The 72,089-nt window shown below is 35.4% G+C and overlaps 4 protein-coding genes and 5 pseudogenes across 4 annotated transcripts; 6 read left to right on the top strand and 3 right to left on the bottom strand.

The window, feature by feature from the left end:
* Window positions 1–1,689: 1,689 nt before the first annotated feature.
* Olfr1076 (olfactory receptor 1076) lies at window positions 1,690–2,631 on the bottom strand. The gene has a single exon (NM_146406.2). The coding sequence runs from the start codon at window positions 2,629–2,631 to the stop codon at window positions 1,690–1,692; it is 942 nt and encodes a 313-aa protein (NP_666518.2).
* Gm5023 (predicted gene 5023) lies at window positions 6,519–7,406 on the bottom strand (annotated as a pseudogene).
* On the bottom strand, window positions 13,212–13,700 carry Olfr1075-ps1 (olfactory receptor 1075, pseudogene 1; annotated as a pseudogene).
* Olfr1073-ps1 (olfactory receptor 1073, pseudogene 1) lies at window positions 22,286–23,186 on the top strand (annotated as a pseudogene).
* On the top strand, window positions 27,352–28,293 carry Olfr228 (olfactory receptor 228). The gene has a single exon (NM_146405.2). The coding sequence runs from the start codon at window positions 27,352–27,354 to the stop codon at window positions 28,291–28,293; it is 942 nt and encodes a 313-aa protein (NP_666517.2).
* On the top strand, window positions 37,402–37,876 carry Olfr1070-ps1 (olfactory receptor 1070, pseudogene 1; annotated as a pseudogene).
* Window positions 46,445–47,343, top strand: Olfr1069-ps1 (olfactory receptor 1069, pseudogene 1; annotated as a pseudogene).
* On the top strand, window positions 54,823–55,764 carry Olfr1066 (olfactory receptor 1066). Its single transcript, NM_001011735.2, has one exon. The coding sequence runs from the start codon at window positions 54,823–54,825 to the stop codon at window positions 55,762–55,764; it is 942 nt and encodes a 313-aa protein (NP_001011735.2).
* Window positions 55,765–65,087: 9,323 nt separating this feature from the next.
* Olfr1065 (olfactory receptor 1065) lies at window positions 65,088–66,079 on the top strand. The gene has a single exon (NM_146408.2). The coding sequence runs from the start codon at window positions 65,112–65,114 to the stop codon at window positions 66,051–66,053; it is 942 nt and encodes a 313-aa protein (NP_666520.2). The 5' UTR covers window positions 65,088–65,111; the 3' UTR covers window positions 66,054–66,079.
* Window positions 66,080–72,089: the final 6,010 nt, after the last annotated feature.

Below are 72,089 nucleotides of genomic sequence, written 5' to 3'. Positions count from 1 at the left end.
CTGACCGAAATTCAAACATCATCCCTTGGGCTGTCCTTATTACTTAATTTCTTTTGGTCTGTGGATTGTAATATATTTATCCAGTATTTTGTGGCTAATATTGTTGTACAAAGTGAGTCAATACAATAAATGTCTTTCTGGGTCTGAGTGACCTCAGACTAATTATGTATCCCAGGCTGTCCTTAGCATCCTCATCCTTCTGCCTCTACCCACCTATTAATTATGGGGATGGTATTTTATCCAATAACCATGATATTTTCTAGATCCATCACTTGCTTGCAAATTTTGTGATGCTTTTTCTTTTAGTAGCTGAGTAGTGTTCCACTGTGTAAATATAAAACATTATCCTTATTCATTTTTCCATTGAGGGACATTTAGGCTGTTTCCAGTTTCTTGATATTACAAATAAAATTGCTATGAACTTATTTGAGCTAGTGTCCTTGTGGTATAGTGTACCACCTGTTGGGTACGTGTTTATAGTTTTATTATCAGCCTGGTGATAAAATTCTTTGCCATACATATATTTAAGCCTGTACTTAATTTCACTCCTATATTATTGTATTAGCTAGGCTTTGTTGTAAAACCAATAAAATGATTGTCAAGCCATATTTGAGGTATGCTTGGATGAATGGTTATAGGCTTTGTTTCTTTATTCAAGTTATACTTTGTGAACAGATAGACCTCAGACTAATTATGTATCCCAGGCTGTCCTTAGCATCCTCATCCTTCTGCCTCCACCCCCTATTAATTATGGGGATGGTACTTTATCCAATAACCAAAATATAATATAATAAACGTACTTTATTATAATAAACATACTTATATAATTTAGTATAGTATAATTAGTATAATTTGATATAATAACTATACTCATAATGTATATAGTTTCCTTTTAGAAGAAAGACAATATTAAATCAGTGAGTAAAGAGAAATATGAATTAATGAAGTAAGATTAATCCAGTAACCAGACAGAAGGAAAGTAATGCTAGCTGCTGTGGAAAGAGTCAAGTCATCTATCACACACACACACACATACACCTACATGTACACACACAAACACACATTCATTGAGAATTATACAATACTAAATGATTCAGTGAAATTATGAACTACTTAACCACTAAATATATGGTGATAATTTTTGCTATTGTAATCATATAGAACATGATATTAAAGAAATATAATGTGAAATCACAATGATATAAGCTTCCCTGTGAAGTGAAGAAATATGTGTGCTTGGATATTACTCTGACCTTCATATAAACATGATAGGCTTCAGTATTCTAACGCAGTGATGAAAAACTTTTAAAATAAAATGATAATAGAAATATGAATATATTTGAATAACAAATGAGTATAAATATTAAAGATATGAGAAATGCATTTTCATACCAATAAATATACAGGAACAAGTAAACACCAAGCAATTTATTGTACAGTTAAATGAACAAAATGAATGTAAGATACTTAAGACACTTCTCCTTTTTTTTTTATACACAACAAAAACCATGTTAACCTCCTTTGTAGACTTAAAAAATTCACTGTGATAATTCATTTTTTTCAATTATAGTGCATATAATCTATCTTTTCTTTGAGGAAACATTGTTTTTTACTGTTTTCTTCACTGAAAATTATAAAAAAAATAAATTTAGTTGATTTGAAGAATTATAACCTTAAATAACGTGTGTTCTAGGAGAAGATATTTTGTATGGATTTTCCTGTTTTCCTAAGAGCATATTTTACATCTTTATTCCTCAAGCTGTAGATCAAGGGATTCAACATGGGGATTATTAAGGTATAAAAGATGGAAGCCACCTTGTCAGTGTTTAAGGTGTGATTTGACTTAGGTTGCACATACATAAATATCAAAGTCCCATAGAAGACAGTGACCACTGTCAGATGAGACCCACAAGTGGAGAAAGCCTTCTGCCTGCCCTCAGCAGAGTTCATCTTGAGAATAGCTCTGAGAATGAGCAGATAGGAGACAAGAATGACCACTGGTGAAGAAATCAAGTTAATAGTTGATAGAATTAGAATTATCATTTCACTTTCCTTTTTATTTGAGCAGAGCAGAGATATCAAGGGGAGACCATCACAATAGAAATGACTGATAATATTGTGGCCACAGAAGGAAGAAGAAAAAATATTTATGGTGACTATGAGAGCAACAAATATACTGTAAAGGTATGGGATTGCCACCAGGAGCCAACATACTCTTTTTGACATAATGACATTATAGAGGAGTGGTTTACAGATGGCGACATACCAGTCATAAGACATTGCAGACAGAATAAAAAATTCACTAACAATGAACATACTGAAGAAAGACAATTGGACAGCACAAAAATAAATTGATATTGTATTTTGTTCTACAAGAAAATTTCTTAACATTTTTGGTCCCACAGCTGTTGAATAACCAAGGTCAGTAGTAGCGAGGTGTCTGAGAAAGAAGTACATGGGTGTTTGTAGCCTGGAATCCACCATGGTAAGGATGATCATGCCCAAGTTGCCCACCAGTGTGATCAGATAAATGATGAGGAACAGTCCAAACAATGGGGCCTGCAGTTCAGGGCGGTCAGTGATGCCCACCAGGATGAATTCAGTCACCATTGTGAGGTTGTGATTCTCCATCAGATTTATGAGTAATTCTGTTCTGAGTGGAAATCATTGCACAGTCAATAGATTTCAAGTGCCATTTGGTGAGTTTATATCATCTGAAGTAGTTTAAATATAGTATCTTCAAACATTCAAATTTATTTTGAAATATATTAAAAATATACATATATCCTATGTACATCTACACATATACATATGCAAACATGTGATTTGAAATATACAATTATGAATATTTAGTCCTGTCCAACATTAACTTAAATCAGAGAATACCATTATTATCTGCCAATATTTGCTTCTCCTAACTATATTGAGAGCAGTCACTTTAATTCACTACTAGACATTAGTTTTATTATCTTTTTCTTTTCTTTTTTCTTTTCTTTTCTTTTCTTTCCTTTTCTTTTCTTTCCTTGTTTGTTTGTTTTTTTGTTTGTTTGTTTGTTTTTCCTGAGACAGGGTTTCTTTGTATAGCCCTGGCAGGCCTTGAACTCACTTTGTAGGCCAGGCTGTCCTCAAACCCAGAATTCTGCCTGCCTCTGCCTCCCAAGTGCTGGGGTTAAATGCCTGTGCCACCACTGCCCGGCTAGACATTAGTGTTTTATATATATATATATGAAAAACAAAATCAAGTCCTTAAATTGTAGTTATTTATTGATAGAACATTGATGAAATTTATTTTTCTTATATTTTTATTTCTCATATGGTTACTACCACACTTTAGCACTTAATAATTATGTACTTGTGATAATCTGTTTTCCAGTAACAGTACATATACCTACAAAACATTTTTAAAAATGCAAATTACTTTCATGTGTAGATTTACAGAATCTTAAGATAAAAATAGAAATTCTGGAGTATTTATCACATTCCATATTCTTTAGCTTGATGTATAAGCTTTGGGTTACTCATTACACTCAGAATTGTCTTGATTTGAAGAAACGTAACAGCATGTAATAAGACTATCTCTGCCATCATCTTACACCTTACCTAGCATGTACAAACTTCCTATGGAAAAATAAGGTGAGATATATAAAATGGTTTTTTTGTATATACAAAGACAAGACATCTCTTTAAGGACTTTGAAACATGAAGTAGAAATAAGTGATTCAACAAATTTGTGCTTCTAGGACATAGTCCAAAAAGATGATGAATACACATATTTCAAAATATCTCTAAATACACTAACTGATCTGAAATTATTTTCTTTATGAAGGTACATATACATCATGTACAATATGATATTTTCTTCTTTGTTAGGTCTGAAAGGATTAGCTAAAATCATTTGGTTGTGAAAACAGGGCACCCTGAAGTGTCAACTATCTATAGCTCGAAAGTCAGGAGCAAATTTTTATATTTTATTCTTATTTTGAATTATTGTACTATGCATTAGCAGGCTAATACATAAGAACATATTACATGAATAAATAATTAATTTTCAAGAAAAGGGAAATAAATCATATGTATTTTTAAAGTTAAATGCTCCTCTTTTATATATTAATCTTTCTATGAAAGAACTCCTTTTATTATAACACAATTTGGTTTACATAATATGTGAGTCACAGGCTACACTCAAGTAGTAAGAAAAATATGAAGACAACTGAAAATAATTAAGAAAATTTATTAAAATTGCCTTATGGATGAGTTATCAATATCCCACATTGATGAATAAGTAGTATATTGTAATAGTATACTTTCATCACAGCATTTCTAAGTGTGGCCAACCAGTTATTATAATAATCGCTTAATACCATATATTGGAAATAAATGAGGATTAGATAACACAAAATGACAAGCTTTCAGTTTGATTTTTTCAAGGAACATCATCCAAAGATGATATAGAACACAAGGTAATAAGCCATGTCTGGATATCTCCAATGCACCAGAGAGAAAAACACATGATGGAAGAATTTTGACTTTTGTAAAAAATGTATATGTGTTAATGTTTTCTGGGTAAAGTAAAAAATAATATGATTTGCAAGGGTAATTATGGTAGAAAATTCAGCCTCTGGGTAAATGAGAATTAAATCTTCCAGCAGTCAGTGTTCTGTGTACAGCTGATTGTATTTGATTGACACTTCCCTCACTTAGTCGGTTGTTTTAAACTGTGGTTTCCTTATAATATTCTAGTCTCTGTTTATGCACTTTATATCTTTAGCATATGAATGTTAATTACTGAATCAATTAAAAATATCTAATTGTGGACCATTTTGTTTTAGTGTAATTTGTAATGATATAGAGGACAAAAATTACTTACTATCAATTTTCTTATACATAAGTTCAGACTTAAAAGTTTTCCTTTGAAGAGATTTAGGACTCAATGAAAATAAAAGCATTCTTTAGTATACATTCTTTTGTTCACTGATACTTGAATGCTATTTTTCAAAACTATAATCCCAGAAAATTTAATTGTATTTAGTACAAAAGGAGGCTTCCCATTGTCATAAAGGTATTAAGTGTACCTTTTGACTCTCAAGTAATGGTTTTCATACCACTTGGGAAATATAAACTCAATACTTCCCCTCATTAAAGAATCAGAAATTGCTCAGAGAGATCTCTCCACAGGTAAAACTGCTTAGTGTGGGGACCTGAGTCTGGTCAAGAGGACACAAGGATGGAAGAACTGATTCATGAAGCTGTCCTCTGACCTCTCTCTGCACTAGTGCACTAACAGTTAATTTATGTATTGATTACTATACTGTAAATACATAAACAATAGAAAAGTAATCATATAAACGCCCTTTCTCAGCTAAATTACATTTTACCTTTTCAATTATTTAAGATAGGTTAACATAATGAGTTTTATTGTAGCATTTTCATAACTTATATTAAATATTGTCCTAATTTCTGACTCTCTCTTCTATCACTTGGTGACAATTTGTTTTCTGTATCCTGGACGCTCCACCACTCTGACATTAGTATGTTTGTAGGTGATACTCAGTAAACTGCAGCCAAATATAACTTAGGATTCTTTAACAAAAACATAAGAATAGAACTAACAGTTTTATTTTCAACTTTTGTCTCTAAAGTTAAATCATTTTATTTACTATCTATCTTTTGTAGGCTTTCACTAGTTATAAAATTGTATGTGTGTGAGAGAGAAAGAGAGACAGAGACAGAGAGACAGAGGCAGAGAGAGAGAGAGAGAGAGAGAGAGAGAGAGAGAGAGAGAGAGAGAGAAAAGAGAGACGTGGGAGAGAGAAAATATTTTATCTAGGAAAATACTTCTGTGTATGTTTAAAATATAGTTAATTCTACTTTCTCTCTCACCCTCAGAACATATTTTTTTCCCTGAAACAACAGTATAACTCTTCCTCTATATAGTCACATTTAGTTACAGTACATGCTGCCATTTAGGTACAGAGCTTTATGAAAGCAAATTTCCAAGAAACGGGAAATCAGGGCAGAAGCCTTAAAACCAACTGATCTACACCACCAAACTCTCACCTGCCATGTTGCAGTAGCCCCAGGCCATTGACCATAATGCTTTTAAAATAGCATAAAATAGAGAAATGAAAGGTGTAACTGCTTCCAAGATTTGTGGAATATTTGAAAGAATAGACACTGAGCAATAAATGATTTATCTTGATGTTGAAACCATAGAAAAAGATGCCCATATCTTTCTAATGCTTAAACTACAAAGCTCTGTGTAACTGTTTGTTACCTGCAGTCAGACTCCTGTCTTCATTTCCCACTGTGGTTCTTAGCTTTCATTTTGATATCTATATTTGTGTGTTTTTAAACCATAGAGACCCTCCCTGAGGACACACAAAAATTTATTAATTACAAGCAAATGTTTGAAAGTCTAATGAGATAATGACTAGAGGTTTTCAACCCTTAGGATCAATTTGTCATTAATTGTGATTTGCTTATTTGTTTTATAAGTATGCATTCTTAGTGACAAATAATTATAATAAAGTGTTGAGTGTAGGGTAAACGTGTGCTCTTCTGTTTATTGCAACATATGTGATTTCCAAAATGTAAATAATGAAATATCCAATTATACATGAATAAACACAAACATCATTTATACAAGCAGTAGAGTATACAATATATACAAAAAATAATGTATTATTCTAACCTTAAAATTGAAAGGTATGTCAACAGGGATGAACATAAAGAATACCATGCTGAATGAAATAATGCTTAATTAAGTTATGATAAATAGGATAAGGTTTCAATTGCATAAAATGCATTAAATTAGAAATGATGGAAAAAATCTGGAGAGGTCAAATGATCAGTTCAATTTTGTGAATATTTGAACAGAACAAAATTGAAAAGGAAGACTGCTATACTAGAAATTACTGATGGCTTGTGCATATAGAAAGATAAAGTGAAAAATCTTGATTTTTATTAGAACAGACAAATTTGTCCAGTAAAGATAATAATTGCCTCTAGAAACCAACATATTATTTTTTTGACAGGATGACCAAAAATGTAGAAGTTTACTACTGGCCACATAGTGGTCAAAGGACATTATATCAGAATAAATTGTCACAAGTTAATTGAGTAGCACAAAGTCTAAAAGATTCTGTTTCTTGATCCACAATAAAATATCCCAAAATTTTGTTGCTGACATGTTTCATATACAAGAATTGTAGTAGCAACATATCTGAGAAAGAAGTGAATGGTGTTTTTTACCAAGAATCCACCACAGTAATGATTATCATGCCCATATTGCTTATCATGGAGATCAGATAAATGATTAGGAAAAATCCTAACAATGATGTCTATATCATTCAGCAATTTGTGATGACCGAAAGGATGAATTTAGTCACTATTTATCATAGCTTATCACATGAATTTTTCTAAATAAAACATTATACTATCAACAGAGGTCAACCATTATTATTTGGAGGAATTCTTATAAACTACTACAGGTTAAAGAAATGTAATTCTTTCATTTTTAATATTTAATATTCTGTATTTAGTATACATATATAACACACCTGTATATGGCTTTCAAAACAGAAATAGACAAAGTTATTCAAGAATGGTTCTGATGTAGATTTGTGTTACAAAATAATATTATTTGATGTTTACCAGTATTTGCTTTTGTAACTGTAGGAGTTATGTCCTCCCCTCAGATCAGGTGACAGCAACCCAATTGAACTCTAAAATATCCTACTTCATTAAATCGGACCTTAAAAATACTAGTGAATTCTTTACTGCTTTCAAGGTTAACAATCCCATGGGGACATAGCGATAATGAGTAAGTACACAATAAATAAAAATATATTACAAAGTAGAGGTGGGGATATAATTTATTGACATGGGCATTATAATGTTTTAATGTTTACAAAATATTTGCTGACACATATGTGAATGTTTATTCCTTTTTTAAATTTTTATTTCATGTTTCTATAGTTATATTTGCATAGTAAAATGTAATCAGTAATATGTTATAAAGCATATAAAATTTATCCTGCAATAGTGGCTATGAATATATTAAAAATTCCATCACCAATCATGGAAAACTGAATTATGAAATGCTTAAACTTACAGACACAGTAGCTAAAAGTGTTATATTGTAAAAGTTATTGAGTAGATATGTAAGTTTACTACTGTAGATCAAACACCAATTGAATTAATAGGAAAAATCAGAGAATATATGAACATATAAATTCTTTATTAATTTTAATTTAGTATGTGTACACATTGGTAAATTTGGGGAAATACTCCATTAATAGCTCTTTTTCTACTGTCCCAACCTGAACTGCCTGTTTATATTTAGATAAAAGGGCAAGGATTTTATGCTGTATTGTATTTAATATGCCCTAAGGGTGTGCATGGGATGTAAAGCAAAATCATGAAAAATGAGTGAATAAAAATAGCCACTCTGAAGAGACAGCTATATCAGGGTCCTTTCAGCAAAATCTTGCTGGCATATGCTATAGTGTCTGCGTTTGGTGGCTGATTATGGAATGGACCCCCATGTGGGGCAGTCTCTGGATGGTCCATCCTTTCATCTTAACTCCAAACTTTGTCTCTGTAACTCCTTCCAGGGGTATACTGTTTCCTATTCCAGGGAGGAATGAAGTATCCACATGTTGGTCTTCCTTCTTCTTGATTTTCTTTTGTATTTGCAAATTGTATCTTGGGTATTCTAAGTTTCTGGGCTGTCGCATCCACCAGCAGGAAAGACGCAGCACCAAGTTGTCCTTCTTCAAGCAGGTTTATTCAGGAACACTTAACATTGCAGTGCAGGAACAGGAATCCCCTAAACAACCCCAGGGCATGCCTTAAATACCCTACTGACTCCTCCCAATCACCCCAGTCACGTAAAGGTAGTCCATAGGTTCACAGCAAGTGACGAACCTCAGGTGAGCTGACGAGGCATGGCATCTGCGAAGTGCAGGCAGCTGGGATGTGGCTAAGTCTGAGATAATGAAGAAGTCAGGTGCAGGTCATAAGACTTGGCAGCTGTCCCGGGCACCATCTTGGGGTGGCGGCCGCATCTGCTCCTCACATCTCCCCCTTATTTATTATTTTGGCAGAGAGAATGCCTGTCTTAGGTTGCCCCCTGCGATAATGCTCCTTGGGAGGACAGACATCAGTGGTCTGGTCCCTGACTTAGGTTGGTAACACCTCCAGGAAGACTTTCCTCTCATTGACTAGTTCTCTAGCATGCAAAGCCACACTTGAGGAGATTGTCCCAGTTCTAGGGCTGCAAACGCCTGAATCAACAGTGGCTGGGCATGGGTATGCCTTTTTTGCATGTGGCAAATGCACCATAGGGTCATTACTCCAGTGGCAACATAGATGATTGCCAGTCCTCCTATGCCAGCCCATTCCTTGAGATGGATATTGCTGTGACTATGGCAGCGATAATCTCAAAATCTCTTTTAGGTCTAAACAGTGTCATCACAGATGGAGCTTGCACAGGCCAGGGTACAAATCTAGGCATACAGGTTACCACAGCCAAGGAAAATACAGATGCATTCCAACACATACTATAAAAGCAATTATCACTACTATGATTAATAAACTCATTATCATAACTACCATTATATACTAAAAACATAAAAGGAGGCCAAACACACACAGGTGTAGGCACAAAAGACATATTTTTTTCTCGAAGCCAAAACATTCACAGAATTTTCAAACATATCAGACCCGTTCCAATAAAAACTAGCATTTCCCCAGGCCCTTCCCATCAGTATACTTAGAGGTGACAAATCAGTACAGCTTCCATTTACCCCACATAACAACCATATATTAAAAGGATTATTAGCCCCTCGCTGTGCTGGGCTTTGATATGTTCAATTATAACCTGCAAACGTTTGATTATGCATGGTACTGATGTATGGAGAAAAGGTAAAATACGTTTTCACTGCCCAAGCAGCCTTCTGGGATTGACATCCAGTCCACAGAGGCAAAGAGTCTTGTATGCCTCTGCAAAATGGGGCCCAGCGTGGTTGGGGTGGAATGCTAGCATTGCCCTTGGGTATGCTTGCAGGCCAAGTTCCTCTGATCCAAGTAGCATTAGCTCAGGTTGAACTATTAAAAAGGTCTATCAAACCACACAGCAGTCTGATTATACAATTGCACACACGTACTATCTTGAGAAATATTTACACTAAGCTGAAAGCGTAATACCCCTCACAGGGCAAGCTGGAGAGGTTCAGTCATCGGTGCCACTCCTTCATCATCAGGTAAAAAGGGTAGCTGTAAAGATGTATTGGAGGTAAAGAAACAAGGAAACACTTGAGCAGAATGGGTTAAGGGTAGTAGCTTTCGAAACACTGACATGATGCCCCATCGTAGCTCCTCACTCCTGCCCCCTGTCACCATCATCAGTATTCTCAGGAGAATCAGCATCACACCTCTGGTCATCCTTCAGCACTTGAGTCAGTCATTTAAGTACCCACAACAGCTGGCGGTGGTCCTGGGGAAACACAAACAGACCCTCTCACCCATACCAACACTGGATCTGGCCCATCCCATTGGCCATCCAACATGTCCTTCCACATAACATTTCCCTTCTGAGATGCACCAAGATTACTGAATCTCTCTGCAGCAGTACAATAAAATTTATCTTTATTTTAAAAATTAAGAGTAAATAAGGCTATAGAAAGGTGTTCCCAGGGAGTCGCCCCTAGGGCAACTCCCCCTTTTTGTTTTATTAAGCAGTCTTTTAAGGTACGATGAGCATGTTCAATTATTCCCTGCCCCTGAGGGTTATAGGGAATACCATGTACAAGATGAACGCTCATCATCTTACAAAAGCTAACAAAAGTATTGGAATTATAAGCAGGGCCATTATCAGTTTTTAATTCTTTGGGTTGACCCCAAGCACCCCATGCTTCAAAGCAATGAGCTATGACATGACGGGCCTTTTCTCCAGTATGCAAAGAAGCAAAAATGACTCCAGAGGCAGTATCAATTGAAACATGAACAAACTGTAATTTTCCAAGTTCGACAAAATGAGTTATAGCCATCTGCCAAATGTGTAGGGGGAGTAACCCTCATGGGTTAACTCCAAAGGAGGGTTGAGGTAATAAAGGAGTGCAGGCCTGACAGGCCATGACAATCTCCCTGGCCTCTGCTCAGGTGATCCTAAAGCGAGAGGCTAAAGTTTTAGAATTTACATGAAATTTAGAATGAAAATCCCGAGCAAGAGGACTCTAGTACGCTGGGTCTCCGAGGGCAGGATGCACAAAATAGTAGGACTGAACGGATCTCTTCTCTTTAATGCTCCTGTTTGAATACCCTTTTCGACCAAACTTAACGCTACTCGAGCAGAATCAGTAAGCTGCCGGGGAGAATTTAATTCTATATCTCCCAGTAAAATATCATATAATGGTTGTAATTGTTTATTGGTTAGGCCCAAATAGGGACGTACCCACTGTATATCCCCCAATAGCTTTTGAAAATCATTCAATATCGTCAAATTATCCATTCGAATCTGAACTTTCTGGGGAGATACTTGTCTATCAAACATTTTTGTTCCTAAATAATTCACCACTTTTCCTTTCTGAACCTTTTCCGGGGCTAAAACCAATTGCTTTTCTTTTAATTTTTGGATCACAACACAATATGCGCGTGTAACTTTAATTGTCTCACTCCGAGAGCCTCAATAGTCCCTAATCCGGGAACCTAATAGTCTAACTGAGAACTTGAATCATCCCACTTACCTGGGAACTTTCCAGCCGGCTACCCTCACCTCTTGAAGTTCTGGACTGCAGCACTCTCTCAAAGCAGAAGTCCCCATACGGGCCACCACTTGTCACATCCCCCCAGAGCAGCAGGAAAGACGCAACACCACGTTGTCCTTCTTCAAGCAGGTTTATTCAGGAACACTTAGCATTGCAGTGCAGGAAAAGAAATCCCCCGAACAACCCCGGAGCACACCTTAAATACCCTACTGACTTCTCCCAATCACCCCAGTCACGTAACAGCAGTCCATAGGTTCACAGCAAGTGACGGAACCTCAGATGAGCTGATGAGGCATGGCACCTGAGAAGTGCAGGAGGCTGGGATGTGGCTAAGTCTAAGATAATGAGGAAGTCAGACGCAGGTCATAATACCTGGCAGCCATCCTGGGTGCCATCTCTGGGCGGCGGCCGCATACACTCCCTCACACTGGGCTAATATACACTTATCAGTGCGTGCATATCAAGTGATGGAACAACAATATGTACTAATCAGTACCCCCAGAGCTCGTGTCTTATGTAGCAGAAGATGGCCTAGTCTGCCATAATTGGGAAGAGAGGCCCCTTGGTCTTGCAAACTTTATATGCCCCAGTACAGGAGAACACCAGGGCCAAGAAGTGAGAGTGAGTGGGTAGGGGAGCAGGGCAGGGAGAGGGTATAGGGGACTTTTAGGATAGCATTTGAAATGTAAATGAAGAAAATATCTAATGAAAAATTAAAAAAAAATAGTCACTCTGGAGAATAAAGCTGTGGTTTCCTAAAGGTAACAGTTTAATATAGCTATTTACATCAGGAATGTTTTCAAAGATGATCACATTTCACCATGTTCTAAAAATCTCCATTTCTGATAGCAAATCTGTATTCATCATTCTTTATTTTACTCAAGCTGCAATCATATCACTAAAAGACCATCCAGAGACTGCCTCACCTAAGGACTCCAAACCTAGACACCATTTCTGATGCCAAAGAAGTGCTTGCTAACAAGAGCCTGAAAAAACTGTCCCTTGAGAGACCCTGCAAGAGCCTGATTAGGATGCTCACAGCCAACCATCAGACCTAGCATGGGGACCTGAAGAGAAGAGTTAAGGGAAGTATTGGAGAAGCTGAAGGGGATTGCATCCCCATAGGAAGAACAACAATATTAACTAACCAGACCCTCTAGAGCTCCCAGGGACTGAACAACCAACCAAAGATTACACATGGAGCTACACATGGCTCTAGCTATATGTGTAAAAGAATATTTCCTTATCTGGAATCATTGAAAGTGGAGTCCCTTGATTTGATGCCCCAGCATAGGAGTATGATAGGGCATTGAGGAGAGTAGGTGCATGGGTGGGATAGCACTTATAAAAGCAGGTGGAAAAAGCGCAAGAATAGTGTGCACTGCAGAGGGGAAACCGTGAAGGGTGACAATATTTGAAATGTAAAAATAAAATAAACAATAAAAAAGAAAGTCTTTACTCTGAATAGAACAGTCACAATTGTGCAGTAAACGTAAGGATTGCTACTAGTAACCAAAATATTATTCTTGACAAGAAAGCATTATAAATGCAGAGACTTGCATTGACTAGATAGTGGTCATAGGACACTGAAAGCAGAATTAAAATCTTACAAGCAATGAGCCAAACATAGAATGCTAACCATGTATCAGAAATACTAAAAGATACTGTTTTTTTTTTATCAGCAATAAAATTTCTTAAGATTTTGGTTCTAACAGCCATTGAATAAATAAGAACTGTCATAGTTATATTTCTGAGAAAGAAGTACATGCATCCAGGAGCCCACCGCGGTACTGAGGATCATGCTCAAGCTGTTTTCATGGAAACCAAATAGATGATGAGGAGCAATCAGAACAATGATGCCTATAGCTGAGGGAGATTTGTGTTATCCAACAGGATGATTTGGGTCACCACTCTGACATGTGCTTCTCCATCCTAGGTAATCTTTTTTTTTTCTTTTTTGGTAAATAAAACATCATTTTATCAACAGAATTTAGTAATTTTGGAGGAATTTTTATAAAATATTAACCTAATTTTTTCAAATTTAAATATGTAAAATTCCATCATTGATACACATATGTAACACACATATAGATGACTTAATAAACAGAAATACAGATTATAAGAAGTAGCAATCCCCTTCAGTTTCTCCAATACTTCCCTTAACTCTTCTCTGTATAGATATTTGGTTTTACAATCTTGGAGGTATGTCTCTTCTTTATATCATGTGGCAAACCAAAAACCAAAAACCAAAAACCAAAAACAACCAAAAGCCAAAAACCAAAAACCAAAAACCAAAAAAAACAAAACAAAACCAAAAACACCAAAAACCAAAAACCAAAGACTAAAAACCAAAGACCAAAAACCAAAAACCAAAAACCAAAAAAAAGAAACCCAACCAAATTCCTAAATATTCTACTTTGTGCAATATTTAGACTCTAGATATAATTAGTGGATGTTTTACTAGTTTAAACATTGAATAACGAATTTTCTGTAACACAGTGGTAAAATTTAACAATGTTCTGACATGATTATATCTGTTGCCATACTAACCTAATAAAAATTTTATATAAGTTTCTTTCATACATTTAATCATTCACAGGTAGAGAATTAATATTCTAATTGGATAATATACTTACATCAAATTTAGACATATGTTAGAGCTATAAACTGTTTTAGGAGAGTTTGAGAATATTAAAAAATAAGGGAAGAATACTTTGTTAAACTGAAACTATATTTTGAACTGTCATATTTGCTGTTAATAAACAGGTAACATTTAAAAAACAACATACGAGTCAATGAGTTTATTATCACTGTCACTGTTTCTCATTTTAAATGTTTGTATGTATCAAACACTCCTGCATCAGGCAGACCCAGTCAGGGTCCCTCAAGCCAGGGAGAATCATGGTTCTGGTACTCAGGTGGGCAAGGAGTAGGCAAGTGACAAACAGGCATTAACACAAGAGAGTGCTGGATCTGAGTATAATTTCTCAAATTGAGCATCAGACTTATATAGTTATTACAGAAGAAAACAGGGAAGTTACGTGATATATCAGCCAAGATACATTGAGGTCATTCAATGCATAATGACTCTACACAAAACAGAAAAATGCATACATAAAAGTAGCAGGAACCAGGCAGTGGTTACAACTGAGATAAAATCAGCCCTATCTAAAGTCACCTTATTCTTAGGAGCTAGATGCAAGGGCTGCATGACCCAGGTTCAAGGACTTCATGAACTAGCCAAAATTCTAGTCTATTGTATAGCCCACCACCAGGGGTCCCTTAGTAAATTATGCTATTTTTCTGGGCTTTGTGAAAGTTTGCACCAGGGAAGTTCCGTTCTTGCTAACCTTTCTATGAATAATACAATACTCCAGTTCATAAAAATATAAATTTCTTATAGTAAAAATAAAAAAAAATTCAGATCATTAAAATATATAAGTACTACTAGAACTTACAGAAACCACCACTTCTCTCTTCTATTGGCTTGTATTACAAATGATACAATGTTTTTAAAAAGGTACATTTGATAATAATTTTCTTCAGCAAGAAAGACAAACACTTGAATCTTTGTCTTATAAAGTATTTTCCAAATATTTTAGTGAGATCTGGTACAAAATAAAGAAAATTTTTCATTATCACTAGATAGTTGTCAAGTGTGTTCTTATTCTCCAGTAATTCTTTCAAAGATAGAGTGAGATTCAAACTACATTTCTCTCAGTGAATCATAAAGAAATGTTCCAGAGATGATTCATCAAATGAGGTTTCTTCTCTCTTCTCCTTTTGAAAAAAAAATTCTTTAACCTTTTTTTTTACACTAGATTTTATCCCCCTCCTAGTATACCCTCTGACTGATCCACATACCATTACTTCTCCCTCAGTCTCCAAGAGGATGTCCCCAACCCTCCATCCCCACCCTGGAGACTCCAGTCTCTTGAGGGTTACTTGCATCTTCTCTGACTGAACCCAAACCCAGACCAGGCAATCCTCTGTTGTATATGTGTTTGGGGTTTCATGCCAGCTCATGTATGCTGCCTGGTTGGTTGTTCCATGTCTGAGAGATCTTCGAAGTCGAGGATAATTGAGACTGATGGTCCTCTTACAGGGTCATCCTCCTCATCAGCTTCTCCAGCTTTTCCCTAATTCAACTACAGGGATCAGCAGCTTCTGTCCAATGGTTGGGTGTAAATATCTGACTCTTCAGCTGCTTATTGGGTCTTACACAAGGCTGTCATGATAGATCCATTTTTGTGAGCACTCCATAGTCTCAGGAATAGCATCAGGCCTTGGGGCCTCCCCTTGAACTGGATACCACTTTGTTGCCAATCCTGGAGACCTAATTTTATTCCTCTTAACTCACATGGTGGAAGGAGAAAATTGCCTATTGCAGGGTAGACATCATGCCTTGCAAGATTTAGGCACCTAAGTAGCTGAGATTATAGACCCTCCAGAAGTCTACAATAATCATTTTGATAAAAGAACACAGTGTTAATGGGACTCTAAACACTTATAGTTTAGCAACACATAAGTGTGTCTCTCAACACTCATCATAGAAGCAAGTTTTTTTGTTGTTGTTGTTTTGCAATAAATGGCATTAACAGGGACCTACAATTGCTAGGACTGTAGAAAATAAAGAACATAATGATACTCAAGCCTAAATGTGATATCTTCATCACATCACTTAATTGAAATGTGCCATCCCAGGAGAGACATGGTTATGAGGTGGGTGTAAACATTAGAACCATAGATAATAGCCAAACTGTATTTTGGTGATACCACAGGACTATTGTGCACTTAAACTGAAAATGACTATGATTACATGCACAAAAACTATCTGAAGTCATGAAGGATAAAAAGGAAAGCACAGATGAGGAAGACGTGAAGTTATAACCTTAGCTGATGTTAACTTATGATTGCTGAGTATGGGGGAGTCATTATTCTTCAGGGACATGTGCCCTGAGGGACTACCAGTGCTGTCTTGTTTTCAAATTTTAAAGGCTCATTCACTGAATTATCTCTCTATTGACATTTAACATATAGCTGTGCTTAACATATCATATAGAAAATAATTTCTCTATTTTCTATGCACCCTTGAGTATCCTAAATGTGAAGTACATTTATTAATCAAGAAACACTTTAAGCAAAACTATTGTAAATTCTGAGGTTAGTTGTTCGTTACTGTCCATAAAATCTTGATTTTCAGCTCCAGGCATTACTGTGAGTAAATCAGAATTTGAAAAATTCGTGCAATTTGCACAACACAGTAAAGAAAGGACATTTTATTAAGTAAAATGCCTTAACAAAAACAAAAACAAAAAAAAAACCTAATCTTGAATTTTGAGATTCCAGCCTCCCAAAATCCTGTGGATATTCTACAATCAAACTGAAGGAATAAAAAACATGCAAGTCGAACACATTTAATATACCTAATTCACCTTGTTTATATCTATTTTACAATCGGTGATAAAAACCTAAAGGACATGCCCCAGAGAAGTAAGGTCTAATGTTAGGAATTAGCAAAAGGGAAATCTGGTGTTTGATGGATAAAAAAACCAAAGCAAAACAAACCAAGCCAAACAAAACAACAAATATAACCCCCCCCCAAAAAAAACCCCAAACAATAAAGTCACAAACTTCAGGAATAAAGTTTTCTGTTGCTGTTCTCCAAGGACACAAATATTTTCTTTTGATTTTTTACATTTCAAATGTTACACCCATTACTGGTTTTTCCTCTTCAAACCTTCTATCCCATCCTCCCTTACCCTTCATCTTTGAGGGTGCTCCCCCATCTACTTACCCACTCATGCTCACTGCCCTAGCATTCCTCTATACTGGGTCATCAAGCCTTGACAGGACCAAGAGCCTCCACTCCAATTGATGCCAGATAAGGTCACTCCAATTGATGCCAGATAAGGCTACTTCAGCTCATTCAGTCCTTCACCTAACTACTACATTGTGGGCCATGTGCTCAATCCCCTGGTTGGATGAGAGCATCTACCTCAGTATTGGTCAGGAACTGACAGAGCCTCTCAGGAGATAGCTGTATCAGGCTCCTGTAGGCAAGCACTTCTTGTCATCTACAATAGTGTCTGGTTTGTTGTGTGCGTGTGGGATGGATCCCCAGATGGGACAGTCTCTGAATGGCCTCTCAGTCTCTACTCCACTCTTTGGCCCTGTATTTCCTTTGGACAGGAGCAATGCTGGGTTAAAATTTTGGAGATGGGTGGGTGGCCCCATCACTCAACCAGGAGGCCAGTACCTAATCTCTGGATATGGTCTTGAAATGATCTACCTCCCCTTTGGGGGCATTTCAGCTAATGTCCTCACTGTGGGCTCCAGGGAGGCTATTGCTTTCCTGGCATCTGGGGCTTTCTGGTTGCTACTCCGAGTTCCCCATGCCCCATTGCAACAGAACTCTGTTCAATTTCCTGACTCTCTGTAATCTCTTCCATCTCTTCCCATACCTGACTCTTCCCTTCTTTTTTTTTTCTTCCCTATTTTCTCTCCTCCCAAGTCCTTCCATCCTCTACTTCCCTTGGTAATTTTGTTCCCCCTTTAAAGTTTGACTGAAGCATCAACATTTGGTCTACCTTCCTCTTGAGAGTCATGTGGTCACTGAGTTTTATCATGGGTATTCCATGCTCTTTGCCTAATATACACTTATAAATATTAACTTATCAGTGAGTGTCCTTTTTTGTTGTTGTTGTTACTGTGTTACCTCACTCAGGATGATATTTTCTAGATCCATCCATTTGTCTGTAAATTTCATGAAGTCATTGTTTTCAATAGCTGAGTAGTATTCCCTCGTGTAAATGTACCACATTTTCTGCATCCATTTTACTGTTGAGGGACATCTGAGTTCTTCCAGCTCTTGGTTATTATAAATATGGCTGCTATGAACATAGTGGAGCATTTTTCCTTATTACCTGTGGGATCATCTTCTGGGTATATGCCCAGTAGTGGTATAGCTGTGACCTCAGGTAGTACTATTTCCAGTTATCAGAGTAATCACCAGACTGATTTCCAGAGTGGTTGTACCGGCTTGCAAATCCACAAACAATGAAGGAGTGTTCCTCTTTTTCTACATCCTTGCCAGTATCTGCTGTCACCTGAGTTTTTGATCTTAGCCATTCTGACTGGTGTGAGGTGCAATCTTAGGGTTGTTTTGATTCACATTTTCCTAATGACTAAGGATGTTGAACAGTGCTGAACATGTTTAGGTGCTTCTCAGGCATTCAGTATTCCTCATTTGAGAATTCTTTGTTTAGCTTTGTACCCCATTTTAATAGGGTTATTTGGTTCTTCTGGAGTCTAACTTCTTGAGTTCTTTTTATATATTGGATAATTCACAGACCACATGAAAATCAAGAAGAGGAAGACCACAGTGTGGATACTTCGGTCTCTCTTAGAAGGGGTATCAAAATACCCATGTGAGGAGATACAGAGAAAAAGTGTGGAGCAGAAACTGAGGGAAAAGCCATTCAGAATTAAAATTTGCTTCTTTGATGAGTGTTAGGAGATCCACTTATCTGTGTGTGTAAGTCTTCAATTGTCTTTTCAAAACAATTTCTGTTAGAATCTTCATCACATATTCTCTTCAATGGACAAAGCCTTGCTCGGCTCAGGTTTTTAATATCCTGAAATGTTGACAGATATGATTTGTATACTGTCAGAGTTATTTCACTTCTTGAATCCAGTGGGTTCCCAAGAGCAAATCAGGTTTTCAAGATTGGCAACAAGCAACTTTTTGTAGCTGAACCATCCCTGGAAAAGTTCCTCATTGTTTCTTGAGAAAAACAGAGTTTGGATCTCACAAAAGATGTGAGAAAAAAATTACCATAGAATAAGAAGCTAATTACCAATAGATTTACTATAATGACATTTAAAAATCAATTTTGTGGTATAGATCACTAAACTACCCAGTAAAATATTTTATAAGATACAGTTCAGGTGCTTGTCTTTTTTTATTGGAAAACTGATATTCTATTTATTTAATTCTTTTAACTTTTATCATTGTAAAACAAACCAATAGAAAAGGGGAGAATAGGTAGCTTCTGGAATTTCTAGAGGTATTTATGTATTTTAATGATATGATGATTTCATATTTAATATGTGAAGAGTATATTTCAATGAAAGATCACCAGAGGCACAAGGAAGATATTCGACAACATATTAGAAACCACACTGTATCACTTTATGCCATAAAAACAGTAGGCATAAAAAGAACTCACCTTTAAACAAGATGTTCAAACTGACATCATTGCACTGTGTTCAGAGGCTAATGTGGTTACATTTCTTGTCTCCTATGTATGATTTATTTCTTTTTTTCCTGTTGAGAGAATACTGAGGCATGCATTTTTCAATATTTTTATCTGCCATTTTCTTGTAATTTTTTTTAATAATGCGCCTCCTGAGAATAGAGTTATTTGCACTGTGTCCAATATCTTATCGGGAAGATGATCATATGCTAACAGGAGGATTTTCTGTTATAACAATGAATCATTTCAAATACCACCTACAACATTTTATTTTTCACTATGATGTTCGTGTACCACAATCAATCAAACAATAGGAAGCAGTCACATTTATTGTTGGCATTTTAAAACATATATTCTCTTTCAGAAATCTTGTTTATCAAAGAGGAATTTTGACAAGTCATCATATAACCAATTTAAGTATGTTTTCTTTCAATTTTAAAAACAATTCTTCATATATTCCTAGATCAGTTCTGAGCTATAACATATATCTTTGTTATATAAATATATAAATGAATTATACAAAAAATTACCTATCAATGAAAGATTAAATTATTTAATGAAGGAAACTTGTATTCAATTTTGTTATACTAAAAATGGATGCAGAGATATAATCCTAAATAACAGACTTGTTAAATTTTACCATTGGGTGGTACAAGTAGATGCTAGGTTAGCTGTGTGTCTCATGTGTTTCAGGACCAGTTTCTCATTTGCTCATCATTTTAGATCTAACTAAAAACAAAAGCCTTTATTCTATGGGCTGTGTACATCCATATATGAGAGACTTTTTTTTCCAGGTACATTATTGTACCCAATGACTGAACTAGTGGGTAATATATTTCTGTACTGTGGTTGTAAAGCACAGAATCCCATATTTAGTGTCTGTTCATCTTTTTAGTAAAAAGTACAAATTCTTCTTAGTTCTATGTATGCTGAGGAGGTATTCTATTCATGATTATTTTTTGTTTTGTTTTATTTTGTTTTGTTTTTGTTTTTTGAGACAGGGTTTCTCTGCATCACCCAGGCTGTCCTGGAACTCATTCTGTAGACCAGACTGGCCTCGAACTCAACATAGCCACCTGCCTCTGCTTCCCATGTACTGGGATTAAAGGCATATGCCACCACTGCCAGGAAATGAACTGTATTTTAAATGTATGTTTCTGTACACTAGTTCAAGGTGAAAGGTGATCGCATAGATGTGCTGTATGGTTTATTTTTCTTCAAATAAGGACAACTCCAAGTGTGATGTGCTACAATATTTTCATTAATTTACCTAAAATACATTGACTAAGTGTTATGATACTGCTGTCTGTTTTGGCTACAGGTTTTAGGATTTTATACATCTACATATGTAACAAGGGTGTCTAAATTATTGAAAATCTCTCAGTAGATGTGTGTATTATAATTGGCATGAATGTTATATAGCAAAACAAAATATAATTATGTCAAAATACAATTTTATTTTTATGAGAAATAAAATGAAAAAGGCAATAATATTTTTCCAAGTCTATGAAATTTCAAACTTCTACAGTTTTTGAAGTTTTATTTTTAAGAATTTCAGCTATACATGTCTGAGGTATTTGTCAAAAGACACAATTCCCTGTCAGGAGCCATGGCCTCAGGCATGGCCTTGTGGATATTTTTTAGCTTATATAAACAATCCTGAGAGAACATTCATGGTCATAACAGTAAGAATGTTTGTGGGTAAAGAGGACACAGTGACCGTTGGTTCCAGGAGCTGAAGACTGCCACCTTCAGAGAGCCTCCTGGCTCTTCCCTGATCCCATGGAGCCTCCTCTTGTTTATGGTTATATTGCCATTCCTGAATAAAGTTTTTCAGAGCTTGATCAGTATAATTAATTGGCTTGTTCTCATTCTCCATGTCTCCTCTCTCTCTCTCTCTCTCCCTCTCTCCCTCTCCCTCTCTCTCTCTCTCTCTCTCTCTCTCTCTCTCTCTCTCTCTCTCTCTTCTGCCCTGTGTGCCTGCTGATTATCCCTGTATGACAGGGCAGTTTTCTGTCTTAGTTTTACACTAAACATGATTAATATGACAGTTTATGTTTTACTTGGCATGGAAATTTAATACAGGCAATGATGTGATGCAATTCTGTATGTATGCCATTATTGTACAGATGGATTCATATTCAAATATTTTATAAGTATATAATTTATATGTTTGGAAAATAAATAATTCTATATGTTTGAAAATTACTGTTGATGCTGGTGCCTTTATTCAGAACAGGCTTTCTGATCTTCTCTAACGGAGAAATATAATCTCACAATGGTGACTGAATTCATCCTGGTGGGCATCACTTACCACCCTGAGTTTCAGGTACCATTGTTTGGACTGTTCCTCATCATTTATCTGACCTCACTGGTTGGCAACTTGGGCATAATCATCCTTGCCATGGTGGATTCCAGGCTGCAAACACCCATGTACTTCTTTCTCAGACATCTTGCTACTATAGATCTTGGTTGGAGACCAAAATGTTAAACAATTTTCTTGTAGATCAAAATACAATATCATTTTATGCCTGTGCTATCCAGTTATCTTTCTTTAGTATGTTCACTATTAAGAAATATTTTATTCTTTCTGCAATGTCTTATGACTGTTATTTGGCCTTCTGTAAACCACTCCTCTACACTATCATCATGTGATAAGCAATATGGGCATGATCCTCATTACTATTGTGGACTCCAGGCAGAAAACACCCATGAACATTTTCTTCAGACATGTAGCAACTACAATTTTCATTTATTAAACAGCTATCAATACCAAAATTTTGAGATATTTTATTGTGGATCAAAAACAGAATCTTTTAGACTTTTTGCTTCACAAATTAGCCTTCTGTATTTTCCCCATAGGTTGTGAGCCTTTTATTATTTTATAATCTCTGTGCCCAGTATGTGGCCAGTAGCAGCAAACCTCTGCTTTTATGGTCATCATATCAAAAAGAGTTTGTTGGTGTCTAGTGGCGATCATTATCTTTACCTGACAACTTTGCCTGTTATAATGAAAATTAAGATGTTTTCTTTGTTTTTCTGTGTGCACAAGTCATCAGTAATTTCTAATGCAACAGTCTTCCTTTTTAACGTTGCTCTGTTCGAATATTCACAAAATTGAACAGATCATTTGATCTCTTCAGCTTTTTTCCCTCTTTTCTAATTTAATGAAGTTTATGCAATTGAAACCTTACCCTATGTATAACTTAATTAAGGATTATTTCATTCAGCATGCTATTCATTATGTTCATCCCTGTTAACATAGCTTGCATTTTTAAATGTAGAATAATACACTTTTGTTTGTATATATTATACTACTCTACTGCTTGTATAAATGATTTTTGTGTTTATCCATCTATGACTGGATATTTTATTTTTTATATCTTAGAAATTACATATATTGCAATAAAGAAGAGCACATATTTAACCTTTGGTATCTAGACTCAATACTTTATTATATGTATTTGTCAATAAGAATGTTGGCTTATACAACAAATAAGTAAATCACAGTTGATGACAAATTAATCCTGAGAGTTGATAACCTCCAGGCATTCATTATCTCATTAGACTTTCAAACGTTTGCCTGCAATTAATAAATTTTTGTGTTTCCTCAGGGAGAGTCTCTATGGTTTAAAAACACACAAAATTGGAAGCTAAGAACCACAATGGGAAATGAAGACAAGATTTTTACTGCAGGTAACAAACTGTCACAAAATTCTTAAACTACAAAGTTCTGTAGTTTAAGAATTAGAAAGATGTGGACTTTTTTTCTAAGGTTTCAACATCTAGAGGGATCATTTGATGCTTGGTATCTATTCTTTCTAATATTCTAAAAGCCTTGGCAGCAATAATACATCTTCATTTCTTTATTTTATGCTATTTTTAAAACATTTATTTTCCTGAGGTTGAGAGCAAATAGTATTAACAATCTTTTAAACATACACAGAAATATTTTCTTAGATAAAATATTTTTCTCTCTCTCTCCTTTCCTCTCATTCTCTCTCTCTCTCTCTCTCTCTCTCTCTCTCTCTCTCTCTCTCCCTCTCTCTCTCTCTCTCTCTCTCTCTCTCTCTCTCTCTCTCACACACACACACACACACAATTTTATAATAGTGAAGGCCTAGAAAAGATAGAAAGTAATTAATGTGATGTAATTTCATTTAAAGAAAAAAAATTGATAATTCAAGTGCTAAGTCTACTTTTATGTTTTTTTTTAAAGAATCCTAAATTATATTTGGCTGAGATTTACTGAGTATTCCCTACAAATATAATCCTAAAGCAGGAGTGGTGGAGCATCTAAGATAAAGAAAATAACTAGTCACAGAGTGACAGAAGAGAGAGAGAGGAATTAGAATAATATTTGATAATACATTATGGAAATGCTATAATAAAACCCAAGTTAACCTCTCTTAAATAATTGAAAAGTTAATTGTTAGAAAAAAGGTATAGATGCGATTCCTTTTTAATCTTATAAATATTTACACTATACTAATCAATAGATCAATTAATTGTTAGTGAGTTTGTGCAGAGGATAGGTTTATGAATCAGTTCTCCCCTTCCATCCTTGTGTCCTGTTGACCAGACTCAGGTCCCCACACTAAGCAGTTTTACCTGTGGAGAGATCTCTCTGAACAATTTCTGATTCTTCATTGAGGGGAAGTATTGAGTTTAAATTTCACAAGGGGTATGAAAACCATTAAATGAGAGTCAAAAGCTACTCACTATACTTTTATGACAATGTGAAAGCTTCTTTTTTTGTACTAAATACAATTAAAATTTGTGAAATATAGTTTTGAAAAATAGCATCCAAGTATCAGTGAACAAAAGAATATATACTAAAGAGTGCTTTTCTTTACATTGAGTCCTAAATCTTTTCAGAGGAAAACTTTTAGGTCTGACCTGATCTATAAGAAAATTGGTAGTAAGTGTACTTAATTTTTGTCCTTTACACCATTACAAATCACACTAATACAAAATGGACCATGACTACATATTATTCAGTTATGTAATTACTAATGTTTGTATGCTAATGATATGAAGTGTTTTGTGGAGAATAGAATACTATAAGGAAACCACAGTTTAAAACAACCGATTAAGTGAGTGAAGTGTCAATCAAATACAATCAGCTGTATACAACACACTGACTGCTGGAGGATTTCATTCTCATTTACCCAGAGGCTGCACTTTATGCCATGATTACCATGGTAACTCATATTAGTTTTTACTTTACTCAGAAAACATTAACATACATCCATTTTCACAAAAGTCAAAATTCTGTCTTGTGATTTTTCTCTCTTGGTAATGTGCAAGAGGACTGAACAGATACACTTACTCTTAGGTTTCTTCAAATCAAGAAAATCTGAGTGTAATGAGTAACCATAAGCTTATTCATTGATCTGACCAATAGGGAGCGTGATAAAAACTCCAGATCTTCTATTTTAATATGCTTAGATTCCGTAGATCTATATATATAAGTATAGTTATTTGCCTTTTTAAAAGGTCTTAGTAGGTATATGTACTATTATTTGCAAATGTCTTACATATAATCAAAAATACACAATTATTAAGTGCTACAATATGGTAGTAACCATATCAGCAATGAATACATAAGAAACAACTTTATATATATATATATATATATATATATATATATATATATATGTATATGTGTGTGTGTGTGTGTGTGTGTGTATGTATATATTTTTAAATTAGGTACTTTCTTCATTTAGATTTCAAATGCTATCCCCAAAATCCCACATACCCTCCCCCCCACTCCCCTCCCCACCCACTCCCACTTCTTGGTACTGGCATTCCCCTGTACTGAGGCATATAAAGTTTGCAAGACCAATGGGCCTCTCTTTCCACTGATGGCAGACTAGGCCATCTTCTGATACATATGCAGCTAGAGACACGAGCTCCAGGGGATACTGGTTAGTTCATATTGTTGTTCCAATTGTAGGGTTGCAGACCCCTTCAGATCCTTGGGTACTTTCTCTAGCTCCTCCATTGGGGGCCCTGTGATCCATCCAATAGCTGACTGTGAGCATCCACTTCTGTGTTTGCTAGGCCCAAGAATAGCCTCACAAGAGACAGGTATATCAGGGTCCTTTCAGCAAAATCTTGCTAGTGTATGCAATGGTTTCAGCGTTTGGAAGCTGATTATGGGATGGATCCCTGGGTATGGCAGTCTCTAGATGGTCCATCCTTTCGTCTCAGCTTCAAAACTTTGTCTCAGTAACTCCTTCCATGGGAGTTTTGTTCTCAATTCTAAGAAGGGGCAAAGTGTCCACACTTGGGTCTTCGTTCTTCTTGAGTTTCATGTAAGAAACAACTTTTAATCAATATTCTACCAATAACTATTTATAAATTAAAGACCTGACTTTCTTTGTCTTATATATAAGCAGATAGATAGATAGATAGATAGATAGATAGATAGATAGATAGATAGATAGATACTTTCCGTCTTTCCTAATTCAACAACTGGGGTCAGCTGCTTTTGTCCATTGGTTGGGTACAACTATCTGCCTCTGACTCTTTAAGCTGTTCTTTGGGAATTCTGGCATACGGTCATGCTAGGTCCCTTATTCTGAGTGTTCCATAGCCTCAGGAATACTGTCAGACCTTGGTACCTCCCCGTGAGCTGGATCCCACTTTGTACCTGTCGCTGGAGCTTCTTTTCCTCAGGTTCCTCTCCATTTCCATGCCCGTAATCCTTTCAGACAGGAACAATTATGGGTTAAAGTTGTGACTGTGGGATGCCCCCTCCTTCCCTCACTTGAGGCCATGTCTTCCTGCTGGAGGTGGGCTCTGTAAGTTCCCTCTCCCTACTGTTGAGCATTTCATCTAAGGTTCCTCCCTTTGAATCCTGAGAGTCTATCACATGCCAGGTCTCTGGTGCGTTCAGAATGGTTCAACCTGAGAGTATTATGGTTTGAGACTGGATGACTTCTTGCCTAGATATTAGGTATAGAAGAATCTTTTCCAGATTAACTAATTGTATTGAATTTAAGTGAATGCTCTCAATATAGTTAGGAAAAGCAAATATCATTGGCAGATAATTACAGTTTTCTCTGATTTAAGCTCTTATTGATATGGGACTAAAGATTCATATTTGTTCATTTTGAATCACATGTTTACATATGTATATATGTAGATGTACATAAAGGTGTATATACACTTTAAGAGATTTTTTTTTCAAAATAAATTCGAGTGTTTGGAGATATTTTATTTACTCTACCTTAGATAATAAAACTTCACCAAATGACATTAGAAATCTATTGACCATGCAATGATTTCCATTCAAAACAGAATTTCACATAAACTCAATGAAAAAACAAAACTTCACAATGGTGACTGAATTCATTCTTGTGGGCATCACTGACTGCCCTGAGCTGCAGGCTCCATTGTTTGGACTGTTCCTCATCATTTATCTGATCACACTGGTGGGCAACTTGGGCATGATCATCCTTACCATGGTGGATTCCAGGCTACAAACACCCATGTACTTCTTTCTAAGACACCTCGCTACTACTGACCTTGGTTATTCAACAGCTGTGGGACCAAAAATGTTAAGAAATTTTCTTGTAGAACAAAATACAATATCATTTTATATTTGTGCTGTCCAGTTAACTTTCTTCAATATGTTCATTGTTAGTGAATTTTTTATTCTGTCTGCAATGTCTTATGACCGCTATGTCGCCATTTGTAAACCACTCCTCTATAATGTCATTATGTCACAAAGAGTGTGTTGGGTTCTAGTGGCCATTCCTTACATTTACAGTATATTTGTTGCTCTCCTAATCAGCATAAATATTTTTTCTTCATCCTTCTGTGGACACAATATTATCAGTCATTTCTATTGTGATGGTCTCCCCTTGATATCTCTGCTCTGCTCATATAGAAAAGAAAATGAAATGATAACTTTTATTTTATCAATTATTAACTTGATTACTTCACCACTGGTCATTCTTGCTTCCTATCTGCTCATTCTCAGAGCTATTCTCAGGATGAACTCTGCTGAAGGCAGGCAGAAGGCTTTTTCTACCTGTGGGTCTCATCTGACAGTGGTCACTGTCTTCTATGGGACTTTGATATTTATGTATGTGCAACCTAAGTCCAGTGACTCCTTAAAAACTGACAAGGTGGCTTCTATCTTTTATGCCCTAATAATCCCCATGTTAAATCCCTTGATCTACAGCTTGAGGAATAAAGATGTAAAATCTGCTCTTAGAAAAACAGGGAAAACCATACAAAATATCTTCTCCTAGAACTCACATTCAAGGTTATAATTTTTCAAATCAAGTATATTTAATTTCTTTATAATTTTTAGTGAAGTAATCAGTAAAAAAATTAATGTTTCCCTAAAGCAAAACAGTTTATACACAATACATTGAAGTAATAAATTATCAGAGTGAATTTTTTAAGTCTACAAAGGAAAGTAACATAGTATTTGTTGTGTATAAGAAATACTAAGACAGGTGTCTTTAGTATCTCACATTAATTTTGTTACTTTAACTTTACAAAAGTTCTCTGGTGTTTACTCATGGCTGTGTATTTATTGATATGAAATGCACTATTAATATCTTTAGTATGTACACTGATTTGTTATTGACATATAGTTCTATGTTAAGTGTTTTAAAAAATCTTCTTCATCACTCTGTCAGATTTGTGAAGCCTATCCCATTGATGTGAAGGTTCCAGTAATAATCAAGCACGCACATGGCTTAATTCCAGAGAGAATCTTATATCATCATAATTTCACATTATATTTCTTTCATATCACATTATATATATATTGTGATAGAAATATTTAATACCATATTTTTAGCGGTTAAATAGTTTATGATTTCAATATATCATCTAATATTGTATATTTTCCAGTTCTGTGTGTGTTTGTACATGTGTGTTTATATATGTGTGTGTTTGTGTGTGTGTGTTTGTGCGTGTGTGTGTGTGTGTGTGTGTGTGTGTGTGTGTTAGATGACTTAACTCTTTCTATGGCATTTACCTGTACTTCCCTTGTGTCTTGTTATTGAATTAATCTTCATTCATTAATTAACATTTCTCTTTACTGAATAATTTATTGTTGTCTTTCTAAATGTAAATGATACATATTATTAGTGTATTTATTATACCAAATTACACTAAACTAAATTATATGATACTACATTATGTAAGTACACATGTTATATTAAAACATGTTCATTATACTTATTTTTGGTTATTGAATGAAATTCCAACCTTATAATTATTTGGAGTATGGAGGCAGAACACATCAAAAAGTTCATTAACCATGATCAGGTAGGCTTCACCCTAGGGATGCAGGGATGTTTCTATAAATGGAAATCCATCAAGATAATTCACTACATAAACAAACTCAAAGAAAAAAACCACATGATCAATTCATTAGACGCTGAAAATTCATTTTACAAAATTCAACATCCTTTCATATTAAAACTGTTAGAATGATCAGGAATTCAAGGCAGATACCTAAACTTAGTAAAAGCAATATAGAGAAAACCAGTAGCCAGCATTAAAATAATTGGATAAAAACTTGGAGAATTCCCACTAAAATCAGGGACTAGACAAGGCTGCCCACTCTCTCCCTATCTACTCAATATAGTACTTGAAGTTATAGCTAGACCAATTAGACAACAAAAGGGAGTCAAATGGATACAAAATGAAAAGGTAGAAGTCAAAATATAACTATTTGCAGATAATATGATAGTATACTTAAATGACCACAAAAATTCCACCAGAGAACTCCTAAACTGGTAAACAACTTCAGCAAAGTTGCTGGATAAAAAATTAATTAAAACAAACCAGGCGTCTTCTCACCTACAGAGGATAAAAGGGCTGAGGAAGAAATTAGGGAAAGGATGCTGTTCACAATAGTCACAAACAATATAAAATATCTTGATGTGACTCTAACCAAAGAAGTAAAAGATCTGTACAGCAAGCACTTTAAAACTTTGAAGAAAAAAATTGAAGAAGACCTTAGAAGAAGGAGTGATCTCCCATGCTCATGGATTGGCAGGATTAATATAGTAAAAATGGCCATCTTGCCAGGAAAAAAAAATCTACTATTAGAGTTCAGTCCCCATTGATTCCAAATCAATTCTTTGTAGCGTAAGACAAAGCAATTCTCAATTTCATTTGGAATAATGAAAACCCAGGATTGCAAAAACTATTCTCAACAATAAAAGAATTTCTGGGGGAATCAGCATCCCTGACTTTAAGCTGTACTCTTGAGGAATAGTGATAAAAATATTGCATGATACCAGTAAAGTTGTTTATCAGTTTAGGAGTTCTCTGGTGGAATTTTTGTGGTCATTTAAGTATACTATAATATTATCTGCAAATAGTCATATTTTGACTTCTACCTTTTTGAATTGACAGGCAGGTTCATAAACCGAATAGAATTGAAGACCCAGAAATGAAACCACACACCTATGGTCACTTGATCTTTGCAAAGAATCAAAAACCATCCAGTGGAAAAAAGATAGCATTTTCAACAAATGTAGCTGATTCAACTGGTGGTCAACATGTAGAAGAATGCAAATTGACCCATTCTTATCTCCCTGTATAAAGCTCAAGTCCAAGTGGATCAAGAACCTCCACAATAAATAAATAAATAAATAAATAAATAAATAAATAAATAAATAAATAAAACAAAAAACCCAGATACACTGAATCTAATAGAAGAAGTGTGGAGAAGAGCCTTAATCACATGGGCACACAATCACAAAAGAAGTCACTTGACGTGCACTCATTGATAAGTGGATATTAGCCCAGAAACTTAGACTACCCGAGATAAAATTTGCAAAGCACAAGAAAATCAAGAAGAAGGAAGACCAATATGTGGATACTTCATTCCTCCTTAGAATAGGGAACAAAATACCCATGAAAGGAGTAACAGAGACAAAGTTTGGAGCTAAGACGAAAGGATGGACTATCTAGAGACTACCCCACCTGGGGATCCATCCAATAATCAGCCACCAAACCCAGACACTATTGCATTTGCCAGCAAAATTTTGCTGAAGGGACCCTGATATAGCTGTCTCTTGTGAGGCTATGCCAGTGCCTGGCAAATACAGAAGTGGATGCTCACTGTCATCTATAGGATGGAACAGAGGGCCCCCAATGGAGGAGCTAGAGAAAGTACCCAAGGAGCTGAAGGGGTCTGCAACCCTATAGGTGGAACAACAATATGAACTAAACAGTAGCCCCAGAGCTCATTCTCTAGCTGCATATGTAGCAGAAGATGGCCTAGTTGGCCATCATTGGGAAGAGAGGCCCCTTGGTCTTGCAAACTTTATATGCCCCAGTGCAGGGGAATGTCAGAGCCAAGAAGTGAGATTGGGTGGGTAGGAGAACAGGGCGGGGTGAGGGTATAGGGAACTTTCAGGATAGCATTTGAAATGTAAATAAAGAAAATATCTAATAAAAAAAGAAAAATGAACACCAATAGCTGATGCTCTTAGATCAGTATTTAACAAATGGGACTTCATAAAATTGCAAGGCAAAGGACACTGTCAATAGGACAAAACAGCAACCAACATAGTGGGAATAGATCTTTCCCAATCCTATATACCATAGAGGGATAATATTCAATATGTACAATAAATTCAAGAAGTTAGACTTCAGAAAAGCAATTAACCCTATTAGAAAATGGAGGGAGCAGAGATAAGCAGAGAATTCTCAACTGAGGATAGTCAAATTGCTAAGAAGCACCTAAAGAAATGTTCATTGATATTTTCTTTATTTACATTTCAAATTTTATCCCCTTCTCTGGTTTCCCCTCTGAAAAGCCCCTATACCCTTTCCCCTCCAACTGCTCACGAACCCATGCACTCTGCTTCCTGGCCCTGGTATTCCCCTAGGCCATCCTCTGCTACATATACAGCTAGAGCCAAATGACACATTTGGGATGTAAATTACTTACTTAATGAAAAACAATAAATAAATGAAAAATAAAAGATTATATTATTTAAAAATAAAAGAAATGTTCAAAATCCTTAGTCATCAGGGAAATGCAAATCAAAACGACCCCAAGATTCCAAATCACACCGTTCAGAATGGCTAAGATCAAGAACTCAGGTGACAGCAGATGTTGGTGAGGATTTGGAGAAAATGAACACTCCTCTATTTCTGGTGGGATTGCAAGCTGGTACAACCACTCTGGAAATCAGTCTGGCTTTACTTCTGAAAACTGGATATAGTACTGCCTAATTTCCCAGCTATACCACTCCTGGACATATACCAAGAAGATGCTCTAACATGTAATAAGAACACATGTTCCACTCTGTTCATAGCAGCCATATTTATATCAGCCAGAAGCTGGAAACAACCTAGATGTCCCTCAACAGGGAAATGGATAGAGAAATTGTGGTATATTTACACAATGGAACACTACTCAGCTACAATGAAAACAATGACTTCATGAAATTTGCAAGCAAATTGATGAATCTAGAAAATACCATCCTGAGTGAAGTAACACAGTAACAAAAATAGACACTCACTGATAAGTGTATACTCATAAGTGTATATTAGGCAAAGAGTATGGAATACCCATGATACAACTCAGTGACCACATGACTCTCAAGAGGAAGTTAGACCAAATATGGATGCTTCAGTCAAACTTAAAAGGGGGAACAAAAATATCAATGGAAATAGAGGATGGAAGGAATTGGGAGGGAGAAAAGATAGGGAGGGGAAAAAAAGAGAAGAGTCAGGTATGGGAGGAGATGGAGGAGATTTACAGGGGGTCAGGAAATTGAACAGAGGTCTGTTGCAATGAGGGATGAGGAACTGGGGGGTAGCAACCAGAAAGTCCCAGATAACAAGAAAGCAATAGCCTCCCTTGACCTCACAGGGATGACATTAGTTGAAATAACCTACAGAGAGGAGGGAGAACCTTTCAAGACCATATTCAGACATTAGGTCCTGGCCTCCTGGTTGAGGGATGGGGCCAACCACCCATCTCCAAAATTTTAACCCAGCATTGCTCCTGTCCAAAGGAAAAACAGGGGCAAAAAGTGGAGCAGAGACTGAAGGAAAGGTCATTCAGAGACTGCCCCTTCTGGGGATCCATCCCACATGCACACACCAAACCAGATACTATTGTAGCTGCCAAGAAGTGCTTGCCAACAGGAGCCTGATACAGAGCTCCAGATAGGCTCTGTCAGATCCTGACCAATACAGAGATAGATGTTCTCAGCCAATCATGGGATGACACCAATGGAATACTTAGGGGAATGACTGAAGGAGCTGAAGTGGTCTTATAGATCATCAATTGGATTGGAGGCCCTTGGTCCTGTGAAGGCTTGATGACCCAGTGTGGAGGAATGCTAGGGCAGTGAGCATGGTCAGGTAAGTGCCTGGGGGATAGAAGTTTTGAAGAGGGAAAACTAAGAAAGGGGCCAACATTTGAAATGTAATTAAATAAAATAAAAAGAATATAATTGTTTCCTTAGAAAGCAGCAACAGAAAAGATTTTATTCCTGAAGTGATATGATTTTATTGTGTTGTTTGTTTGTTTGTATTTTTTGCTTTGTTTGGCTTGGTTTGATTTGCTTAGGTTTTGTTTAATACATTACATACCAGATTATCCTTTTGCTAATTCCTAACCAGATGATACATTAGGCATAACTCCTCTGGACCATGTCCTTTAGGTTTTTATCACTGATTGTTAAATACATATAAACAAGGTGAATTAGGGATACTAAATGTGTTCAACCTGCATGCTCTTTTCCTTCACTTCAACTGTACAGCAGAATATCCACAAGATTTTGGGAGGCTGGAATCTCAAAATTTAAGATTAGGGTTTTTTTTTCTATTTTTGTTAAGGCATTTTACTTAATAAACATGTCCTTTGTTTACTGTGTTGTGCAAATTGCATGAATTTTTCAAATTCTGTTTTACTCACAGTAATGCCTGGAGCTGAAAATCAAGATTTTATTGACAGTAACGAACAACTAACCTCAGAATTTTTTTTATCTTCGTTAGATATTTACTTATTTATATTTCAAATGCTATCCTGAAAGCCCCCTATACCCCCCCCACCCTGCTCCCCAAACCATCCACTCCTGCTTCCTGGCCCTGGCATTCCCCTGTACTGGAGCATATGACCTATGCAAGACCAAGGGCCTCTCATCTGAGACACAAGCTCTGGGGGGAACTGGTTAGTTCATATTGATTTTCCTCCTAAAGGTTGCAGACTCCTTTAGCTCCTTGGGTACTTTCTCTAGCTCCTTCATTGGGGGCCCTGTGTTTCATCCAATAGATTACTGTGAACCTCAGAATTTACAATATTTTGGTAAAAACAGTTCTTAAAGTGTTTTTTAAATTTCTGTGCTTCAAAATTATGATACTCAAGAGTGCATAGAAAATGGAGAAATTATTTTCTGTATGATGTGTTAAGCCAGCTATATGTTAAATGATAGTAGAAAGACAATTCAGTGAATGAGCCTTTAAAATTTGAAAACAAGACAGCACTGGTAGTCCCTCAGGGCACATGCCCCTGAAGAATAATGACTCTCCCTTACTCAGCAATCATAAGTTAACATCAATAGTTTCTCAGCTAAGGTTATAACTTCATCACCTCTTCCACATCTGCGCTTTCATTTTTGTCTTTCTTGACCTCAGATAGTTTTTGTGCATGTAATCATAGTCATTTTCAGTTCATGTGCACAATAGTCGTGTTGTATCTCCAAAATACAGTTTGGCTATTATCTCCGGTCCTAATGTTTACACCCACCTCATACCCGTATCTCTCCTGGGACGGCCATCTCAACAAAGTGATGTGATGAAGATATCACATTGAGGTTTGAGTATCATTACGTTCTTTATTTTCTACAGTCCCAGCAATTGTAGGTCTCTGTTAATGCCATTTATTGTAAAACAACAACAACAACAAAAAAAAAAAAAAAAAAAACTTCTTTCTGTGATGAGTGTTGAGAGACACACTTACCTATGGCTTACTGTAAGTGCTTAGAGTCCCATTAAGACTGTGTCCTTTTATCAAAATTATTATTGTAGAATCTTCTGGAGGGTCTATAACCTCGGGTACTTACACGCCTAAATCTTGCAAGGTATGATATCTATCCTGAAATAGGCAATTTTCTCCTTCTACCATGTGGGTTAAGAGGAATAAAATTAGGCCTTCAGGATTGGCAACAAAATGGCATCCAGTTCAAGGGGAGGCTCCAAGGTCTGACACTATTCCTGAGACTATGGAGTGCTTACAAAAATGGACCTATCATAAGTGCCCCCTGAAAGACCGAACAAGCAGCTGAAGAGTCAGATATTTACACCCAAGCAATGGGCAAAAGCTGCTGACCCCTGTAGTTGGATTAGGGAAAAGCTGGAAGAAGCTGAGGAGGAGGGTGACCCTGTAAAAGGACCAGCAATCTCAACTAACAAGGACTTCCAAGATCTCTCAGACATGTAACCACCAACCAGGCAGCATACACCAGCTGATATGAGGCCCCAAACACATATACAGCAGAGGATTGCCTTGTCTGGCTTAAGTCATAGAAGATGCACCTAGTCCTTAAGAGACTGGAGTTGCCAGGGTGGAGTTGGAGGGTTGGGGACATCCTCTTGGAGACTGTAGGAGAAGTAATGGTATGTGGATCTGTGAGAGGGTGAAACAGGAGGGGGATGAAATCTGTAGTGTAAAAAACAGATTAAATAATTGAAAAAACTGAAAAAAAAAAAGAAACCTCTTTGGGAGAATCATCTCTGGAATATTTCCTTATGATTCACTGAGAGAAATGTAGTTTGGATCTCACTCTAACTTTGAAAAGAATTACTGGAGAGTAAGAATACACTTGACAACTGTCTAGTGATGATGACAAATTTTCTTTATTTTGTACTAGATCTCACGAAAATATTTGAAAATTACTTTATAAGACAAAAATTCAAGTGTTTGACTTTCTTGCTAAAAAAATTTACATCAAATGTACCTTTAAAAAACTTTTATCATTTGTAAAACAAACCAATAGAAGAGAGAATTGGTGGTTTCTGCAATTTCTAGCAGTACTTATATATTTTAATGATCCGATTTTCTTTTAAATTTTACTATAAGAAATTTATATTTTTGAAAAAGCCACAGGATTCAAAACAATATAGGCAAAATATTGGAAGCACACAACTTGCAAGATTTATTTTATATCCTCAAATTATACATAAAAAATCTTTAACCAAGATGTTGACAAGTTGGTTTCATTGTCTTTTTTTCAGAGAATAACATGTCTACCTTTCTTACTATGTAACATTTTTTGTTTTTCTATTAAAGATATTGAAACATGCATTTTCAATATTTAGAGCTGCTGCTTTATTGTCATTTACACTATGATGTGTAGGAGGTTCTTAGAAGTGTCTTCTCTGATTACAGCATTATTTGCACTGTGTCCTTTATCATAATGGGGAGTTAATCTTGTGCTAGCAGGAGGATGTTTCTGCCACACACAATAATCATGACAAATGCCTTGCAATATTTTAGGTTTCTTGTTTTTGTTTTTGTTTTTTTTTTGTTTTGTTTTGTTTTGTTTTTTTGCTAGGGTGTGCATGGCATATCCAATCATATAAAATGAGAAACAATGACATTGATAATAAACTTATTGACATGTATGCTGTGTTTTAAATGTTACCTGTTTAACAGAGAATATGACAGTTCAAAATATTGGTTGAGTTTAACAAAGTGTTCTTCCCTCAATTTTTTTTTTATATTCTCAAATTCTCCTAAATCAGTTTATAGCTCTAACATATATTTAAATCTTGTTTAAGTATATGATCCGATGCGAATATTAATTCTCTACCTATGAATGATTAAATGTATGAAGAAAGCCTATGTACAAATTTTATTAGTTTACCATGTCCACAAAGATACACTCAGGTCAGAACATTGCTAAAATTTATTACTATGTGTTATAGAAAATGAATTATCCAATGTTTAAACTAGTAAAACATCTACTAAATATTTTTAGAGTCTAAATATTTGATGAAGTAGAATATTTCTCATTTTAGTTTTGTTTTTACCACCAGATATGAGGAGGGGACATACTTCCAAGACTACAAGAGCAAATATCTGTACATATTGAATGACATTGTTTTCTAACACAAATCTACTTCAGAAACATTCTTCTAATCTGTATTTCTGTTTATAAAGTCATTTATAAGTGTGTTACACATGTGTATCAACGAAGGAATTTTACATATTTAAATTTGAAACAAATTAGTTTTATGTTACCTAAAATAGTTTGTAAAAATTCCTCCAAAAGTTACTAAATTCTGTTGATAATATGATGTTTTACTTAACAAAAAAATTAATTACCTAGGATGGAAAAGCACAACACAGAGTGGTCTGAGTGGTGACCCAATTCATCCTGTGGGATACTACAAATCTCCCTCAGCTATTGGCATCACTGTTGTGATTGTTCCTCATCATCTATTTCATTTCCATGATAAACACCTTGAGCATGATCCTCATTACCATGGTAGGCGCCTGGCTGCATGTACTTCTTTCTCAGAAATATAGCTATAAGAGTTCTTATTTATTCAATAGCTGTTGGAACCAAAATCTTAAGAAACTTTATTGCTGGTAAAAACCAGTATCTTTTAGAATTTGTGATACATGGTTAGCATTCTATCTTTGGCTCATTGCTTGTAAGATTTTTATTCTGTTTTCAAGGACCTATGACCACTATTTAGCCACTGTTAAGTCTCTGCTTTTATGAAACTCTCATGTCAAGAATATTATTTTGGTTACTAGTAGCAATCTTTATCTTTAATGCACAATTGTGACTATTCTATTCTCTATTCACAGTTAAGATTTTCTTTTTTATTGTTGTTTTCTCTTTACATTTCAAATATTGATACCCTTCCAGGTCTCCCCTCTGCATTGCCCCATATCCTTGCTCTTCTCCCACCTGCTTTTATAAGGGTGCTATCTCACCCATCCACCTACTCTCTCCTCAATGCCCTAGCATTCTCCTATGCTGGGGCATTGAACCAAGGGACGTCTCTTTCAGTGATTCCAGATAAGGAAATACTCTGTTACACATATAGCTGGAGCCATGGGTAGCTCCATGTATAATCTTTGGTTGGTTGTTTAGTCCTTGGGAGCTCTAGAGGGTCTGATTAGTTAATATTGTTGTTCTTCCTCTGGGGATGCAATCTCCTTCAGCTTCTCCAGTACTTCCCTTAACTCTTCTCTTCAGGTCCCCATGCTAAGTCTGATGGTTGGCTGTGAGCATCCGAGTCAGGCTCTTGCAGAGTCTCTCAAGGGACAATTTTATCAGGCTTCTGTTAGCAAGCACTTCTTTGGTATCAGAAATGGTGTCTGGGTTTGGTGTCCTTAGGTGGGGCAGTCTCTGGATGGTCTTTTAGTGGTAGGATTGCAGCTTGAGTACAATAAAGAATGATAAATACAGAATTGCTATCAGGAATGGAGATTCTTGGAACATGGTGAAATGTGATCATCTTTGAAACCATTCCTGATGTAGATACTTATGTTACTCTGCTAGCTGTAGGAAACCACAGGTTTATTTTCCAGTGACTATTTTTATTCACTTATTTTTAGTGATTTTGCTTTACATTCCATGTACACCCCTAGGACATATTAGATAGAATACAGCACAAAATCCTCATTCTTTTTCCAAAACATAAATAGGCTTTTCAGGTTGGGACAGGAGAAAAGGAGTCTTTAATGAAGTGTTTCCTCAAATTTACCAATGTGTGCACACACTGTATTAAAATTAAGAAAGAATTTATATGTTCATATATTCGCTGATTTCTTCATATAAATTCTGTTGGTGTTTGATCCTCAATAGTAAACTTACACACATATCTAATCAATATCTTTTACAATATACCACTTTTAGCTACTATATCTGTAACTTTAAGCATTTCATAATACAGTTTTCAATGACTAGTGGTGGAATTTTTTAAATGTTCATAGCTGCTATTGCAGGATTATTTTTGCATTATTACATATTACTAAATGTACTGATTACATTTCACTATGCAGTTATAATTATAAAAAGATGAAATCAAAATTTTAAAATATGGATAAACATTCACATATATATCAGCAAATATTTTGACAATATTAAAACTCTTTAATGTCCATGTCAATAAATTATAACTCCACCTCTACTTTGTAATATATTTTTATTTATTGTGAGCCTACCCATTATCTCTATGTCTCCATAGGATTGTTAACCTTGAAAGAAATAAACAATTCAATAATATTTTTAGGGTCCAATTTGATGAAGCAGGATATTTTAGAGTTCAATTGGGTTGCTGTCACCTGATCTGAGGGAAGGACATAACTCCTACAGTTACAAAAGCAAATACTAGTAAACATCAAAAAATATTATTTTGTAACACAAATTTACTTCAGAACCATTTTTTATAACTTTGTCTATTTCTGTTTTGAAAGCTATATACAGGTGTGTTATATGTATATTAAATACAGAATATTAAATATTAAAAGTGAAAGAATGATATTTCTTTACTCTGTAATAGTTTATAAGAATTCCTCCAAATAATAATAGTTCAACTCTGTTGATAATATAATGTTTTATTTAGAAAAATTCATCTGAAAAGCTATCATAAGTAGTGACTGAATTCATCCTTTCGGTCATCACAAACTGCTGGATGATATAGATATCATTGTTAGGATTTTTCCTAACCATTTATCTGATCTCAATGATAAGCAATATGGGTATAATACTCATTACTATGGTGGAATTCAGAGAGAAAGCACCGTGAATTTCTTTGTCATATATGTTGCTTCTACAGTTCTTTTATTTTATTAGATATTTTCTTTATTTACATTTAAAATGTTATCCCCTTTCCTAGTTTGCCCTCCAAAAATCCCGTATCACCTCCCCCATCTCCCTGCTACCCAATCCACCCATTCCCATTCCCAGGCATGGTACTCCCCTATACTGGGGCATAGAACCTTCACAGGACCAAGAGCCTCTCCTCCCATTGATGACCAACTAGGCCGTCCTCTACTACATATACAGCTAGAGCCACAAGTTCCACCATATGATTTCTTTGAATGGTGGTTTAGTCCCAGGGAGCTCTTAGGTACTGGTTAGTTAATATTGATGTCCCTCCTAAGGGTCTGCAAACCCCTTCAGCTCCTTGGATACTTTCTCTAGCTCCTTCATTTGGGACCCTGTGCTCTGTCCAATGTATGATCCACTTCTGTATTTGCCAGGAACTGGCAGAGCCTCTCAGGAGACAGCAATATCAGACTCCTGTCAGCAAGCTCTTGTTGACATTTGCCATTGTGTCTAGGTTTGGTGGTTGTTTATGGGATGGATCCCCATGTGGGGCAGTCTCTGCATGGTCATTCCTTTAGTCTCTGTTCTAAATTTGTCTCTGTGACTCCTTCCATGGGTATTTTGTTCCCCTTACTAAGAAGGATTCTGAGCTTACAATTCTTATATATTAAACAGATGTCAGAACCAAAATTTTGGAATATTTTATTGTGGATCAAAAGACAGTATCTTGTAGACTTTGTGCCACACTAGTAGGTTGTGACAATTCATTCTTATTTCATGTCCTTTGACCACTAAATGGCCAGTAGTAAATTTCTACATTTATGTTAGTCCAGTCAAAAAATAATTTGTTGGTTTCTAGCGGTAATTATTATCTTTACTAGATAAATTTGTCTGTTCTAATGAAAACTAAGATTTTTTCACTTTATCTTTCTTTATGCATAAGCCATCAGTAATTTCTAATGCAGCAGTCTTCCTTTTCAATTTTGTTCTGTTCAAATATTCACAAAGTTCTACTGATCATTTGATCTCTCCAGATCTTTCCTTCTTTTCTGATTTAATGCATTTATTATATACTAATCAATACATAAATTGTTAGTGCACTAGTGCAGAGATCAGAGGACAGCTTCATGAATGAGTTCTCTCTGTCCATCCTTGTGTCCTCTTGACCAGACTCAGATCCCCACACTAAGCAGTTTTACCTGTGGAGAGATCTCTCTGAGAAATTTCTGATTCTTTAATGAGGGGAAGTATTGAGTTATATAACACAGGTGGTATGAAAATCATTACTTGAGAGTCAAAAGGTACAATTAATACCTTTATGAAAATGGGAAAACTCCTTTTTATACTAAAAACAATTAAATTTTCTGGGATTATAGTTTTGAAAAATAGCATTCAACTATCAGTGAACAAAAGAATGTATACTAAAGAATGTGTATACTAAAGAATGCTTTTCTTTTCATTGAGTCCTAAATGTCTTCGAAGGAAAAATTTTAGGTCTGCACTAATCTATAAGAAAATCAGTAGTAAGTGTACTTAATTTTGTCCTTTACATCATTACAAATCACACTAATACAAAATGGACCACAATTGGATATTATTCAGATATGCAATAATTAGCATTTATATTCTTTTTTGTGCGTGTTCAATATCTATTAAAAAGTAACTTGCAACCTAATAGCTTTAAACAAAGACAATAACTAGTTCAAGTTTCTTGGTTCAGTAATTACTTTCCCGATGCACATTTTCTTTTTTTTTCCTTTTTTTTTAATTAGGTATTTTCTTCATTTACATTTCCAATGCCATCCCAAAATTCCCACATACCCTCCCCTCCACTCCACTGCCCCCCACCCACTCCCACTTCTTGGCCCTGGCATTCCCCTGTACTGAGGCATATAAATTTTGCAAGACCAATGGGCCTCTCTTTCCACTGATGGCCAACTAGGCCATCTTCTGATACATATGCAGCTAGAGACACGAGCTCCGGGGAGTACTGGTTAGTTCATATTATTGTTCCACCTATAGGTTTGCAGATCCCTTTAGCTCCTTGGGTACTTTCTCTAGCTCCTCCATTGAGGGCCCTGTGATCCATCCAATAGCAGACTCTGAGCATCCACTTGTGTGTTTGCTAGGCCCTGGCATAGCCTCACAAGAGACAGCTATATCAGGGTCCTTTCAGCAAAATCTTGCTAGTGTGTGCAATGGTTTCAGTATTTGGAGGCTGATATGGGATGGATGCCAGGGTATGGCAGTCTCTAGATAGTCCATCCTTTTGTCTCAGTTCCAAACTTTGTCTCTGTAACTCCTTCCATGATTGTTCCCAATTCTAAGAAGGGACAAAGTGTCCACAATTAGGTCTTCGTTCTTCTTGAGGTTCATGTGTTTTGCAAATTGTATCTTATATCTTGGGTATTCTAAGTTTCTGGGCTAATATCCACTTATCAGTGAGTACATATCATTTGAGTTCTTTTGTGATTGGGTTACCTCACTCAGGATAATGCCTTCCAGGTCCAACCATTTGCCTAGGAATTTCATAAATTCATTATTTTTAATAGCTGAGTAGTACTCCATTGTGTAAATATACCACATTTTTTTGTATCCATTCCTCTGTTGCATCTGGGTTCTTTCCAGCTTCTGGCTATTATAAATAAGGCTGCTATGAACATAGTGGAGCATGTGTCCTTCTTACCGGTGGAACATCTTCTGGATATATGCCCAGGAGAGGTATTGCAGGTTTCTCCAGTAGTACTATGTCCAATTTTCTGAGGAACCGCCAGACTGATTTCCAGAGTGGTTGTACAAGCTTGCAATCCCACCAACAATGGAGGAGTGTTCCTCTTTCTCCACATCCTCGCCAGCATCTGCTGTCACCTGAATTTTTGATCTTAGCCATTCTGACTGGTGTGAGGTGGAATCTCAGGGTTGTTTTGATTTGCATTTCCTTGATGATTAAGGATGCTGAACATTTTTTTCAGGTGCTTCTCAGCCATTTGGTCAGAATTCTCAGGTGAGAATTCTTTGTTTAGCTCTGAACCCCATTTTTTAATGGAGTTATTTGATTTTCTGGAGTCCACCTTCTTGAGTTCTTTATATATGTTGTATATTATCCCCTATCTCATTTAGGATAGGTAAAGATCCTTTCCCAATCTGTTGGTGGCCTTTTTGTCATATTGACGGTGTCTTTTGCCTTACAGAAGCTTTGCAGTTTCATGAGGTCCCATTTGTCATTTCTTGATCTTATAGCACAAACCATTGCTGTTCTATTCAGGAATTTTTCTCCTGTGCCCATATCTTTCAGGTTTTTCCCCACTTTCTCCTCTATAAGTTTGACTGTCTCTGGTTTTATGTGGAGTTCCTTGATCCACTTAGATTTGACCTTAGTACAAGGAGATAGGAATGGATCAATTTACATTCTTCTACATGATAATTGCCAGTTGTGACAGGACCATTTGTTGAAAATGCTGTCTCTTTTCCACTGGATGGTTTTAGATCCCTTGTCAAAGATCAAGTGACCATAGGTGTTTGGGTTCATTTTTGGGTCTTCAATTCTATTCCATTGGTCTACTTGTCTGTCACTAAACCAGTACCATGCAGTGTTTATCACAATTGCTCTGTAGTACAGCTTTAGGTTAGGCATGGTGATTCCACCAGAGGTTTATCCTTGAGAAGAGTTTTTGCTATCCTAGGTTTTTTGTTATTCCAGATGAATTTGCAGATTGCCCTTTCTAATTCATTGAAGAATTGAGTTGGAATTTTGTTGGGGATTGCATTGAATCTGTAGATTGCTTTTGGCAAGATAGCCATTTTACTATATTGAACCTGCCAATCCATGAGCATGGGAGATCTTTTCATCTTCTGAGATCTTTAATTTCTTTCTTCAGAGACTTGAAGTTCTTAACATACATTTCACTTCCTTAGTTAGAGTCACACCAAGGTATTTTATATTATTTTTGACTATTCAGAAGGGTGTTGTTTTTCTAATTTCTTTCTCAGCCTGTTTATACTTTGTGTAGAGAAAGGTCATTGATTTCTTTGAGTTAATTTTATATCCAGTTACTTAACTTAAGCTGTTTATCAGGTTTAGGAGTTCTCTGGTGGAATTTTTAGGGTCACTTATATATACTATCATATCATCTACAAAAAGTGATATTTTGACTTCTTCTTTTCCAATTTGTATCCCCTTGATCTCCTTTTGTTGTCGAATTGCTCTGGCAAGTACTTCAAGTACAATGTTGAATAGGTAGGGAGAAAGTGGGCAGCCTTGTCTACTCCCTGGTTTTAGTTGGATTGCTTCTAGCTTCTCACCATTTACTTTGATTTTAGCTACTGGTTTGCAGTAGATTGCTTTTATCATGTTTAGGTATGGGCCTTGAATTCCTATTCTTTCCAAGACTTTTATCATGAATGGGTGTTGGATTTTGTCAATTGCTTTCTCAGCATATAACAAGCTGATCATGTAGTTTTTGTCTTTGAGTGTGTTTATAGAATGGATTACATTGATGGATTTCCGTATATTATACCATCCTTGCATCCCTGGAATGAAACCTACTTGGTCAGGATAGATGATTGTTTTGATGTGCTCTTGGATTCCATTAGCGAGCATTTTATTGAGTACTTTTGCATCGATATTCATAAGGGAAATTGGTCTAAAGTTCGCTATCTTTGTTGGGTCTTTCTGTAGTTTAGGTATCAGAGTAATTGCGTATCATAGAATGAATTGGGTAGAGTATCTTCTGCTTCTATTTTGTGGAATAGTTTGTGAAGAACTTGAATTAATTCTTCTTTGAAGGTCTGATAGAAATCTGCACTAAACTCATCTGCTCCTGGGCTTTTTTTTTGGTTGGGAAACTTTTAATGACTGCTTCTATTCCTTTAGGGGATGTAGGACTGTTTAGATCATTAACCTGATCCTGATTTAACTTTGGTACCTGGTATCTGTCTAGAAATTTGTCCATTTCATCCAGGTTTTCCAGTTTTATTGAGTACAGCCTTTTGTAGAAGGATCTGATGATGTTTTGGATTTCTTCAGGATCTGTTTTGTTGTTAGAGTTGGCATTCTTTTCTTGTGGCAGTCTTCTTTTTTTTTTTTTCCATTTTTTATTAGGTATTTCGCTCATTTACATTTGCAATGCTATACCAAAAGTCCCCCATAGCCACCCACCCCCTCTCCCCTACCCACCCACTCCCCTTTTATGGCCCTGGCGTTCCCCTGTACTGGGGCATATAAAGTTTGCGTGTCCAATGGGCCTCTCTTTCCAGTGATGGCCGACTAGGCCAACTTTTGATGCATATGCAGCTAGAGTCAAGAGCTCCGGGGTACTGGTTAGTTCATAATGTTGTTCCACCTATAGGGTTGCAGATCCCTTTAGCTTCTTTGGTACTTTCTCTAGCTCCTTCATTGGGGGCCATGTGATCCATCCAATAGCCGACTGTGAGCGTCCACTTCTATGTTTGCTAGGCCCAGGCATACTCTGACAAGAGACAGCTATATCAGGGTCCTTTCAGCATAATCTTGCTAGTGTATGCAATGGTGTCAGCATTTGGAAGCTGATTATGGGATGGATCCCCGGATATGGTAGTGTCTACATGGTCCATCCTTTTATCTCAGCTCCAAACTTTGTCTCTGTAACTCCTTCCAAGGGTGTTTTGTTCCCACTTCTAAGGAGGGGCATAGTGTTCACACTTCAGTCTTCATGTAGTATATTTACATTACCACAAGTACATAAACATTAAGTGCTAATGTGTGTTAGTAACCATGTCAGAAATAAAAATATCAGAAAAATAAATTTCATCAATGTTCTATCGATAACTGTCTACAATTTATATACTTGATTTTCTTTGTCATATATATATATGCATATATATATATAGTGTAGTAGTGAATTAAAGTGACTGCTCTCAATACAGTTGGGAAGAGCAAACATTGGCAGTTAATTACGGTATTCTCTGATTTAAGTTATTATTGGAACAAAACTAAATATTCATAATTGTGTATTTCACATCACATGTTTGCATGTGTGTGTGTAGATTACAGAAGATATATACATATTTTAATATATTTCAAAATAAATTTCAATGTTTGAAGATAATTTATTTAAGCACGTTTAGATGATAAAAACTCACCAAATGGCACTTGAAATCTATTGACTGTGCAATGATTTCCACTCAAAACAGAATTTCTCATAAACCTGATGGCGAGTCACAACTTTACAATGGTGACTGAATTCATTCTGGTGGGCAACACTGACTGCCCTGAGCTGCAGGTCCCATTGTTTGGACTGTTCCCCATCATCTATCTGATCATACTGGTGGGCAACTTGGGCATGAGCATCTGTAAAGGGCTGCAATATATGTGCCGCCACTAGATGGTGCTAAACCTCTTTGTGCGCAGCTGCGAGAGCACAGCCCGCCAAAGTCACTAGTCAGTCTCCCAGGGCTTTTGCCCAACCCCTGGGGGCTTTAGCCTATCCCCAGGGTGCATGAGGATCATGGGTGTTGCTACCAGTCCTAGTTTAGACACCTCACCAAAAGTATTTAAGCCACACACTTTCTGAGTCTTCTTTGTGTACCTCACTATGATATGAAGTAAAAGTTAACCACGGAAGAACCTGGTGTGTCCTGTGTTTATTTCCCGAGAGACGGGAATAAGCTCGGGATAATCATCCTTACCATGGTGGATTCCAGGCTGCAAACACCCATGTATTTCTTTCTCAGACACCTACTACTATTCAACAGCCAACAGCCGTGGGACCAAAAATGCTAAGAAATTTTCTTGTAGAACAAAATAAAAAAATATTTTATGACTGTGCATTCCAGTCATCTTTCTTCAGTTCATTGTAAGTGAATTTTTTTATTCTGTCTGCAATATCTTATGACTGTTATGTTGCCACCTGTAAACCACTCAACTATAATGTCATTATGTCACAAAGAGTATGTTGGATCCTGGTGGCAGTCCCATACCTTTACAGTATATTTGTTGCTCTCATAGTCACCATAAATATTTTTCCTTCTTCCTTCTGTGGCCCCAACATTATCAATCGTTTCTTTTATAATGGTACACCCTTGATATCTCTGCTCTGCTCATATAGAAAGGAAAATGAAATGATAATGTTTATTTTATCAACTATTAACTTGATTTCTTCACCACTGGTCATTCTTGTCTCCTATCTGCTCATTCTTAGAGCTATTCTTAGAATGAACTCTACTGAGGGCAGGCATAAGGCTTTCTCCACTTGTGGGTCTCATCTGAGAGTAGTCACTATCTTCTATGGGACTTTGATATTTATGTACAACCTAAATTACTGTATTAATTACAACCTAATTTCAGTCACACCTTAGACACTGACAAGGTGGTTTCCATCTTTTATACCTTAATAACCCCCCATGTTGAATCCCCTGATTTACAGCTTGAGAAATAAAGATGTAAAATATGTTCTTAGAAAAACAGGGAAATCCATACAAAATATTTTTTATAGAACACACATGTTATTTAAGGTTATAATTCTGCAAATCAAATAAATTTACTTGTTTTATAATTTTCAGTTAAGAAAACAGTAAAAAACAATGTTTCCTCAAAGAAAAGACAGATTATATACACTACAATTGAAAAAATGAATCATCACAGTGACTTTTTTAAGTCTACAAAGGATGGTAACATGGTTTTTATTGTGTATAAAAAATAAAAGGGCCGGGAAGCAGAGGCAAGCAGATTTCTGAGTTCAAGGCCAGCCTGGTCTACAGCGTGAGTTCCAGGACAACCAAGCCTATACAGAGAATCCTTTCCTCAAAAAACAAACAAATGGACAGGTTTTTTGAGTATCTTACATTCATTTTTTTAATGTAAGTGTACAATAAATTGCTTGGTTTTTACTTGTTCCTGTATATTTATTGGTATGAAAATGCATTTTAATATCTTTAATATTTACACTCATTTGTTATTCATATATAATTTTATTATTAGTGTTTTGAAAAGATTTTCATCACTTTGTCAGAGTAATGAAGCCTATAATGTTGATATGAAGGTCTTAGTAGTATCCAAGCACACAAATTCCTTCACTTCATAGGCAAACTTACATCATTGAGATTTCACATTTTAATTCTTTAATGTCATGGTCTATATGATTGTAAAAATTAACACCATATATTTAGTGGTTAAATAGTTCACAATTTCAATGAATCATCTAGTATTGTATAATTTTCAATGCATGTGTGTGTGTCGGGGCATGTTATAGATGACTTGACTCTGCACGACAGCTAGCATTACTTTCCTTCTGTCTTGTTATTGGATTAATCTTAACTCAACAATTCACACTTCTCTTTACTCAGTGATTTAATATTGTCTCTCTTCTAAAAGTAAATTATATGTATTATAAGTATATTTACTATACCAAATTATACTAATTATTTTATACTAAATTATATAAGTATATTTATTTATTAAAGTATGTTTATATATTATATTTTGGTTATTGGATATAATATCATCGCCATAATTAATGGGAGTATGGAGGCAGAAGGATGAGGATGCTAAGGACAGCCGGGGATACATAGTTAGTCTGAGGTTCTGTTAACATAGGATAACTTGAATAAAGAAACAAAGCCTATAACTATTTACCCAAGAATACATTAAATTTGGCTTGACAATCATTTTATTGATTTTATACCAAAGCCTAGCTAATACGATATTACAAAAGTGAAATTAAGTACAGGCTTAAACATATCTTGTGGGGCATTGGGCTATGTACAGACAGGCTGGTCTCGAGTCAAGCTGAGGTCTGAACCCCGGATTTGTCATAGTTCACGTACATGACACGGTAGGCATTCCCTTATACTCCTGGAACTTTGGCTCCTGTCTAAGTTACTGCCCTCCACAGCCCCTACAAGAGAAGCATTGCTAGAATTCACATAGGCAATGTCCCATGCTTCTGACCTTCAGGTTAAACTCCTTCACAGTTACCTAGCAACAGTAAAGACCATAAGAGGGGCTGCTTGGCCCCATCTTGCTCTTTTACTCCTCACTCTTACCCTCTCACTCCTCTCTCTGTCTTCTCTCCTCTCTCACTTCTCTCATTCCTTTTTTCTCTTACCTCTCATTTCTCTCACTCCTCTCTCCTCTATGTCTTATCCTCTCCTTTCTCCTCTCCTCTCCTTTCTCCTCTCCTTTCTCCTCTCCCCTCCTCTTCCCTCCCCTCCCCTCCCCTCTCCTCTCCTCTCCTCTCCTCTCCTCTCCTCTCTCACTCTTACTCTCTTCCTCCTTGTCTTTCTACAAAAAGGTCTGAAACCATAGACAGTCTATGCTCAAGATCCTCTGTGCTTACTCTTGCAGTTATGGGAACCGCTCTTCACTCTTCCCTCTCTCCCATAACCCTGGGGCTAGAGGATGTGGTCCCAGGGCCCCAGGTTGGGCCAGGGGCATCTCTGGGACAGGCCAAAGAGTAGGGAGATATAAGAGTGACTCTAGCAGAGACTCCTAACAGTGAAGGATATGGAGTTTAAAATGACCACCTCCTATAGCCAGGCTAGAATTCACATGGAGGGAGGGGGACACCAATCCACTCACAAAGCCTTTGACCCAATACTTGTCCAACTTAAAAGCTATACAAGGAGAAAGCTGGGTCTGAAAAAGAATTCGACATCACAAATTCTCTTGGCTATTCCTCACTTCTGGACTAAACTCCACTTATCAACGAGGGCATACCATGTGTGTTCTTTTGTGATTGGGTTATGTCACCTAAGATGATATTTTCTAGTTCCATTCATTTGTATAAGAACTTCATGAATTTATCGTTTTAATAGCTGAGTAGTACTCCATTATATAAATGTACCACATTTTCTGTATACATTCCTCTGTTGAAGGACATCTGGGTGCTTTCCATCTGGCTATTACAAATAAGTCTGCTATGAACATAGTGGAGCATGTGTCTTACTACATGTTGGAGCATCTTCTGGGTATATGCCCAGGAGTGGTATAGCTGGGCCCTCAAGTATTACTATGTCCAATTTTATGAGGAACAACAAAACTTATTTCTAGAGTGGTTGTATCAGCTTGCAATGCCCTCAGCAATGGAGGAGTGTCCCTCTTTCTCCACATCCTCACCAGCATCTGCTGTCATCTCTGTTTTTAATCTTAGACATTTTGACTGGTGTGAGCTGGAATCTCAGGGTTCTTTTGATTTCCATTTCCCTTTTGACTAAGGATGTTGAAGATTTATTTAGGTGCTTCTCAGCTATTCTGTATTCCTCAGTTGAGAATTATTTGTTTAGCTTTTTACCCCATTTTTAATAGGTTCATTTGGTTCTCCTGGAGTCTAACTTGTTGAGTTCTTTGTATATATTGGATAATTCACAGACCACATGAAGTTCAAGAGGAAGGAAGCCCGCAGTGTGGATACTTCGGTCCCTCTTAGAAGGGGGATCAAAATATCCATGTGAGGAGATACAGAGAAAAATGTGGAGCAGAAACTGAAGGAAAAGCCATCCAGTGACTGTCCCAGCTGGGGACCCATCTCATATACAGACCTAAACCAGACACTATTGTGGATGCCAACAAGTGCTTGCTGACAGGAACCTGATATATCTATCTTCTGAGAGGCTCTGCCACTGCCTGACAAATACAGAGGTGGATGCTCTCAGCGAACCATTGGACTGAGCCCAAGGTCCTCAATGGAGGAGCTAGATAAAGGACTGAAGGAGCTGAAGGAGCTTGCAACCATATAGGACAAACATCAAGATGAACTAACCAGTACCCCTGGAGCTCCCAGGGACTAAACCACTAACCAAAGAATACACTCAAGGCTCTAGCTGCATATGTATCAGAGGATGGTCTTGTGGGACATGAAGGAGAGGAATGGCCCTTGGTCCTGTGAAGTCTCTATGTCCCAGTGTAGGGGAATACCAGGACAGGGAAGCAGGAGTGTGTGGGTTAGTAATCAGTGTGAGGGAGAATGAGATAGGGGGTTTTCAGATAGGAAATAAGTAAAACAGGGATAAAATTTTAAATATAAATAAAGAAAATATCTAATAATTAATAATAAATTATTAAATTAAAATCAAACACACTCTTCTGATGACATGTGGTGGTGCTGTTCTTCAATTTCAGCTTTGGAGACAGAAATGAATTCCAGGACAGAGTGGGTTAAATAGTGAGACTCTCTCAAAAAAGAAAATGAATAAAACAAAATGAATTTAATGTGGGAAGAAAAAAAATCCTCTTTGCAATAAGAACTAACGTGTTTTCAATAATGCTCAATACGTTTCTGTTTTTGTATATTTATTGTTTATCACTGAACAGTGTAGTGGGAGAGGTTTTATTCTGGGAATATTGTAGTTTGTTTGTGTTCTTTTCCCACCATTTAGCACATTTTCATTTATATAATTTCTAACCAGATGATAAATGAGGCAAAATCCCTCTGGGACATTTCCTTTGGGTTTTGTCATTAATGGTTAAGTGGATATAAACGAAAAGAATTGGGAGTATTCCTGTTGTATTCAAACCTGTGTGTGCTGTTTCATGGGTAAGAATAAACTGCAGAATATCTGAAGGATTAGGGGGAAGAGCACTAGAATCTAAACGTTACTGTTCTATTTGTGTTAGATATTTTATTTAATAAGTACATTGGTTCTTTACTGTGGTGTGTGAGCCTCACGTATTTATGAAATTCTGATTTACTCAGAGTAATGCCTCATAACTAAAACCAACACTGTCTCAAAAAAAAATAAAAAAAAATTTACCTACATAAATAACTATATTCAGATTAAAGCAGTTCTTAGAGTCTGAAATTTACATCATTAATGAATGCATTTCAAAGTAAAGATATTCATGAAATACAAAATAGTTTATATTTGATATGTTAAACTAGCTCGGTTATTATGCTTTGAAATAAAATATATAGTAATATACCTTTGAATTTTGCATGCAATGGGGTATGAATACTCCTTCAATAATAATGACTCTTCGTTACTCAGCTAAAACAAATTAACATCAATAGTTTCTTAGCTAGACTTAGAACCTTTCTCATCACCTCCACAAACATGTTTCTTGGTTTTTGGGGTTTTTGTTTTTGTTTTTGTTTGTGTTTTTTTTTAATACCTGGCTTGATCTGCAACAGTTCTTTTGCATATGGGCACAATCACTTTTATTTCCTGAGCAGAATAGCTCTGGTGTGACTGGAAAATATAATTTGGTTGCAGTTACCCATTGCCACTGATACTTACAGACTTCTAAGACCAACAACAGTTCTGGGACGATGCCTTAGCCTTGCAAGCACGGGGCTATGATGTAGCCTTCACAAGTAGTGCTGAATACTGTGGAGGCTTTCTATTCGCTGCACACTGATCATTTGTGCTTCTCTGTTCATCACAATTTACTACAAACATTTGCTTCTTTGATGAGTGTTGGGAGATCTACTTATCTATGTATGTAAGTCTTCAATAGTCACTGCAAAACAATTTCCATTAGAATCATCATATATTCTATCCAGGACCTATAACCTTGCTGCCCTTAGGTTTTTAATCTCCTGAAATGTTGACAGGTGTGATTTGTGTCTTGTAAGAGTTATTTCACTTCTTGAATCCAGTGGGTTTCAGAAAACAAATCAGGTTTTCAAGATTGGAAACAAGTAACTTTTTGTAGCTGAACCATCAGTGGAAAAGTTCCTCATCCTTTCCTGAGACAAACAGAGTTTGCATCTCACCACAGGTGTGAAAAAAAAATTACTAGAGAGTAAGAAGATATTTACAAATAGATTTAGTATAATGACATTTAAAAATCTATTTTGTGGTATACATCATTAAACTACCTATTAAAATATTTTATAAAATAAAGTCCAGGTGCTTTATCTTTTTTACTAGAAAACTCATATTGTATTTACCTTATTCTTTTAACTTTTACCTTCGTAAAACAAACCAATAGAAAAGGGGAGAGTAGGTAGCTTCCAGAATTTCTAGAGCTATTTATATATTTCAGTCATCTGATTACTTCATATTTCACATGTGAAGAGTATATTGTCATGAAAGATCACCAGATGCACAAGGAAAGTATTTGACAACATATTGTAAGCCACACTACATTGCTTTATGCCATAAAAAAGGCATTAAAAAGAAATCAACTTTAAACAGGATGTTCAAACTGACTTCATTGTACTGTGTTCAGAGGCTAATGTGGCTACATTTCATGTCTCCTGTGTATGATTTATTTTTTCCTATTAAGAAAATGTGAGACATGCATTTTTCAATATTTATACCTGCCATTTCCTTGTAATTTTTACAGTGATGCTTCTTCTGAGAATAGAGTTATTTGCACTGTGTCCTATATCTTATTGGGAAGATGATCTTATGCTAACAGGAGGATTTTCTGCTATACCAATGAATCATTTCAAATGCCACCTACAACATTTTCTTTTTCACTATGATGTTTGTGTACCACAATCAATCAAATAATAGGAAGCAGTCACATTTATTATTGACATTTTAAAACATATATTCTCTTTCAGAACTCTTGTTTATCAAAGAGGAATTTTGACAAGTCATCATATAACCAATTTAAGTATGTTTTCTTTCATTTTAAAAAAAAAAACAACTCTTCATATATTCCTAGATCAGTTCTGAGCTATAACATATTTCTTTGTTATATATGTATCAATTATACTAAAAATTACCTATCAGTGAAAGATTAAATTATATAACGAAGGAATCTTGTTGTTCGTTTTCTAATGAGACAAAGAAAAGGTATGGATTTGGGTGGGTGGGGAGATGGGAAGGATCTGAGAGGAGTTGGGGAGGGAAATACATTGTATGAGAAACTCTGTTTTCAATAAAATATTAAAATTATAAAAAGTAAAGAAAATGGATACAGAGATATAATTCTAAATAACAGACTTGTTAAATTTTACCATTGAGTGGTACAGGTAGATGGTAGGTTAGTTGTGTGGCTCATCTGTTTCATGACCAGTTTCTATTTGCTCATCATTTTAGGTCAAAACAAAAACAAAAGCCTCTATCCTATGGGGTGTGCACATCCACATATGAGGGACATTTTTTTTCCAGGTAAGTTACTGTACACAATGACTCTTTGAACTAGTGATTATCATATTTGTGGACTGTGGTTGTAGAGCACAGAATCCCATATTTAGTGCCTGTTCATCTTTTTAGTAAAAAGTACAAAGCCTTCTTAGTTCTGTTTATACTGAGAAGGTATTCTATCCATGATGAATTATTTTTAAATGAATGTTTCTCTACACTAGGTCAAGGTGAAAGGTGGTTGCATAGATATGCTGTACAGTTTACTTTTTCTTCAAATAAGGACAACTCCAAGTGTGATGTGCTACAATATTTTCATTAACTTACCTAAAATACATTGACTAAGGGTTATGATGATGCTATCTGTTTTAGCTATAGCTTTTAGGATTTTACACATCTACATATGTATCTAGAGTGTCCAAATTATTAAAAAGTTCTCAGTAGATGTGTGTATTATAATCATCATGAATGTTATATAACATAAAAATATAATTATAATATCAAAATATAGTTTTATTTATATGAGAAATAAAATGAAAAAGTTAATAATTTTATCCAAGTCTGTGAAGTTTCAAAGTTCTACAGTTTTTGAAGTTTTATTTTTTTTCTTCACATCTAATATTTTGAACGTACTACATACATGAGCCTGCCAATCAAGGTTTATCAGCATTAAAATTTTAATACTTTGGGCAATACATATTTGAGGTATTTGACAAAGGGCATAATTCCCTGTCTTAGTTTTACACTAAAAATGAGATAAATGTGACAGTTTATGTTTTACTTGGCAAATAAAATTATTGCAGGCAATTACTTGATGCAATTTTGTACGTATGCCATTTTTGTGCAGATGAATTCATATTCAAATATTTTATAAGAAATATATAATTTATATTAGTTTGGTAAATAAAATAACTCTATATATTTGAAAACTACTAATAATGCTGGTGCCTTTATTCAGAATAGACTTTCTGATCTTCTCTAATGGAGAAATATAATCTCACAATGGTGACTGAATTCATCCTGGTGGGCATCACTTACCACCCTGAGTTTCAGGTACCATTGTTTGGACTGTTCCTCATCATTTATCTGACCTCACTGTTTGGCAACTTGGGCATGATCATCCTTACCATGGTGGATTCCGGGCTGCAAACACCCATGTACTTCTTTCTCAGACACCTTGCTACTACTGATCTTGGTTATTCAACAGCTGTGGGACCAAAAATGTTGAGAAATTTTCTTGTAGATCAAAATACAATATCATTTAATGCCTGTGATATCCAATCATCTTTCTTTAGTATGTTCATTGTTTGTGAATTTTTTATTCTTTCTGCATTGTCTTATGACTGTTATGTGGCCATCTGTAAACCACTCCTCTATACTGTCATCATGTCACAAAAAGTATGTTGGATACTAGTCACAATTCCCTATCTCTATAGTATAATTGTCTCACTTATAATTAACATAAAGATTTTCACTTTATCCTTTTGTGGCTACAATGTCATCAGTCATTTCTACTGTGATGCTCTCCCTTTGTTAACTTTGGCCTGCTCAAACACACATGAAATTGAGGCAATAATTTTAATCTTCTCAGCTTTTAATTTGCTTTCGTCTCTTCTTATAGTAATTGGGTCCTATCTACTTATCCTTATGGCAATTCTAAGGATTAACTCTACTGAGGGTAAATGGAAGGCTTTCTCTACGTGTGGGTCCCACCTGACAGTTGTCATCGTCTTTTATGGGACTTTGATATGTATGTATTTGCAACCTACATCCACTCACTCCATTGACACTGGTAAAGGGACTTCCATCTTTTACACCCAGGTTATCCCTATGTTGAACCCCTTAATATACAGCTTGAGGAACAAAGATGTGACAGATGTCCTTAAAAAAACAAAGGAAAAAGTGTACAATCTTGTCTCATAGAATTTTTATACTATTAAAAGTTGTCATATCTATCTATCTATATATATATAATAATATATATATATATTGTTTTAGAATGAAAGGACAAGAAAAGAACACCAAGGTTAAATTCTGTGTGTGAATGAGAAGAATAAAAGTTGTTAGAAAGATTTAAATGGATGTTGTATTTCAAATATTATAATAAAATATTCAACATTAACACGTGTTTCTCTTTTATTTTCTATAGATCCACTCTTTATATTTTAATATTTTTGCCTACTTATTAGTTGACTTAAAAGCAAACTTGACTATTATATTATGAAGTGAGCATATTGCTTAGATGTTAAGGTCTCATTCGTATTAATATACTTATGTATCCTTATTCCATCCAGACACCATGCACTGATTTCTTATTGTTTCTTACATTCATATTAAGCTAATACATGCCATTGTACCAGCATAATCATAGTTCCTTACTCCCCATTGCTCTTTAGTGGATAGATTATGATTATTTTATGTACAAAAAGTAATATCTGTTTAAAAGCTAAGATTCAGCTATCCAATGAAAAGCATACCATATAAAGTGATGGCAGCAAGATCACAATTACAAGACCAGCCTGTGAAACAGTTATTGGAGACCCATCTAGGATGCAAAAGATGATTTTAAAATGAAATACTATTAGCATTGATGTTTAATTGCTTTAAGTTTTGCTTTACATTGAACTGTGTATGTATCATCAAATTCAAATAAATACATCAGCTCAATGGTACTGAATTTAACTACAATATATCTTTGTGGCAAAGAAATTCTTTCTTGTAGTAAAATATCACTAGCAATTAATGCTATTTGTAACCCATATTACTAATCAAACCTTGATATTCTTAGGGTAAAGATTGAACCAGGTCTTTGAGCATACACAGCACATAATTGTCTGCTTCCTGAACCACATCTCTAGCTTGAAAACCATACAACTCATACAATACCTATTGTGTTACTGTTAACATTAATAATTAGAAAACAAATAAATATTTAAAACTTTTCCAATAATATAAAGATTATTTTACCTCCAAGGAGAAAAAATGATAATCACATTTAAAATACTATTTTACAGAAAAAGTTATCATAGATTTGTTGGTTTAAATATTTTAACTTTATTTTTAATTAAAATTATTTTATTTATTTACATTCCATATATTGCCCCCCCTTCAATGCCTCCTCCCAGAGTTCCTCATCCCATTCCTCTTCCCTAGCCTCTGAGAGGGTAATCCCCACTCAATATGGCCTCCCCCTTCTTTGGGGCCTCAAGCCTCTCCAGAATTAAGCACATCTTCTCCCACTGAGGCCAGACCAGGCAGACTTCTGCTATATATGTGCCAGGGACCTTGAACCAGCCCATGTATGCTCCTGGCTGGTGGTTTATTCTCTGGAAGCTCCCTGGGGTCTGTTTTAGGTGACACTGCTGGTCTTCCTATGGGGTTGCTTTCCCTTTCAGCTTCTTTAATCCTTCTCCCAGTTCAATCATAAGGGCCCCCAACTTCAGTCCAATGGTTGGATATAAGTATCTTCCTTCTCAGTCAGCTGCTGGTAGGGCCTCTCAGAGGAAAGCCATGCCAGGCTCCTGTTTGTAAGCACATCAGAGCATCAGTAACAGGGTCACGTCTTGGTGTCCCCTCCATAAAATGGATTCCAAGTTGAGCTGGTCATTGGTCTGCCTCTCCATCAATCATTATCCATTTCTGTTCCTACAGTTCTTTTAGACAGGAACAAATCTGGGTCAGAGATTTTGACTATGAGTTAGTAACTCTGTCCCTACACTTGAGGCCCTGTCTATCTATTGGAGGTGGGGTTCCCTTTCCCTGATATTGGGCATTTTGCTAAGGTCACGCCCAACAAGTCGTGAGGGTTTCTCACAACTGGGCATCTGGTACTTTCTAGAGGGTCCCCCTACCTCGCACTCCCAGAGGCTGCTTATTTCTGTACATTCTCTTGGCCCTCTGGGCTTCTCTTCTGTCACCTCCCCATCATATCTGATTCTGCTCTACCTATCTGTCTCTGCATAACAACTATGCAGTTTTTATAACTATTACTTTCTAGTACAGTTTGAGGTCAGGGGTGGTGATTACCACTGTTTATGTTTTATTTCTAAGAAATGTTTTTGCTATCCTGGATTCTTTTCTTTTCCATATGAAGTTGACACACTCTATTCTTGATTCTAACTTTATCACATCTTTATGACAAAACAACTTAAATCATCAAACCAGGGATGCTATGAAATAATTAATTCTTCTAAATATCATTAATTTATGAAAGTTCATCTTCATGTTGACTTGAAGGAAATTTGCTCAACAGTGTAGGCTCATGCCCAGGAATTATAAGGCTAGGTAATAGGAACAGGAATGACATGTCAGCAGCAAGAAGCATTCCTGGGATAATCACTCACAGCTCCTTACATTCTCTGATCTCATCAATCACAGCCATGCAAAACAGTCAGCCACCTCAAGACAACTCACTCACTTACAGTAGTTTATCCTAGATGGCTTCTGAAAACTAACCTGATTACAAAAATAAAACATGAAAAATGTTAAAACTTGTAGCAAAGAAGAAAATAATATTTAGATACATTAATAAATGCTGTAAAATATCAAAAATATCCACCAGTGAATTAGTAGTATGAGATATGCAATTGAATACTACAATTTTATATAAAATATATTCAATTCATTAGATTTTATTGATGAGTATATAAATTATTTTTACATTAATAATACCTTTCTTTGAATGACACCACAGTGCTTACTTCTAAGTACAGGCTAAATCTAATAGCAAAGTATAAATTTATTTTGTGAAAAACCAACAAAATTTTAGCATTTAATATAAAATAGGGATATTTCAAAATTTTACACTAATAAACTATACAATAATACACAGATGAAGGATAAACAATTTAATGAGGTAAATTTGTATGCCATAAATAATCTAGTGAACATTATTCCATTTGCAATATTATGCAAACACCACCTCTCTCTAGTCAAACTTTTTTTTTGAATTTTTGAGATTAAATTTGATTACAATAATTTTCTTTCTTTTTCTTTTTTCCAAATTCTCCCATTTTTTAAAATTCATAAACTCCTTTTCACTATTTATGTATATAAAACTCTTTGTGTAGGATTGAGATCGGATGACTTTCCACGTAGTTTGGCATGATAATTGTTGGAGTCTTTGTTCAGATCATATTGACAAGAGTTTATGGATTGCTTCTGAGATTCTACCCTACTTTAAATGTTCATGTTTTTCCCATCCCTCAGACCCTCCTAGATTCTCCCCACTTCCCAACCAAAGCATCTCTCTCTTTCTCTCCCTCCTCAAAACAAAATAAAACAAGATATCTAAAAATCAGGACAAACAATGAGGAAAAATAAGACAAAATGCTAAAACTAAAGACATTCTTCAACTGGAAAGCTACTTAATTTGGTAATCATCCAATTCCAATCCATTACTTCCTTTTGTAACTAGAAATAAGTTTTTCAACCCTGTTTTGTTCTGTTCTGTTTATTTTCTGTGATGAATTAATGATAGAGATTGTAAACACCTTTGCTTACTTTTGGGACAAGGTCATCTGATACTCTAGGAATTAATCAGACAGGATTGGAGGGCCTACAGCAAGACTGAGGCTGTAACAATTGCATTGAAAGAAATCACACTTTTTATACTTTTTTCAGAAATAGACTATAATGGTAACTTCCAGTATCAATATAGTTATAGTTGTTATACTGGGTACACAAGACTAATGCCTAATATTTCTTTGTCTTGTCAAGCATCTACTCTTTATTCACCATTAAGAAAACAAGAAGAGAAACACAATGCTGCCAGAATGCTCCACAACCTGAGAAGTGCATTGGTCTTTGTGGAATGCCAAGTCACCTTGTACATCAAGAGTCATGGACTCTAACCTGAAACACATGTGATGGTTGTCTCTTAAGACAACTAGACTAAGGCTATGCCATCGGTTCTCTACAAAAATTGACCTTATTTTCTTGACTAATTTTAATTAGTACAATGTTTTCAAAACCCATTTATGTTTAACCATACTTTTGCATTCTGCTCGATGTAACTACATCATGTTTAGAATGAAGTGCTGGGCAGCTAATACCATCACATGTTCTGGTTTGATCAAGATAAATATTTTCTCTCTGAATTATTTTCTGGCTTTGTTTTGGGAAGATATACCCATTATTTGTCTCTTTACTTTGATGTGATTCATGAAAATTGCTTTGCTGTGTCTTAGATCATTCATAATGTACACTGTAAGTTTATTCAAGTTATCAAACATTTCAAAATCATTAACCCTATTTTTCAATATCCAATAATATTATATTTATTAATTCTTGAGTGGACTTTTAAGAGGATTTGCATGTGAGGTGTAGTACACATTAATGTAAATGTGACAGTTCTAATCTCTTTAAGATTCACAATATATGTGAATACACACACACATATATATGTGTATATGTATATATGTGTATATATGTATGGAAAGATTTAAGTTGAATTTCTAGATTATGAAACAGATAAATTAATACACAACAAAGTCATAGATGAAAAGCAGTGTTCTCTGACAATTAGTTTATAACCTCTAGACATCTCATTAGACTCTCAAATTATTTAGATGTGATTACTGATTTACTTAGAAGGTCCACAGGGAAATGTTTCTATCGTTTCACAAAATGTATAAATCTGACCTCTAAAGCCCCAACTTAAGAACTACACTGGGAATTCAAGACAGTGCTTTCAGACAGGTAAGAAAATGTGACATAGCCATCTATGAACTTAAATATTGTTACATTTTGTCCCATCTCTTCAATCACTGAGTCCATTTCTAATACTGATTCTGTACTTTCTGAACTCTCTAAGATGCTCATGGAGCAACTGCATGACACTCACTTTTTCTTCATGCTAATTTTTAATACTTGTAATGAAAAAAATGTCAATTCTTATAAGCATCTTTGAAAATTACTCAGAAATATTACATAGCCAAGATTTTTAATGTGAGTATATATAATAGACAAATGATTCACTTAATACTCCCTTATTTTTACAAATAAATTTTAAGAAATGTTGGGTTTGTATATAAGAAAAATCTTTAAATGAACTGTTTGCCAAAATGTATGTTTGCTTACTATTTTTAAATTGTAGAATATATTCATAATATGAACTTTAGTATGACCTAAAACATATGTACTGTCCTGACATTTTAATGACAGAATTTGAAATTTGATGATTTCATGTCTCCTTTATCTGTCTTTCTAATTATCAGTTATTTTTGCTCCAGGACCTCTGACAACAATTACATTAATTTTTCATAAATGTATAGATATTATTGATTTCTAAATTGTTTGATATGGAAATGAATATTTTTAAGTCATTAAAGATGTGCCTATCATTATTTGAGTATGATAGATTTTTATCCATTTTTATGGCTATGACAAATTTGTTCTACATTTAATTATAATCTGTTTAGAGGTTTAAAAACAATCTTCCAGTTGTCAGTGATAAGAGTAACTCTGACAAAGATATTTGGTTTCCTCAAGACCTCTTCAATCTATAAACAAGAAAGAGTTATATCTATCCTTCTAGAAATATGATCTTTATGCTGCACATTTTTTTTTTTTTTTAGATTTCAGCATGGTAAGGTAAACAAATAACATAGGAACAAGGCATTTGTTATATTTTCTTGTTAAATGCAATATATTTTTTAAATATGAAAGTTATTTGGGGCAAATGCTACAATCAACATTTAAGTGAGTAGAACAAAGTAAATATACTGTTTTCACAGAAAAGTGTAAGGCATTTTGTCTATACTGCTAATTTATAGATTACACAAGCAATTATGTCCAATATGATTACTATGAAGGGTCATGTTTATAATTTCCTTATTTTTTTCAGTTAATGATGGTGCTCATGACATTCAACAAAACTAATGTCTACTCCTTTACATTTAAATCTACCTGATATTGGATGTTTTTCCATATATATCCTATGATTTTAGAACTTACCTCCAATTATTTTTTAATTAAAATTGCAAAGAAAGACCCTGACAAACAAAAAGGTTGAACATAATACACAAGATTTCAAAACACATCAAATTATCTGTGAAATTTATTTAAACCTTTATTTCATTTTAAATTTATAATGCTGTTAACCATAGTAAAAATATGTAGAATGTTAAGTATTATAATTTATTATAATAAAAGCCACACTTCTTCCTGGAGAATTTTGAGTCTTCATTATTAAACCAATAATAAGTCATTCTTACTAATTTGCTCAGACATCTTTATACGTTTCTAGGTATTTCATTATAATATGCAAATATATTTATCAAAATTATCTTATCTTAAAAGGTATCCTTAGGAAAAATTTATAAGAAAATAATTATTTCACATAGATATACTATTTTTCCATTAATTAATTTAAAATATAAATTTACATCCTAATCACAGCTGTCCCTCCTCCCAGTGTTCCCCATGCATTTGGCCTCTCCCCAACCACTCTTCCCCCTCCCCTTTGAAATGGTGAGGTCCTTTTCTTAGTACCAACCCACCCTGATACCTCAAATCATAGCAGGACTAGGCACATACTTTTCCACTGAGGTCATACAAGGCAGCTCATTTAGGGAAACAGGATCTAGAGTCAGGCAATAGAATCAGGGTAATCCCAGGCTCCAGGTATTGGCAGGTCCACATGAAGACCAATTTGCATGTCTGCTACATATGCCAGTGTGTGTGTGTGTGGGGGGGTGCCTAGGTCCCTTCTATGCTTTTTTGGTTGGTGATTCAGTCTCTGAGATGCCTCTAAGCATCCAGATAAGTTGATTGTGTTGGTCTTCTTATGGGGTCCCTAGCCCCTCCAGGTTCCTTAACCCTTCCCCCAAATATTTCATAAGACTTCTAGAGCTCAGTCTAATGCTTGGCTGTAGGTTTCTACATCTGTTTTAGTCACCTGCTGGTTGGATCATCTCAGAGGACACTTATGCTAGGTTCCTGTCTTTAAACCCAGTTTGGTAGGTGCAAACATAAACTAAGGCTCCAAGGTAATTGAAGGAGGAAGACAAGCCTGCAGTGCAACCCCATTGATGACAACTCAGCTCATCCTCTCTTAATTGACAGGGATGGGGGTATTGCCTTCATTCATGTCTCACACAGGGTTCCTGTGTGACAAGGCTATCAGTAACAAATACAGCTGTCAAGAGTGGGTTCTCATGTCTTGTGACAAAAGTTTGACCAACTAAGAAGCATCAAAGTCTCATAGTGTATCCCTTTACCCACTACCTGTGTAGTCACAGTAGTAGTTGTTTCTTCCATCCATAGTGATTACAAAGTCATCAAGAATCAATTGAAACAGAGCTTGCAATCCAGTGTAACTCTTGACACAGGGGAGACAATGCCTTAAATAGGTCAAATGAACAACAAGAAGCTTGACCTAATTAGCTATCTACTTATCATTTCAGGTCAGTAAAAGAGTTCAGTACTGTCCATTGGTATGTATACTAACAACTGTGAGCACAACCACTTTATGGTAAGTTTAACCCCTAATTAAAAATTGAAAAAAAAAATTTTATACATGTGACTCTTGAAGGCTATTTGGGGCAGTATACATGTAATACAGACTAAAATCCTGCTTCCTTTATCCATGTACAGGCACACCTGTTTGGGACACATAATAGAGTTTTCAATGACGTATTTGCCAAAATTTACCTTTGAATACTCTGTATAAATGCATTAGAGATATATGTGAATATACTCTCTTTGGTTTCTTGATACAATTGCAATGTGTGATTTTTCTGTAATATTGAACTTACATGCCTACTCAATATATTTTGTACTTTAATAATCTTATATGCTTTATCTGTAAACAGTTCTGAAGTAGATTTGATGCATTTTAAAATGTTTTTAGCTATTCTTATAGCACCGGAAATATGTGAATTTGTATGTATTACTAAAATTAATAATCACATGTCACTATGAATTTGAATTACAGAAATGATTAATGAAAACTCTAAATAAGTACAATAAATAATGACAAACTTTTGAAATTATTAAAATTTTATTTTAATGTGCATAAAAATAAATTGTGCATCTATCATTCTACTTTAAGCTATGTTTTTAAGTATCATCTACCTATCTTTCGTCTATTGGAGATTGTGACTCATGAAATTAGTTAAACATCACACTGAACATTAAAAGCAAGTGTGTTATACATGTGTATTATATATACATATGTAAATATATAATTTTAATATTGGTTATTGAAAGAATTAGATAAACGTTATCTGTCATACTTAACAAATTCCCCCAATTAACAATAATTTAACTCTATAGGTAATGCTGATTTCTCAAATTAGAATAGGCTGTCTCATAAACTCTACTTGAGTTAATTTTATTAAGTTATATTCTATCACTTTGCTGAAGTTGCTTATCAGCTGTAGGATTTCTCTGGTAGAATGTTGGGTTTGCTCATTTATATACTAAAATAACATCAGCAAATAGTGATCCTTTAAATTCAACCTTTCTCGCAGGGCATGGTGGCACACGCCTTTAATCCCAGCACGTGGGAGGCAGAGGCAGGCGGATTTCTGAATTCGAGGCCACATGATAGAGTTTTCAATGACATATTTGCCAAAATTTACCTTTGAATACACTCTTTAAATGCATCAGAGATATACGTGAATATACTATCTTTGGTTTCTTGATACAATTGCAATGTGTGATTTTTCTGTAATATTGAACTTACATGTCTACTCAATATATTTTATAGTTTAATACTCTTATATGCTTTATCTGTAAGCAGTTCTGAATTAGAGTTGATGCATTTTTAAATTCTCTTAGCTGTTCTTACAGCACAGGAAGTATGTGAATTTGTATGTATTAATTTGTATTAAAATTAATAATCACATTTCACTATGAATTTGAATTACAGAAATGATTAATGAAAATTGTAAAAAGTACAAAAATAGTGACAAACTTTTGAAATTATTAAAAATTTATTTTAATGTGCATGACAATAAATTGTGAATCTATCATTATATTTTAAGCTATATTTTTAAGTACCATCTACCTATTTTTCATCTATCTGAGATTGTGACTCTTGAAATTAGTTAAACATCACACCAAACATTAGGAGCAAGTGTGTTATACATGTGTATTAAATATATATGTATTTTTAAGTAAATGTATAATTTTAAATATTGGATATTGAAAGAATTAGACATATGTTATCTATCATACTTTTAAACAAATTCCTCCATTTAACAATAATTTAACTCTACAGATGATGATTTCTCTAATTAGAACAGGCTGTCTCATAAACTAGGATGGAGAACCAAAACCGCACAGTAGTAACTGAATTCATCCTGATGGGCATCACTGACCACCCTGAGCTGCAATCCTCATTGTTTGGTTTGTTTCTTCTCATCTATCTGATATCACTGGTGGGAAATTTGGGCATGATTGTCCTTACAATGGTGGACTCCAGGCTGCAAACACCCATGTATTTCTTTCTTAGACACCTCGCTACTACTGACCTTGGTTATTCAACAACTGTGGGACCCAAAATGTTAACAAATTTTATTGTTGATCAAAATAGAATATCCTTTAACCTTTGTGCTACACAGTTAGCCTTCTTTCTTCTGTTCATTGCTTGTGAACTTTTTATTCTGTCTGCAATGTCCTATGACCGCTATGTGGCTATCTGTAAGCCTCTGTTCTATATGGTCATCATGTCAAAAAGACTATGCTGGGTGCTTGTAGTAATCCCTTATGTCTACTGTACAATTGTGGCTCTTTTAATCACAATTAAGATTTTCACTTTGTCTTTCTGTGGCTCCAATGTCATCAGTCATTTCTACTGTGACAGTCTTCCTTTGTTATCTTTGGTCTGCTCAAATACACAAGAAATTGAAGTCATAATGTTGTTCTTATCAGCTTTTAATTTAATTTCCTCTCTTTTGCTTGTTCTTGTGTCCTACCTGCTCATCCTTATAGCTATACTTAGGATGAACTCTGCTGAGGGCAGGCGCAAGGCTTTCTCCACCTGTGGATCCCACCTGACTGTGGTCACTGTCTTCTATGGAACGTTGATATTTATGTACATGCAGCCCAAATCCAGTCATTCCTTTGACACTGATAAATTAGCTTCTGTTTTTTACACCCTGATTATCCCCATGTTGAATCCCTTGATCTACAGCTTGAGGAATAAAGATGTAAAAGATGCTCTTCATAGGACAGGGAAAAAACTACACAGTGTTTGCTTTTGAAATCCACACAGGATTCAATTCCTTCACTCTTTATTATCCATATAAAGGTTTGTAAAGTACAAAGGATCAACAGAATTAAATGTTATCACTCTTCCTAGTAGTCAAACATCTAAATTCTCTATAAAAATTTATGAGTTAAACAATAAATCTTACACTTTTTACTGAGTAGGATTGGATACTAATGGGATATATTTAGTCAAACAAAATATTCATAAAGTGTAAAGATCACAAGATGCATTGGTATAGTTTTGTACTCTTTAAATAGAACAGGAGCTATAGAGCAGGGCTTAAATGGTATTGTATACTTGACTCATTATGTTTATAATGTGTTGCATTATTTTTGTCACCATATTTGTTAATTTTTAAAAATTCATTCTTTTTTTTCTTTTTTTTATTCAATTTTTCTTCATTTATATTTCAAATGCTATCCTTAAAGTCCCTTATACCATCCACCTGCCCTGTTCCCCAACCTACCCACTCCTGCTTCCTGGCCCTGGCATTCTCCTGTACTGGAGCATATAATCTTCCCAAGACCAAGGGCCTCTCCTCTTATTGATGGCCAACTAGGCCATCCTCTGCTACATGTGCAACCAGAGACACAACTCTCAGGATTACTAGGTTGTTCATATTGTTGTTTATCTTAGAGGGCTGCAGACCCCTTTAGCTCCTTGGGTACTTTCTCTAGCTCCTTTCTAATTCATTCATTTCTATGAGTTTTATGAGAATCTCAGTTGACCACAGTGAGAGAAAACTGAGTACTCTGCTTTGCGTGTAAATCACTATAGACCTTGCCTGTATATCCCATCACATGAAACTTACCCATCACATCAACCTTAGCTACATCTGTGATTCTCCCGGTTCTGGTTAATTTGGAGTATTTTGTCACTGAAACAACTTGTAGTTTCTTCATAGAACCTATTATTTTCTTAATTTAGTGTATATGTACCTTTGAGTGAGTGCAGCATTTCAGATAGATGATTATGCTTGGCTACAAAAATTTGTATAAGTATTTATTTATTTATTTATTTATTTATTTATTTATTTATTTACCAGATCTGTATATTTTATTTCCTGTTCTTTGTACATCATGGAATTCTATAAATTAAAAAAATAAAAATTGTTGAAGTGCCGTGTTGTCTTTATTCTGGCACATAAAGCCTGAGTGTATTAAGTAGATTTCTTGTGAAATCTCATGAAACGATATCCTTTTCTTTGGCCCATACAACAGTGAGCATACTACTGGTTTTAGTGCATTCTTTGGTTGCATCAATTTGATAAGCAACCATAATGTCACAAATAGAAATGGGCTTTATTTCTAGCCAAAGTGCAACAGTATATGTACAGAAATAAATATTCGCATATTGTAATAATACTTCATAAATATTCCTCCTAATTCCTCAATGATTCCTCTTTAAATTTCACACCATATTATGTTCATATTATACCAAATATATCTGTGCTGCCAATCAATTGCTAAATAAGTATTCTGTGGAATAATATAACTATAGGAAGAGTAACATGGGAATTAAATTAAAGATTTAAAAAGTTGATGATTACACAATTGAATTCATTAGAATAAACCTTGTACACTAAGTGCAAAGTATATATAAGGTTTATACTTTGAAAATTGTCCAATTTCTTTTTTAAATTATTTGAGTTTATTTATTTTTATTTTGCATTTTTTTTAACAGATCAGATTATATTCCCCCCTGCCCCGGTCTGCTCTCGACTGGTTCCCATCCCACACTTCCTCACCCTGTCCCCACCTCGAAGAGAATGCCCCTACTCTCCCAACCCAACCCTAACAGGCATCCTCACTCCCTGGGGCCTCAAGTCTATGGAGGGTTGGGTGCATTTTCTCTTGCTGAGGCTAGACCATGCAGTACTCTTCTCCACATGTGTCAGGGACATTATATCAACTGGTGTATCCTGCCTGGTTTGTAGCTCAGTGTCTGAGAGGTTTCAGGGGTCCAGGTCAGTTGAGACTGCTGCTTTTCCCATGGGGCCAACCTACTCCTCAGCTTCTTCCAGCCTTTTAGCTAATTTAGGGGTCTCTAGTCTATTGGTTGGGTGCTAGTGCCACAGACCCTCTTGGGTCCCTTGTCTGGGTAGGACGAGTCTCTGGGTAGAGATAGGCAAGGAGTCAGCGAATGACAGACAGATGCACAAAGAAGATTGTGTAGAATCTGAATGTATTGTCATAAAGTATATATACTACAGAAAATAAAGGGAGTAGGATGTCACAGCAGGCAAAGTACATCGAAGTTACCTGACACAAAACAAAGGAATGACTTCAAAAGGACTTATAGGAACCAGGTAAATGTTTACAGTAAAGATAAAGCCTAGGGTCAGCTTAATGACATGTAAGGATTTTACACCCTAGTCACAATTAGTGCTACTCCTTTGAGCCTTGTGAAAGCTAGCACCAGGGGGTTCTGCTCTAGCAGACCTTCTCATGAATAACGCAATATCACAACCTCCCTATTTCCTAGGCCCTGACAAATTCTTGTATGAGTATAACTTTTAAGTATCTGTGGAGAATCTCCATTTGACAGAAGAATTCACCAACTTGCTTCTAATATGCAATGTAGCCTGTACTGAATGTTTCTATCTCATTGGAATTCCCTAGCTCTTTCATGGTTAACCCACCTATTAGCTAGGCCAATTGTGTATTCCTTTATTTTGATGAGACTGGCTGCTGTCCCAAGTAAACCCTCTGCAGACCAGCCCTGAGCTGCTCTGGCTCCTTCCTTTGTAATGCTTAATTAGTTACTGAATAGGTAACCTTCTTACTGAATTCCTACTGAATTCCAAGTTTGTCAGCATGACGTATTTTCTGGGACATTGAAATACTGACCAAGGCTTAGCTATGTCAGAATTCAATCTTAAAAGGTACTTATAATAAGATAATACTAAAAGAGAGCACATGGATCCATACACCAGACTATTGCGGGGTAGGGTATGAGCATAGGTTTTTAGAGTGTCAAAGTTCCAGGAGGTGAGTTTCCTTGAAACTCTTTGCATCATGAATGCTCCCAGGCCTCTCAGCCTGCCAAGCAAACTTCACTGGAGTGTGCGTAGCATGCTAGTAACTGCATCTGAATCTTTCACATGCTTGTTGGGCCTCTCACAGGGCAGTGTTTTAAGTACTGTTCAAAATGTTTTTCTCTCAGAGAATGGCAACAACAACAAAAAAAAGTTCATGCTGAAGGACTGCAGTTTTATTGTTTATGTTTTGTTTGTTCATTTTTGTTTTTTGTTTTTTTTTTTGTTTTTTTTTCTTAGATTTTCACCATCACTCACCACATTTTGCTTGGGCTAATTTCTAACCACAAGAAAAATGTGGAATAATCCTGGGACATGGTCTTTACGTTTTATCACTGATATAAACAAGTTTAATTAGGTATATAAAATGACTTCAAAGTTGCATGCTCTGTTCTATATGTTAGAGTGAACAGCAGAATATCTGTATTCTGGGAGGCTGGAATCTAAAATTTCTAGATTAGCTTTTCTATTTTTTTTAAGCCATTTTATTTAACAAACATTGTGATTGTTTACTGTGTTGTGAAAATTGCATATATTTTTCAAATTCTAATATACTCATAGTAATGCCTTGGGATTAAAATCAAGGTCTTATTGTAAGAAACAAAAGACTAACCTCTGAACTCATAATATTGAGGTAAAAATCAGTTCTATTTAATGACTATACTTCAAAATATGGATACTCATGAATGCACAGAAAATTGAGAAATGCCTTTCTATTTAATGTGCCAAATCTGCTATATATTAAATTTTAAGATAAAGACAATACAGTGAATAAGTCTTTAAAATATGAAACCAACAGGGCATGTGTAGTCCCTCAGGATATACATCCCTGCAGAACAATGACCCTCCCTAGTCAACAATCATTAGTTAACATCAACAGCTTTTCAGTTAGTGTTGGGACTCCCTCACCCTCCCTCCTCCATGCTTAAATTTTTGTCTTCTTGATATAAAGATTTTGTACATGTCTTCACAGTTACATTCAGTTCATGTGTACAACAGCCCTGTTGCATTTCAAAAACAAAGTTTACCTATTATCATCCACTGCTCCTGATGATTAAACTCTCCTCATACCATACTGGTCTGTGATGAAAACCTTTCCACAAAAATGTTGTGTTGACTTTATCATATTTAGTGTTGAGATCTCTTTTTGATGTCTTTCATTTTCTATACCCTGGGGAATTGTGGGTCTTTGATAATGACCATTTACTACAAAAAACAAAAAAACAAAAACAAAAAACAAACAAAAAACAAAAAACAAACAAACAAACCAACAAACAAAAATAAAACTTGCTTCTGTGATAAGTATTGAGAGAAACAATTATATATAGGTAAATTATTAAATCTTTAGATTTTCATTAAGATGTCGTTTTTATCAGATTACTAATAATTGACTCTTCTGGAAGGTCTATAAGCTAACTGTCCTCTGATTCTTGGCTGCTTAAATAATACAAGTTTTTGCATCTATCTGCAATTAGTATTTTTTTCTCCTTCCGCCATATGATATAAAAAGAAAAATCAGATCTTTAGGAGTGGAAACAAGAACAATTATTAGATGAAACATCTCTGGAAGATTTTCGTATAATTCATTAAAAGAATTGGATTTTGCATCTCATTTTAGGTTTGAAATAATTACTAGAGAATAGGAAGACAACAAAATTCACAATAATGATAAAATTTCATTAGGTTTTTACTGTATCTCACTAAATTTTCAGAGAAAATTCTTTATGAAACAAAATTTAAGTGCATGTCTTTCTTGCTGAAGAGAATGATATCCTACATATATTATGTTTCTTTAAAATTTTTATCATTATTTAAAAAATAGGAAAAAATAGAAGAGGCCAGAATAGACAGTCTCTGAGCATTTTCTAGAGGTATATGTATATGTGTGTGTGTATTTTAATTATCTGATGTTGTCTCGTGATTACTATAAGAAAATTATAATTTTATGATAGGGCCACAAGATTAATAAACAATATAGACAACATATTAGAAATTACATTTTGCAAATTTTATTTTATGGCCACAAAAGTACTCATAAAATGAAATCACCTTTAAACAAGATGTTAACAAGTAGATTTCATTGTTCTTTCTAAAGAGACTAATATGTTCACCTCTCTTAACCACTGTTTTTTATTTCTTTTCTTTTTCTATTAAAACAACATGGAAGTGTATTGTTCAATATTTTGATCTGCTGTTTTCTTAAAATTTTCATCGTGATGTCTATTATATTACCGCAAGTGCTATCTCCATGCACAAGGTTTTATGCACTGTGTTCTGTATCATAAGGGACTGATCTTGTGCTAGTAGAGCAGGAAGATGTTTTTCCACACCCAATATTCATTGTAAATGTCTTCTTAAAACATTTTCTTTTCTTGCTCTGGTGTTTGTATACAACATACAAACTTATAAAATGAGAAATATTGACATTGATAATAAGCTCTTTGAAACACATGTTGTCTTGCAAACACATTACTTTCTTATTAACAGAGAAATTTGATAGCTCAAAATATAGGTACAATTTAAAACAATATTCTTTGTGAGCGCCCGACTCGCCAGCAAGAATGGACGCTGCAACAAGATCCTTCTGCACATGTTTATTGGGAGAGCATTGACTGCATAGGCGAAAGAGACCCTGAGCCCAGAAATGGTGCTGCTTATATAGGCCTAGGAGTGACGTGTCCATACCTAATTGGTTATGCTACCAGTACCTCATATGCGTTGGGCCAGGGAGTGACTCAGCAAAAAAACTCTTATGCACATGCGCACATTGGTTGTTTACCCATAATCATGGGCTGTGGCCAGTGGTAGCTAGCGCCATCTTGTAATGGCGTTTGCGGCTTCCCACAATTCTTCCCTTAAATATTAATACACTCCTATTTTACTAGAACAGTTTAAATCTTTAAAATCGATCTATTTTGTGTATAAATATATGATCTAATAATAATAATTCTATGTCAGTGAAAGATTAATTTTTAAAACAGAAACACTTAC

This window comes from Mus musculus, chromosome 2 (assembly GCF_000001635.26).
Source record: "Mus musculus strain C57BL/6J chromosome 2, GRCm38.p6 C57BL/6J".
NCBI lineage: Eukaryota > Metazoa > Chordata > Mammalia > Rodentia > Muridae > Mus > Mus musculus.
This window is presented reverse-complemented; position numbering and strand designations above follow the sequence as displayed.

Excerpts from the sequence above, each read along its gene's own strand:
- Olfr1076 (NM_146406.2), bottom strand. The coding sequence starts at position 2,631 with ATGGAGAATCACAACCTCACAATGGTGACTGAATTCATCCTGGTGGGC.
- Olfr228 (NM_146405.2), top strand. The coding sequence starts at position 27,352 with ATGAAAAAACAAAACTTCACAATGGTGACTGAATTCATTCTTGTGGGC.
- Olfr1066 (NM_001011735.2), top strand. The coding sequence starts at position 54,823 with ATGGAGAAATATAATCTCACAATGGTGACTGAATTCATCCTGGTGGGC.
- Olfr1065 (NM_146408.2), top strand. The coding sequence starts at position 65,112 with ATGGAGAACCAAAACCGCACAGTAGTAACTGAATTCATCCTGATGGGC.